The sequence below is a fragment of the Bidens hawaiensis genome, unplaced genomic scaffold, assembly GCF_021521415.1.
Source record: "Bidens hawaiensis isolate Kalapana, Puna unplaced genomic scaffold, B.hawaiensis_p1.1 tig00006395_1, whole genome shotgun sequence".
NCBI classification, from domain to species: domain Eukaryota; kingdom Viridiplantae; phylum Streptophyta; class Magnoliopsida; order Asterales; family Asteraceae; genus Bidens; species Bidens hawaiensis.
Window position 1 is genome coordinate 604,237 of NW_027491433.1, and position 72,089 is coordinate 676,325.

A 72,089-nucleotide genomic window follows, 5' to 3' on the forward strand; every position below is an offset into this window, starting at 1 on the left:
AAACATTCTCTGACATTCCCTTCCTCGTACATGCCGCCTTTCCGCCGCCGCCGGAAAGCCGCAGATTCGCCGGAAAAACGAGCTTTAACTCGTTTTTCACCGTTTTTTGTCCCGTTCGATCCAGATCTGAGCTAGGGTGACCCGTAATCTCATCATAGGTTCGGTTTATACCTGATTCCACCCGGATCACGTGACTTAAACGGTTTAACGGTGTCGGCTCGTCGTTTCGTGACTATATCTAACGGGTTAAGCTCATATAATATCATACTATCATTACCTTAGATCGGGATCAGTTTTCCTTGGTGATGTCGACTAGAGAGGATTAGAGAGAGAGAAAGAGAGAGATAGAGATAGCTTAAGTGTGTGTTTTGATGGTGTATGGAATATGTGTAAAATGAAATTAAATGGGTGATTAAAGGTTTATATATTTATGGATCATGGGCTTAAGCCCATGGTCTTTTTCTCTTTCTTTCATAACCAAAGTCCATACCCATATCTATTTAACCCAACACTAACCCGACTCATAATAAATTCTTGTTTTATTAACCGAAACTAGAAAACGGGATGTTACAAATATAGAATTTCGTTTATCTGTTTTATTTCAAATTATTAATTTATATGTTGTAATGTTCACTTCATTTCACCTCAATGATACCGTTAATTGTGTTGCATTCTTTTGGAGATTTCCATTTGTTAAACATCATGGTATTTTGATACATAAAAAGTTTTGTTTATCTAAGTTATTCTCGAACCCAAAAGGGTTATCAATTTACATGTTCATACTTCGTTGGCTAAATGCTACATTTACTTACCACGTTATTCCCGACCCCATTATTTCAATCACATGTTACGATGTTCATAATTCTAAATACTTCATTCTTTAACTTCATTACCTCGTTTATTTCGTTTTTTAAATCGTTTACTTGGTTTAGAATCGATGATTTTATTTACTTAACTTAGTGTTTCGCGTCGTCCTTGGTCTGAATGGTCTATCAATATGTTTTAGTAATGCTTACCCTTTAAATTCATTATTTTTTTTATTTTCAACGTTCTATATGAGAATTTTATGTAATTATAAAGTCTATGTCTTAAAACCACACATTAGAGCAAGTTATATGGACCATCCGACGATAGAGGTAATTATGGGTCGACACGTAATTATCAAAGTCCTCGCATGGAAAATATAATAAGTCCGGTTGCGTGAAATAACTCGGAACTTGGAATGATTTTTGGAGACGGGGCAAATACAATATGATAAGGACATGGTGGATACGCCGATGGTACATCCTATATATAAGTGTCCTTGTCATATTTCCTATTTGTGGCGTTCTTTCGGGTCATTCAAAGATCTACGTTATTTTATTTTAATTATGCATGTATAAAATTGCTAAAATTTCCAACAACTCCGTTTATTAGTTGTTCTCTTTTAATTTTTTTTATTTTAATTTTGGGATGAAATTTCTAAAAGTTGTAAGTCCTGTAACATTCGTTACTTTTCAAACCCGAAAACCAGACCCATTTTAAATTTTCGGTTTTGTTTCTATTTAAATTTATATATTTTTATAATATTATTATTTAATCTCAATTTTCGTTAATGTATTTTACGTGATCATTTCTATGCAATTATACATTTCACAACTCTTGTAGTATTACATACTTATTTAAAACATTCATAATCAAGATCAAATATTTATGTACATGTCCCATGCAATTTACTAGAATTATTATTTAACTACAATTACTACTTTTATTATTTATAATAATTATTATTAATTTTATTATTATCATCATCTTTTCATATGTTACTTAACTAATAAAAACTAATGAATGTTTTAATTCAATAAAATTTATTAAAATAGTTAAACCTTTTGAATACCCTATTAAACAATTTTTAATTTGTGTTTTAATTATATTAAATACGATTAATTTTCATAATTTCCTTAAGACATAACAACTCTATATTTTCAATATAAAATGAGGACAAATCTTCCATTATTTTCAGACCTCAATCCATTATTTTCTTAAGTTTAAGATCACTAACAAGTAAGTTGTTACCATTTCAAGCATTTTATAGCTTTTGTTTTGATTTTATCTTGAATGTTCATACTTGTTCATAAGTTGTTCTTCATGATCATGCTACTTTTATCATAAAAATATTATATATTGGTTTTAAGAATCATTATGATCATGGATATCCAAGATGAACACTTTGATTTTTCTAAATCTTGGATCAAGCCTAGTTATTTTGCAAGAACAAATATGAATATATCTTTATCTAAATCTTATGATTCGTTGATCATCATAACTTATAAACTTTCTTTTAAATAAGATTATTTATAAAAAATTTTATTTAAGATATTTTACAATAGATATAACATACTTCATATCTTTGAATTGATAATTGAGTAAATTAATAATTGTTTATTTTATTTCAACATAACTACTATTTATAAGTTTCTTTAAGAGAATTAATGCAAAACATTTAAGTTAATTAATTAATTATGTTACTTGGAAACAATTATTTAATCATAAATTGTTATTAATATTATTATTTAATCTTATATTAATAAGTTATAATTATTTGTCTACAAATCATTCTTCAACTAATAAACATCAAATGATTTATATAAACTTTATTCATTTTTATCAAACTCATTAAAAATCCCCAAGTCCCCATTTACCATAAGTTAATTAACTTTATAATTCCGGTAGCTAGTCCTTGATTTTTGTATCTTAGTTATTATTTATAGTTTCGTGAGATTCAATTGCTTCGTTTGTTAACTCGCTTTCGGTTATTATAGATTTATATCAAGTTGTCTCCAATATCAAAGGTGAGTTTCTCACACCCCCTTTTACCATATTTTTAAACTATTTTGGGGGTAGCATATATATCTTATTAAAGATCCGATTTCGATTATTTATTATTTACAAACTACAATTCGCATCATGGATTGTGTGCTTATTTGATACTTGCTCAAATATTACGTGGATGGATTTCTTCGATAAGTATGATCATACGCTCCCTTTGCACTCAGGACCATTGTTTCTAGTGGAAAAGGGACTCCGATCTAAGTACGTTGGTACACAATCTCAACTGAAAAAGACCTTCATTTATTCTTTACACTTATGGACCATTGTTTCTAGTGTAAAGAACCCTTATGTGTTTTTCACAAGTTTTCATGGAATTGTATGGTTTTTATGTAGTATTTAAACTGTGTGAACTCACAAACTATTCAATTAGTTGACTTTATTTTATATATATGCTACAGGTACTTTCATTAGAATGATGAAATGAAGAGGATACTAGAAGTTAGGTTATCTAGATAATAAACAAGAAGATGTTTGTATTGTTCATTTTCCCTTGTGTTTGTTCATTTGAAATGACTTGTGTACTTGATTCTTTGGAATGAATTAATGATAATATTGTCACTTAATAGTGTCACATGTGTTTTGGGAAATCTGTACGTCACACTCAGGCGTTTCCGCTTTAGCCAGGGTGTTACATAGAAGTTCTAAGAAATTCTGGCTGTTAAGAACTTCTAAAACTAACAAAAAAAAAAATTAAACACATGTAAACATGAAATTGTACACTGAAATCAATTCATATAATCTCATAATCATCAAACAATCATCAATCGACTGTTAATTTGATCATTGATTCGACCATATGAACAAAATATGGAACGTCTGCAACTGAGTTTCTACAGAAACTCAAAATTGATTAATTGAAACTTCAAATTAATGATTAATTGGACCAATTTCAAAGTTTAATTGATTAATTTTTCAACAATTTCAATTTCAATTGGGCAATTTTATCAACTGACATGTGAGCAACGATCGATGGTTGTGTCGGAAGAAGATGATGGTCGCGAAGGTGGATGGTGGACGGAATCGTTGAACGGCGATGGCGAAGGTGGACGGAATCGACGACGGAGGCCGGCTCGCGTATTTGTGATTTTAGGTTAGGATGGTTATTGAAGATAGACGTTTCAAAATGTCGCGTTACCTATACACACACACACACACACACACACACATATATATATATATATATATATATATATATACATATATAGGAGAGGGTTATCATAAAAATAAGTAGTTTCCTAGAAAGAATAGGAATAATCATAGATATTGGATCATGTTAATCAGTGGTTGAGATTTAAAATTACTAATTTTACCGCCCACTGCGCATACCCTTATAACCTTTTAAGACTATATTTAAAAGTCATCAAACGTATTTATTATTCTAATAATCAATGTTTTCAGACCCGGCCCCGGGCGTTGACCCGGACGCCTTACCGGGTCAAAGGTCGGACCGACCCGGGAGGGTGGACCGGTGTTTGACCCAGATGATGTCATAAATAATTTAAATATATATATATATATTTATATATATAATTCATATACATATAAAAATTAATAATAACAAAAAATAATAATAATAACAAACTTTAATGTTTATTTATCTTTCATACATTGATTTTTGAATATATATGATATATATTTGATCAATAAAGACATCAATGAAGCTTGTTTGATTGGCTAATTGGTAATTATTAAAGCTTCTACTTAGAAAATGACCCAAGTTCAAATCCCACCATGCACATTTCATTTTAGATTTAATAAAAAATGGGTTTTACCGGTTGACCCGCCGGGTCACCGGGTCCGGGCCGACCACCACCCGCCAAACCCGGCCAGGTTTTTCGAAAACGGATCAAATACCTCAGCCGACCCGGTTCTGAGACCAGGTCCTGATCGGACCGGTCCGGGCCGGGTTTCAAAACAGTGCTAATAATAAAGCATGAGCCTTGAAGTTATATTTAAAATGCGAGAATTATTATTATATTATAGAAATAGAAATATATGGATGATATTTTGAGGAAATGTACACGTGGTGCAGAGTAGGATCCTAAAGTATGGATTCATCCATTCCATCAGCAGCTTGGGTCTCACCGTCATCATCGACGAGGATAATGTAGATTTGGTCCCCCAATCGTACGACTTGCCTCGTGGTGGCCCCCACTTCCTGCCACACGTCGATCATACGTGGACAACAAAACCATATCTCAAAAGGTCGATGGGTACATTTCAACGGCCAACCGCTCTCATCCTTTTTATTTCATTAAAGCGTATATATATTTTTTCTTTGTTCCTTTTATTTACATAAGTTTAGCGTTTTTAAACAACAGGGTTGTTCAAGGAGAGTGAAATAAGACGATCTTCTATGTCCTAAAAACTAATAAAATATATGTATGTAATTTTGGTTTATAAGATTGTTTGATGATAAAGCTTTTGGTCTATTATTACGCAAAGCCATTGATGAAATAAGAGTCACAATATTGGAACAACTTTTCTTATGAAAAAAACACCAATTTTATTATACGCTTTGGGCAATAAAAGAATGAGACAACCCAGTTGAACGAAACTAGAAAGTGTTAAAAGAGATTAACCATGTGAATTCAACATTATTGTATTCATGTAGTTTAACATGGTGAATTATAACTAAGTATAGAAATTGAAGCGAGTGTGATTAAAAATTCTATGTTGACTCAATTAGAGTGTTTAAGAGACGCATGTGTGATAAGGGGAAAGAAGGCTTGCGGATGTAGGCAATGACCATCCGAGAGAGAGGAACCTCAGCTCAGATGGAAGAAAGAAAAGTATGCGGTATTTGGTAAGGGAGAGAAGGTGGGTAAGGTCGCCAGCTCCAAACAGTTCAACGTAAAGATTTCATTAACCTCTTGATTAAAAATTGACGTTCGAAATTTATGATTTCGTCACATGAGGTATTTTACAATTTTTATTTTTATTGTTGTACGTTGGGAACTAAATACTTTAGAACTTGTAAGTAAATGAATTAAAATATTATCACTATCCTTAAATTGTCATTCCTATTTTAGTGAAATAGTAAGATGGCTAACGTGTAAAATAGAAGGTAATGATTTAATTCCTGTAAAACGTATATCTAGCTTCCCCGTTTAAACAAAAGATTTAATTATTACTATTAAAATTCAAGTATCCCTTTATATTATTTGTATTATATCTTATGTTTACACGATTGGCATTATTCAAAAGCCATCGAGCCTAAATTAATTTACAAGAGTCATGATTGTTGTATGACAGCTTGACTAAGGAGATTCCCAAGACATGCGAAGTATTATTGTAAACCTTTTTATTATTTTATTTTACTATATCTAATTATAAATTTGGGTGTCGCAAGTGCCCTATTAGACCACTTGAAGGCACCATATTGGTCCGTGAATATTTTGTATATTTTTTTGTGTTCTTTTGTTTTGTATTTTTTGTTTTCTGTTCTATTATCATAACGAATGTAAAGGGAACCGAGCAAACGGTATGTTTTTTTGTTTTAGTTCCGTTACCATAACCAACTTCACGAAAACAGACCAATTTCACGCAGACTCACCGTTTCATTGTCCGTGATCGATAACGCTCGAGTTTTATCATATCACAAGTTTACCAACTGACCCCCCCCCCCCCATTTGCCATTGATCCACCTCAATTTTTATATTTTTTCGTTTTTAACTCCGGTACCGTAACGCACGTAATCAAAACTGACCAAATTCGTATCGAGTTATTGCCTCATTGCCCGGGATTGACCACACTTGGAAATTTTCAGGGTTTGCCGACCAAATAAACATCGTTTTAAGTATTTTGCTTTTTTATATGTTAATTTAATGTATTAATTTGTTTAGGTTTTTACGCTCAAATTTTACCAAATGTGTGTATACCGTAATGAACGTATCGAATACCGACCAAATTCATGTCAACTCACCGTTGTAATGCCGAGTAAAACCGACGCCCGGATTTCAACGCTGATGATTTGTTAGTTGCCCAGCACGCACCGGGTAAAAAAATTAGTTAGTATATATTTATTAAAACTATTTATAGTGGCTTGTAACTAATTTGGAATTTAAATAATTGAAATCACATATCTAATCCAATAAATAGAAATAAGTGTATGTCCGAATTTAGACAATATTAATATTTTAGCTGGACATGTTTTTCTAAAGATCGTCGCTAGTGCTTTTACTTTTAACTTATTATTTTTTTAGTTTATCATATTCTACTATACTATTAAAACAAATTAGATTGCCTCCACGTAGCCCTTTTCTATTAGACAGTTGCCTTTCTTTCCAAATGTATCTTACACTTCTCTATTTTTCTAACCAATTAAATAAATCAAAAATAAATTCAATTACTAATAATTAAAATAGTTAATGTATGCATTTAACCAAAACCCGGTTTCCAACTTTCAATTGTTTCAACTTCAATACACGTTTTCCTTCATACTCAACCTTTTAACCTAATCAACGAAAACCCCCATTCAATCGGCCATTATTGGATATTAATCGGATAATGATTTCGTTAGATTCTTCATATAAAATCGACACCGAAGTTCGGCTAAATAAGGGTCATCGACGATAAAAGCAATGGTCCATTATTTGATAACAACGATTGATTTGATTAGATCCGGAAAACGATTCAGTAGATCCATGACGATTGTTAATCGTATCTTCACATCGATGGTTGTTTTCCCGTAAATCGAAGTTTTTTCTGGTTAGTATGTTTAATGTTCAATTCTTAATCTCAATTCTTAATGTTAATTGATATTGTTAATTGATATGTTTCCTATGTTTAATATGTTAAATTTCAAATTCTAGTATCTGCTAAATTTTGTTTATTTGTATTTTAGATTACATTTAGATATTAACCTAGGTTAGTATTTTACATTCTTTGGTTAATATGTTTAATGTTTATTTCTTAATCTTAATTCTTAATGTTAATTGATATTGTTAATTGACATGTTTATATGGTTAATGGTTAATGTTTAATTGATTTCAAATTTCAATTACATTATATGCGACTCCAAAGGGGCAGGGGTATGTCTTTAGCAGGTTAGGGTTTGCAATTCAGAAAGGGGTGGCGGCGCAGCTTGTTGCCCGCCTACCTGCTATGTTGATGTAATATCTATGTTTCTATATAGAATGACTTGGTAAAAAAAAAATGTAACTTTGACCCAAAAATAATAATAATAATAATTAACAATTATATGTTAATTTTTTTAACATATATTTTAAATTATTAACCTAGGTTAGTATTTTACATTATTAGGTTATTATGTTGAATGCTTAATTGTTAATGTTAATTGATATGTTTCCTATGTTTAACGTGTAATTGATTCCAAATTTCAATTATGGTATTTGTTAAATTTTAAATGTGTAATTGATTCCAAATTTCAGTTACAGTATTTGATTTTTTTTATTCATATCATTACTAGAACTTAACTTTTTAAGGATTTCAATTTTAATTCAAAGTCAACTTAATGTATTTAATTTGGTAAACATGAATTATTTGAACAATTACTGTTTTATTGGTTCAAGAAGGATTAAATACAATTGAAATTTCTTATGTAATTATTTAATGCTGCCACCTAACAATTATTTTAATTAGGGAAATAGATTGGTCAAATTTTTTAATTAGGGAAAGGTCTAAATACAATTTTTTAAATAATAAACATAAACAAATTATTATTGTGAATCTATTTCATGTATTTATAATACAATTTAAACACATGCCACCTAATTAAAATAGTTGTTAGGTGTCGTGAAATTGTATTTGATTAGGGAAAGGTCTAAATACAATTTCCCTAAATATAGATGTTTCTTATTTCTCGAATCATTAAATTAAATTTCACCTAAATACATGAATTATTTGAACAATAGGGTAGCGTTTGTTATGCAGTAATGACACACGAAATGGAATAATTCATTACGTGGGAATGAAATAAGAGGTGTTTGGTTGCACAATGGAATAGAAACATCCATTACACATGGAATCCCATTCCATCAAAACCATTCATTCCCACCCCCCTTCTTTTTTTTTCATTCCATTCCTTATTCAACCTACTTTCTCAACAACACCATCATCTAACAACAACCATCGCCACCACCACCACCACCACTACCATAGCTACCGCCATCATCTGACCACCACCCCGCCGCCACCAACGTCGTCGCCACCACCACCTAACCGCCACCGTCACCACCACCTTCGCCGCCACCACCGTCGCCGCCACCTTACCACCAAAGCTACCATCGCCACCATCGTCGTCATAACCACGACAACCATTGTCACCATCGCCACCTGACCATAACCGTCACCACCACTATCACTGTCTGGCCACCACCACCGTCATCACCTATCTACCACCGCCATCACTACCAATGCTACCATCGCTTGACTACCACCACCACAACCACCACCCCCGCCACCTGACCGCCACCACCACCACCGTCGCCATCGCCACCACCATTTTCATCTCCAGAGCTACCACCACCGTCGCCATTTCAGTTTTTTTTTAAATATATATTTTGGGATAAGAATATTTTTGTTATTTTTATTTCATTCCTAAATTTTTTCGGGTACCAAATAACATAAAGTAATTATTCATTTCATTCCCATATTTTAACCAAACAAGACAAATGAATGGTAATGATCCATTTCATTCCTTTGTCCATTCCATTCCTCCTCTCATTCCATTCCTCCTTCATTCCATTCCTTTCAACCAAACATACCCTAGTTGTTAGGAAATGTCCTAACAATACTAGCTCACCTAACAACTTTTTAAGGATTTAAATTTGAATTCAAAGTCAACTTAATGTGCTTAATTTTATAAACATGAATTATAATATAATTTAATTGATATGAGTTATGAGTTATTATTATTATTATTATTATTATTATTATTATTATTATTATTATTATTATTTTGTTATAAATAAATCCCTAATTACATTATCTAAATTGACTATATTTATTATTCGGTTATTATACAAAAATCCCTAATTACATTCTTTAAATTTACTATATTTGTTACTACCAAATTAAGTAAATATCAATTATCAATTATATTCTAGAAATCCCTAATTGTATTCACTAAATTTACTATATTTAGACATTTCCTTTTTATCTAACAATTCAAACTTTTTAACCATATCTGTTTATCTATATATACTATAACCCGAATAAAGAAATTCTCACACTTCTCACTTCGTTACTCAAAATTCATATTTGTGTCATTCTCAAGGTTTTTAATTTTCTTTATACAGATAAATTTTTTTTATATTTATAATTTTATTTGTTTTCTTCAAAGTATAAATATTAATTATTGAATCTTTAATCTTTGATTGAATTTTATTTTTTCTCACACAGCAGCATGGAAGCATCAAACATTACCATGTTCAAGGATTTGGATGTTTCCAACAACAACTGTGTACTGAAGGTTCATATACTCAGACTATGGAGTTTGAAGGACAACTATGCATTAATGGTATACTAAGACTATGACTTGAATTCAACACAATTTATGTATATTTTAAAAACTTTTAAAAGAACTTCTATATTTAAAAAAGTTAACAAAAATATGATTTTCTTTATCGTCCTGTATAATATTGTAGTAGCGCAACACTATTTTCACTTCAAGTCCTTTTTTTTCATTTTGATATTTGTTAATATTATAATGTATTTGATTTCATTTGATTTTTGTTAACCCTTTACTCAATCTGAATACTCATTTTTTTTCTTTTAATGCGTCAGTTATGTGATTCAAAAGGGGACATGAAGGCATTTTAAGATCATGTAAGGATTCTTTTAGTTTTTTTTTGCATTGCTACGATTAATGCATTCTACGTCTTAATTAGTTTTACGTTTTCAGCCATCACCTAATTGGTGTAGCAGTTTCGTTTGCTAGAAAGGCATATGGATAGGTAGTGCAAGGTTTACCATTGGAAGCTTCTTGGTTGACGATCATTATGAGATTAAATAGTCTTGAGGTAATAATCATATTGTAAGTTTAATCTCTATTATGCCTTGAAAGATATTGGAAGAATTAATGTTGAAGTTCATTATGAGAAATGTTAATTAGCGTATCTACGTTTCATATATGTAGAAAGTATCATGACAACTTTAATTTGCAAATCTAACATGATTATATTTTATGTAGATGGAGCTTCCATTAAACAAAATTCTTGCACAGTAAAGTACAAGCAAAAGATACACATCAATTTTGTTAGCATAATTCTTATATGGCATGCTACGTGGTATTAAAGGAATGCTGTAGAAATACAAAATAATGTAGAAGAAATTCACCTAAAAAGTAATAGATAAATGTTTTCATTTGTAAATTATTTACATTACTTTCCTATTCTTAAAACCAAAGTTAGGATTGGATGAGTTGCAGGAACTTTACACCAATCATAAATCATGTAACTTTATTTTTTGAATTTGATTTTTAATTTGTTTGAAGCTTTAGAACTAATGTTATTTGTACCATGCCATGATTATGCTACCATATTAATTGAATTATATTTGACATTAAATCAGGTATTAAATAAATAACTAATGCATTAACTTTGCAAACCTTTTAAAACTTACACAATCAATTAACTTTGTATATTTGAAAACAATTTAGTAGTAGTTGTTAAATTAGTTGTTTTGTAATTAAAAATGAATGCAATAATATCTCCAGGTTTACATTTCTAATTTTTTGTACATTTGTGTATAATAAAAATTTATAACTTTTAAAACTTACAAAATCAATTAACTTTGTATTTTTGGAAACAACTAATTATTAGTCAATAAATTAGTTGTTTTGTTTTTTAAAACGAATGCAATAACATCTCCGGGTTTATATTTATGATTTTTTTTTATATTTGCATATAATAATAATTTATAAACTTTTATTTTGGGGAAGCATTTACAACTTTTATGCATTAAAAATCTTTGTATTTTAACTTATATGATAATTCATGTAACCTCAAAACATAATTTTTTTGGATTAATTTTAAAGGTTAATTTAATTATTAAAATGTTAAATTAGATTTACATGACTATATTAAGTATGATATATTCTCTAATTTCATTCTGTAGTTTGAATTATAAATAAATGTATATATATATATATATATATATATATATATATATATATATGGGAGGGTTATCCTAAAAATAAGTAGTTTCTTAGGAAGACTAGGAATAAATCATAGCCATTGGATCATGTTAATCAATGGTTGAGATTTAAAATTACCAATAACCGATATTGTTCCTAGAATTACTCTTTCATCATTAAAACGACATAGTTTCTTAGAATTGTTTTTTCACCATAATTTTAATGCCAAATGTCAAATATTTGTTGCTTCTTACCATTATTAGGAAACTCCTTATTTTTATTTGAACCATATTCTATATATATATATATATATATATATATATATATATATATATATCAAATCAATATGAACCATTTTTACATTAAAAATCGTTCGAATATTAGTAATAGCATTAATTAGATAAATTAGGTATGAACTTTCATATATTTTTTTTGCATCTTTAAAAATCTTTCAAATTTATATGAAATTGATAACCTTAAATGCAATCGAGAATAATATTTTTTCTTTGATTAACTAACCAAAAATATTTATGTTATTACCACCATATATATACTCTCAGTTTCACAATAAATTTCACTACACGTATTTTCATCAATTAAATTAAGCAATTTCACATTTTTTCCATAAGGTTCATTTCTATTTTCATATTTACAAACATATATAATCTAATTTTTCATTCGTTACTACTTACACATTCTAATTATTATTTATAATTATTTTATTTACACGTTTTTTTGTTAAGTTAATTATATAACAGGGTAACCGAAATCAAGCTTATGTCAGGAAGGCTTGTATTCCAAAGTATAATGTTTATCTTGGTTCGATTAAGGAGTTGATTTTTAGGAAAACTTCACTATGAATCTATGATTAAAAAAATTTTCATTTAAATTGAAAGGAATGCACTTTTCCTTTACAATTTATTTTGAAATGACCATTAATAGATGTTAAGGTTAGTCTCTAGCAAGAGTTGACATATACTTGAGAGAACACATGTTTACACATGGTCAACTTTATGTTGCTTTATCAAGAGTGATGAGTAGAGATTGTGTTAAAATGCTTATATAAGACAATGAATGTAAAGTTACAAATAAAACAACAAATATGGTTTATAAGGAAGTATTTAGTAATTTATGAATTTTACATTTTCAACTATTGATTAAGTTTCTAAGCATTGAACTTTGAATGTTATTTTGGTTTAACTATATGTTTGACAATCATGTGTTTTCGTACAAGTATTATTTTCAAATAAATATCATGTTGTCGTCCCAAAAAAAACATATTACAAATTATGTTGTCTTTTCAGATAACGTGTGTTTGTTAGACGATTTCTATGTTTTCACCCGTGTCGTACACGGGTCAATAACCCAGTCTACCTATATAATAAAAGAGTGGAGTTTCCACAAATTTCTCCATTTACTTTTCACCAAAATTCTCCAAATTGCCACATAGCATTTTCTAATTTTTTTCATTATTATTTAAAAAAAATCATATTTTCACCAAAAACATTCATTCTCTTCAACAACATTATTAGATAAAAAAGCATTTTAGGTAAGTTTTGTTTATAAAACAAAAGATTGTTTTGGAAACTTAAAGATGATTATTAATTTATGTTTATTATATCCCATGGTATTAAAATTACTTAACACTAAACATATCATAACGTACATAATTCCCGATTTATGTAACATATCGAGATTTATGGTGTCTTATACCCATATTACCGGTATTTTAACATTAAGTCAATCTAACATTTATTTACTATAACATAGTTACAACAATTAAGGATTTAAAATTCGGTTCTTATTTTTAAAATCGTTTCCATTATATTAGAATATAAATTTATAGCTACATAAATTAAAGATTTAAGCTTTCTTGCATATGTCATTGTCATTATTCTTTGTTGTTTATTGTGTGAAGACATGCTTTTTGGATTGTTGCAAGGGCAATAGAAAATGTAAAAAACTTATATCTTGTCATCTTTATGATAGACGATGAGTTATAACTTGGCTTGTGCATTGTATTTTGGTTGTATCTTACTAATTCTGGTTGCATCTGAGTGGTGATATGTGTTGGGACTTATATTTTAGACCGACGCATCGAATTAATCTTTGGGTGAAAAATGTATTATTCGGTCTCAACCAAGGGTGGATGGCTTGAAGACCAAGTCATGCTAGGCTAGTATAAATAGATTTCTATTCATTTGTCTAGGATGAGTGACTGTATTGTGTATGTGTGAGATTTAGGGTTTATCCCTTTGAGAGAGTCTCTGCCTCCATGATGAGCTCTCCTGGTGGCGGCTGAGATATTTCTTAATTGATTGTATGTATGAATGTATGTATGAGTGTTTCATCTTAATGAGAATCATTCAGCTAATATTTCATACTATCGTTTCTATCTTGTTTGTGTTTTGATTACAATTGTTCATCCTACTTTATTGTTGATTGTTAATCAAATCAGGCTCTCTCCCAATACACCTCATCCGTCCAAATAACATCATTCAAGAGTGAATCTGAGTTCGATTCGATTCTAACCCTAGATCCGAGCTCCACACCATTGATTAGTATTGACTATTATTCACGCTTCCGCACCGGGGCTCGGAACTCACAATTGGTATCAAAGCCTGGGTTACCGAATCGTTCAGACTAACCGCTGAGCAGGTTCATTTCGCTCTTGAATCCACCATGGACGTTAAACGATGAAGTTTGTTGAAATTATTTTTTGGGGATTTTGTAATTATTTGATGATTCGGAGAAAAGTTTATGGATTGATGTTTGGGTTGATGGCCCGTTTGGAGATCCAACATCAATTTCATGTTTATTTGGTCAAAACGGTCCAGATCTGATGTAACAGTGTTATTTGGCTCGTTTTGGGGCAACACTGTTCATCTGATTATTTCTAGATCTGAAAAGGTTGATTATGATATGAAGATAGGTTTCTTTGATTTCGAGATGACTTGGATGGTGATATAATGATTTATTTCAGATGCCGAAACTTGATTTTGGATTTGAAACATTAGTGTTTTGTGTGCTCGTGCTGCAAAAACAGTAGATGTTTGTTAAAAAATATTGCCGATGGTACAAACTGATAAGGAGAATGTACAAGTCAAGAATGAACAGGTACTAAAGGCAATTTCATCATTGTTTGTTGCAGCAGATGCAAAGTGAATATTCGAGCAGGTTCTGCAAGGGCAAATCAGTGACTGATGTCGCAGAAATGAAGTTTTGATGTCTCGATCACACTATGAAAATATAAGATTGGACTCGAGTATGGAAAATGACTAAGTGCTGCCTCGAGCACAGGAGGTGTTTTGCCCAAGCACATCTTTGTTTTGCTCGAGCACAGGTTATTTCGAGCACATCTTATATCGAGCACATCAAATTCGAGCACACTTTGTGAAACCCAGAGCATATCCTTTGTCTTCTCAAGAAAACTATCTTTAAGTCTCGAGCACACTTTGTTATTTATTCGAGCAGACTCTTTCTCGAGCATACTTTGTTTTGCCATGAACAATTATGCTTGTGAAGAGAAAACTCAAGTTTGTGTCGAGCACACTTTTGCTCCCGAGCATGTTTGGTGGAAAATGAAAAGGCACTAAGTAATCCGAGCACACTTTTGTTTCCGAGCACTAAGTAATCCGAGCACACTTGTACTTCCGAGCACACTTTGTGCTAGTTGAAAATTGAAAAATCACAAGTGTTTTGATTTTCGGGTACACTTTGTTCTTGGAAAGTGCTTCCGGGTACACATTGTGCTAGTGCTAAAATTGAAAAATTCACAAGTACTCCCGAGCACACTTTTGCTCCCGAGCATGCTTGGTGTTAAGTGAAAAAGTGAAAAATCACAAGTGTTTTGCTTCCGAGTACACTTTGTTTTCCGAGTACACTTTGCTTCCGAGTACAGTTTGCTTCCGAGTACACTTTGCTTCCGAGCACACTTTGTTTTCCGAGTACACTTTGTGCTAGGAAAGTGCTTCCGAGTACACTTTGTGCTTGGAAATTGAATCAGAGTATGCTTTGTGCTAGGAAACAGAGTTTGTGAAACATTTCAAAGTTTTGAAGAAACTTTTGAGATTTTTGGTGCCGTTGACCGTTTGACCAAGCTGTTCTCTACGGAAGGTATATACCAGGGGTATTTTGGTAATTTTTCTCCAATCATCAACAAGCTTATGGAATTCAAACCTCATCCAATTTCACGACTTCATCAAAAGCTTTACAAGAACAAGTCTTGACCAAGCTTAAGGATTTAATCACTTTTAGTGCCAACCAACTTTTGAATATGTTTATCTGAGATTTTTACAATCTTGTTGAGGATGATCAAGATTGTTTCACCCACACTTGATTTGAAGACACATTTATTAAAGACAATTGCAACGAAATTGGGGGAGTAAAAATCTTTGAATTTCATTGCAAATGGCTAGCTTCAATCAAGTTAAAGACTCAAGTTAAGGAAAAGTTGATCAAGATCAATAATCCAAGGTTTTTCGAAGACGTTTCATCATTTGTAAGTTCTCAGATTTCCTAGTACGGATAAGAAGATGGAGTCATCACGAGTAACAATGTTGAAATGATGATCAGTAGAGTCTAACCTCCTATGAAATAGTCACTTGAACAGTCAAGAACGGGTTATGGTTGACTTGAATGCTATCTTAATTCAGGGAATGGTTTGAAGATAATTTACAGGGGAAGAAACGGTTTTGAGGAATTGAAGATTATTTGATGATCACATTGAGTTTATTTCTTTTTGTGATGACCTTGTTTCTTGAAGATGATCTTTGAAGTTCAAAGCCTCGTTCATATGCCCATACAACTATATCCAAAAGTGATATAAGAGTGATGATTCGAAATGAAAAATGGGAGAAGCTTAACGTGAGGGGGAGAATTTCAATGAAAGACAACGAGTTATGAGGTGATCATGGAAGAAATTCGATGGCATCGGTCTAAGGGGGAGATTGTTGGGACTTATATTTTAGACCGACGCATCGAATTAATCTTTGGGTGAAAAATGTATTATTCGGTCTCAACCAAGGGTGGATGGCTTGAAGACCAAGTCATGCTAGGCTAGTATAAATAGATGTTTTTATTCATTTGTCTAGGATGAGTGACTGTATTGTGTATGTGTGAGATTTAGGGTTTTATCCCTTTGAGAGAGTCTCTGCCTCCAGGATGAGCTCTCCTGGTGGCGGCTGAGATATTTCTTAATTGATTGTATGTATGAGTGTTTCATCTTAATGAGAATCATTCATCTAATATTTCATACTATCGTTTCTATCTTGTTTGTGTTTTGATTACAATTGTTCATCCTACTTTATTGTTGATTGTTAATCAAATCAGGCACTCTCCCAATACACCTCATCCGTCCAAATGACATCATTCAAGAGTGAATCTGAGTTCGATTCGATTCTAACCCTAGATCTGAGCTCCATACCGTTGATTAGTATTGACTATTATTCACGCTTCCGCACCGGGGCTCGGAACTCACAATATGGGTATGGCCTTTATTTTGCTTAATCATATTATTAAGATGTAAAGTGGTAGTATGCTTGCTTCTCTTTTCATAATTGTTTTTTCATTTTTTTAGATTTTTGGATGTTTGAATGCTGAATATAGCTGATAATCATGTCTTTCATTAACAAAGGATATCATTTATGAGTTTTATGGAATTTTGATAACTACATGAATTGTTATATAGTTGTTAAATATTTATTTTTCTAACTATTTCAATTAGCAATTAGCATTTAGACAATTTTTTAGAATGTGTACATTTTGGCAATAAACATAAAATATGACGTTTTTTATATGATCTTTTATTAATTTTGGTTTTTTATTTATGAATTTTTGAACCGGGTCCTTTTTACATGAATGTTGGTGTTTTTCAGATTAATTTTTTTAAAACGTTTGTTAACTACTACAAAATACTAATTTTTAATTTTATAAAATTAATACTAATGTTGAAGTTTATTAAGACACAAGGTTGATCGGTTAAAAGTCAAAATTTAGAATTAGGCAAGTTGTTAACAAAGAACTTTCCAAATTGGATGATAAAAGAGTCTTTGCCTTAATTTAGAATTGTTAAATTAATGGTTAAAATGCATTCAAAATTTCAATTGCAACAAAAAAGAAGAAAAACAATAAGAGTCCTTTCCAAATAGATATTAGTAGGGTTTGGTCCCTTTCCTTTCTATCTCAGATATTTTTAGGGTCTGGTCTCTCCTGTCTTAGATTTTTTTAGGGTCTGGTCCCTTCTATATCAGATATTATTAGGGTCTGGTCCCTTCTTTCCATACAACCATACATACGTTTCTTTACATACACTTTTTATTATAAACTTTCATGCATACTCTTAACCTTTTACATATATCGTTCATACACATTCACATATCATACACTTACCGTTTAAGGTAAGTGTATTAACTATTCACAATGAGTATGCACACAGCCCCGAAAACATAACAATGAAAGAGGGCTAGAAACTCACCTGAGCTCGGTTCCTTTCCGAGTTAATGGTAACTCCTCTCTATAACTGGGCACAGATAACTGTATAACAATTACACGTATCAATTAACTATCAATACCCATATCGTGTTTCTAATTTAATATAACCCTCAACGAACGGGGTTCCGGGGACAGCGCTCCTGGCAACAGGGTCTAGGGGCGGCAGCAGGATCTAAGGTGCAGAGCCCCTGGCTGTAAGTCCCGAATCTGGATCACTACAATTATGATATCAACTAATCAAGTATAGGTGCGGAATCCCTATACCCAATGACTCAAGAATACGGATTAATCACAAACACGAGACTCAAGTAATGCTTCAAAACACACGTATTATTATTATACGTCGGGTGCTTAAGCACTATTACAACTTCATCTCGTAAACACGTAGACGGCCAAAACTGATTGAATGAACAACCAAACCCTATACAATACATGCACTATATATAGGGAACCAAACACCTAAGCCCAAACTGACCAAAAGCCCACTGAGATCTTTAGAGATCTCAGCTTACATATTAAACCCGTAGCCCAAGCCCACATAATATAGACTAAGTACAAACCATACAAAACTAGGCCCAACAATCTCCTCCTTGGTTTGTAGCTTTGTCTTCAATCATGCTCCATGTAGTCAACATCCGCATCCTTTAACGCACTTGCCCAAAACTTGCACCTGATAATGGATGCAACCATGCTTGTGTATTCTTTGGCGGCCGTTTCTGTTACACCCGCTTAGGGCCTAGGCGTGTGACCACAAGTTGGTACCTGTTTTGTAAATATATCAGAGTTTATGGTTTTTTAGTGGAAGACTTTAGGTTGAATATACTATTAATTTACATTGAAAATTTACTTGGGAATTAAACACCCAAGTATAGTTTACAAAATATATGTTGCATAAAAAACGGAGCCATCTTGTAAGCGCTTCTATCTTCATATGGAATCCTTGCTAAGGCTATTTATGCTTAATTACCTGCAATTTGTTGGAAAAATACGTCAGCTATATGCTGGTGAACATTTTGAATGACAATTATAATACAATTGTAGTTTTCTGTACACTCTACAGATGCACGGCTACATCTGGGATTTGTACCACTACCCTACACACACACAAATGTTCTCCCGAGCTATGACGCCCCTACAAGGAGAACTAGTCATGACCGTTAGCCCACGGCCACCTGGCCTTTTGACTGATTATGATGAACAGTTATGTTTGGATCCAGACACATGTGTACTCGGTCTGAGTTGCTTTTATTTTCTATCTTTTATTATAATGTTTTAGAGATCACATGATCCCATGTAGACATTGATTGACTCGTTAAGACAAACACCCGTTTGTCTCATTGAGTATAAATATGTTTTGACTGATAAAAAGGTTGACGTATTCATCTGTGATTGTCTGTTCTGAATGATTGGTGATCTCGTTTGAAACCTTGACTGTGAATGATTGATTGATTGATGATTGACCTATTATAAAATAGGTTTATATAGATATCCGGACCGTCACATGATCCGGCTTCAGACCCTTAGTCTGGTTTTGATAGCTTTAAACCTTGATTGATCATTCGTTTGAATAAAATATTGAGACCTGTAGTCTTTCTGTTTATTTACCAAATCATATGCTGAGTTTCTTCTTCATGAAGAAACATCTATAATCTGTTTCTTCTTCAAGAAGAAACATTCATTGACTGCTAATATTTAATGTAAAATCTTAGGTTTCCTAATCATAAAGAAACAATGTTTTTACTATATTCTTTGTGTATGAAATGCTATGTTTCTTAATCATTAAGAAACTATATTTTAACTATATCCTTATGAATGAAAAATACGTGTTTCTTAATTGTAAAGAAACATTACTATAATCCTTTGTATGTTTAAAGTTTATGTAAACATAATTATGATCAAGGTTTGGGCTATACCCCTGACTATGGTCTAAGCCATATAATATAATAATAAAATAATGACTTAAGCAGAATCCCTACCTTACACGGGTATTCAGAGTTTGATTGCTAAGATTGATTGAGCAGCACTTCTACTCTCTAACGCGTTCTAAAGCTTAAACTGTCGCAACTTTAGAGCTTGGCACGCACTATGATACTTGGCATGCAAAACGAGGCGACATATGGTGGTTGTCGTGTTGCGCACGTACTTCGAGATAGTTTGTCGGGTTATTTTTGGATGGCACGTATTACGAGGTAACGATTTCCGGGTCGGGGCACGAAAACCGAGATAGTGAGAGAGTGTATTTCTTGAGAGAGAAAGTTTGGTGTGTGGAATGAATGAGCCGTGAACCCCCCTCCTTTATAGCCGATTTTGGGTCCCATCGCTGTACGCGATGGGTCCTCTTCCTTGGTCGTCGCGTACCGCGACGCCGCCATTTCTGCATGAGCGCCACGTGGCTGCCACCTGTCCTTCCCTGCTACCACGTGTCACCAGGGTGTGACACGTGTCCCTGAATCATCACGTTCCATCGCGGTACGTGATGGACGTGTCCTTGGACTCGTCTCGTATAGAGATGGGTCCTTGAATTCATTTTTAGTCCTTCGTCTTTTGGTAGCTTGTCACATTTGGGTCTAACTCTCATTGTCCAAAAATACTAAGACGGCTCTCAAAGCGGCTCGCGGCGATGTGAAGTGCAAAGTGCGCCATCAAAGCGCCACATTGCACCCTTCGCCCGAGCCCAAGCCCGTGCGCGTGCGCGTCGGGTGTTTCGCACCCTCCGCTAGGACCACTGGGTGCATGCTAGGCATATAAGAATATAAATATGGAAAATCTCTTCCTTATAAAGAGCTTCCATTTCTTTACCACTTTTCATGTGGGATGAGTTTTAACTTCCTTATTTATACTCAAATGGAATGCTTCCACTTTCTTACATCTTTCCATATGGGATGGAATTTCCTTATTCCCTATTACTAACATGAGATGACTTCCTTTATGGAATATTTTATTTTCTTATAAAATATTTTATTTTCTTTATTTAATTTTTCTCATTACATATTTTATAGAAAAATTTTGATCCTTCAACTTCACTAAGTTGTCAAATTTGGACCAAAATTTTGGGGATGTTACATCCTCCCCTCCTTGGAATGATTCTCGTCCTCGAGATTCGTTGTGAGTGATTTCTTAATTCTCGATTATGATCAGACTCTATCTGATTTGTTTCTTGAGTTTAACTAGAGATGTTTGAATGATTTGAAATTCCCGAGTTGTTGTTAACTCACATCTTTGGGTGATGTATTCAGTTAATAGTTCAGAATGTCACAAGTAACTGTAAATTGCTAATCACAGTGGCCAGTTGTGTTTAACTATTTACCTTACCTTGTGTATTCTAAATATTTACTGATGTTAACTCGATTGTATCTTTAATTCAATTTACTGAATCCTTTTAAATTTATCCATCTCGATGACTTCCAAGATATCCATTCTTGGATCATGTAATCCTTTACTTCATGATCTTAATGGATTCCTTCCATTTATCAATGATACCTTCAACTTTCGAACTTCAGATATTCTTATGTCTTAGTTTTTCATCTTTCTATTAGATGATGATTAAATAACAAAGTTTCTTGTATTTCGAGAACTTTCGAAATACGAGTTTACAAACGGTTACAAGAGTTGACTATTTATTCCTTGTCCTCTTATTTGCATTTATTCTTAGTTATTTGATGCTCCTTGTGTTTCCTCCTTTCTAGTGTTGCTGTTGCTGATCTTTCTATTGCTTATTGTGCTTTTGAACATTTACTTTTAAAATGTCCCTTTTCTCCACATTTTAAGCATACAACTGCTTTTCTTCTACAGTCTTCTTCAAAATGTCTATTTTTGTTACAAACAGTACATGTGACTGATGTATTGTTCTTGTTTTGCTTTCGACATTTTCCATAATGTTGTTTACCACAGTTCTGACAGATTAGCCTGCTGTATGGTTTCTCGTGATTGATCTTCTTCCTTTGTTTGATTATTGCTTTTTCTTTCTTTCTATTTTTCTCTTTAACCTCCGTTTTTCTTTCTATATTGTTGATCAAATACCTGGCCAATTCCATAGCCGAGGAGGTAGTTTGTGGCATGTGAGTTCTTACTATATCTCCTATATTCTTGGGAAATCCTGATATGTATTGAATAACTTTGTCATATCCTGAGTTGTCTAGAAGCGAAGTTGATTGGTAATCTCCATGGAACTTAGTGTTGTACTCCATGAGATTTGCGATATCCATCTTAGTTTGAATAAGATTGGCTTCTGGTATGGGGCAAAACTGTTGTAATACGAGTTCTTTGAATGTTTCCCATTTCATTTGAAACAAGGTTTTTCTACCCCCTTCTTACGATTAGAGTGTTCCACCATTCAAAAGCTTCACCTTTGAATTTCAAAGATGCGTACTGAATCTTCTGAATTTCAGTACATTGACTAATGATGACGACGGACTCAATCTCCTCAAGCCATCGTAAAGTTGGTATAACACCTTGGTTTCCATTAAATTCTTTTGGTTCAAAGGTTTTGAAATCCTCAAAACTACAACCTTGAGTTACTATAGGTTTCCTGAGCTTATTGTTGAATCGACTATCAGTCTTGAGGTTCTGAATGTTTTCATCATGAGGAGAAGGTTTTTGATAAGGATGGTTTCTAACGGCCTTATTTGAGTGTTTAATTTCATGTCTCTTATTTCATCGCATCAGTGAGAGGAGTTAATGTGTCTTGAATTATCTCTTCTATTTTGACTAAATATTGTTCATGGGTTTCACGATCAGGTTCTGTCACGTTCTTGTCGTTTCCTTGATTGGAGATTTCATCATTATTTGCTTGGCTGTTTAAGTTCGACATTCTGTAAATAGGATTGCATCTGTATGAAAGAAACTTATATACCGATGATATACTACATGGTACGTGAATCTTTGTGCTATAAATAATACGTCTAATGAATTTGTCATATTCTTGGGAGAATTTCTTTCTAACTTTGCTTCTTCTTTTTCTTAGACTTCAACTAATGTTTCATTGGGGTTATTTGTTTTGTTTGGGCATAATCCATATGTTTTTCCCTTTTTCCTTTTGATTGAGATACCATAGCATTTTTCCGAATATGCTGATGATGAGGTTCTATAATTACTTTGTCCTCTTTCGTATGTCCTTGAAATAACTAGTACATATCTTGTATACAGACAACCCATGAGAATTTCTAATTCTCTTCCTAGGTTTATTTACGTCCCTTTTTGTTAAAATATTCCTTTAGCGTTGGCTTGAGGTCACTTATCCTTGGGATTCTGTCCACCTGGAATTTTCCTTAAGCTGACATTCTCTTTCTTCCAGACCTTGCTATGAGAGTTACTCTGAGAGTTTTATGCTCTTGTTCTACTATTAAGATTTTTATTGTCTACTTCTTCCAATGAATGATTGATTTCTTGATCTTGTTTTTCTTCTTGATTCTTTTGCTTATCTCCTCTTCCTTTTGTCTTTCCCTCATTTTCCATTTCTTTCATAAGCATTACTTATGCTAATTTGGTGACATTGATTTTGTAATGATTAGAATTATTTTCAATGTCATTCATTCCTTCAAAGGAAATTCTAAGTCGTATTCAAGTGTTTTTCCTTGAATGTGAGCAAAGTAAGGATTTTTTGAAATGCTAAATATATTTCTTAATAATTATCTCCATTACTCTTTTTCCCTTTTGGCGATATTGGTTTTGATTTACTTGATCCTGCTCCTTGTGTATTCTGATTTGCACTCATCAGAATTAATGAAGTCTTAGTATCGAATGAATCTAAATGAGTCTTCATCACTGGACGCATGATTTGGAAGTATAGACGTTCCAATGTATCCTTTTACTCAAGGTCGACTGGTATAACTATTGTGATTGGATATCTGCGTGTGGTTTGAAAGTAGGAATGTGTTCCTATCTTATCCGTAATATTTGAATATTCTATTTAGATATTTTTCAGTCAAATATCTAATTTATTGTAACTGTGATTGGTATTCCTATGAGTACTTATGAATTTCCAGGAAGATACTTCGGTTGACCTTCATATGGAAATTTAAGAACTTATCGATTGTTCTTGACTGATAATGCTTGTAAAATAAGCGTTATTACTGTTCGCTATGTCTGATGGCTCAGATTCGAGTGCAGCGATTGAATGTCTAACTACTCGGTGTATGCCCAAAGTAGTTTCTATACGACGTTTGTACAGATTATGCTTAGGGATATGTATACTTTCAAATCTTCGCTTATCCCTATTTATGTAACAAGTAGTTAAAGCTTAGGTACTAAATAGTGCGTAATTCGTTGGAACCGATGGTTCTTATTTATAAGATTGATATCTATCTCTGATCAAAGCCTAGGTATGATTAAATACCTAATTCGCTAAGATCGATGGCTCTGATACCAACCTGTCACACCCGCTTAGGGCCTAAGCGTGTGACCACAAGTTGGTACCTGTTTCGTAAATATATCAGGGTTTATGGTTTAATTTTAGAGGAAGACTTTAGGTTGAATATAATATTAATTTACATTGAAAATTTACTTGGGAATTAAACACCCAAGTATAGTTTACAAAATATATGTTTCATAATACAAGGATTTGTTTATAAAAAACGGAGCCATCTTGTAAGCGCTTCTATCTTCATATGGACTCCAATCCTTGCTAAGGCTACTTATGCTTAATTACCTGCAATGGGTTGGAAAAATACGTCAGCTATATGCTGGTGAACATATATGACTCGATAAAACATTTTGAATGACAATTATAATACAATTATAGTTTTCTGTACACTCAACAGATGCACGAACACATCTGGGATTTGTACCACTACCCTACACACACACAAATGTTCTCCCGAGCTATGACGCTCCTACAAGGAGAACTAGTCATGACCGTTAGCCCATGGCCACCTGGCCTTTTGACTGATTAGGCTGAACAGTTATGTTTGGATCCAGACACATGTGTACTCGGTCTGAGTTGCTTTTATTTTCTATCTTGTATTATAATGTTTTAGAGATCACATGATCCCATGTAGACATTGATTGACTCGTTAAGACAAACACCCGTTTGTCTCATTAAGTATAAATATGTTTTGACTGATAAAAAGATTGACATATTCACCTGTGATTGTCTGTTCTGAATGATTGGTGATCTCGATTGAAACCTTGACTGTGAATGATTGATTGATGATTGACCTATTATAAAATAGGTTTATATAAATATCCGGATCGTCATCTGATCCGGCTACAGACCCTTAGTCTGGTTTTGATAGCTTTAAACCTTGATTGATCATTCGTTTGAATAAAATATTGAGACCTGTAGTCTTTCTGTTTATTTACCAAATCATATGCTGAGTTTCTTCTTCATGAAGAAACATCTATAATCTGTTTCTTCTTCAAGAAGAAACATTCAGACTGCTAATATTGAATGTAAAATCTTATGTTTCTTAATCATAAAGAAACAATATTTTTACTATATTCCTTGTGTATGAAATGCTATGTTTCTTAATCGTTAAGAAACTATATTTTGACTATATCCTTATGAATGAAAAATATGTGTTTCTTAATTGTAAAGAAACATTACTATAATCCTTTGTATTTTTAAAGCTTATGTAAACATAATTATGATCAAGGTTTAGGCTATACCCCTGACTATGGTCTAAGCCATATAATATAATAATAAAATAATGACTTAGGCAGAATCCCTACCTTACACGGGTATTCAGAGTTTGATTGCTAAGATTGATTGAGCAGCACTTCTACTCTCTAACGCGTTCTAAAGATTAAACTGTCGCAACTTTAGAGCTTGGCACGCACTATGATACTTGGCATGCAAAACGAGGCGACATATGGTGGTTGTCGTGTCGCGCACGTACTTCGAGATAGTTTGTCGGGTTATTTTTGGATGGCACGTATTACGAGGTAACAATTTCCGGGTTGGGGCACGAAAACCGAGATAGTAAGAGAGTGTATTTCTTGAGAGAGAAAGTTTGGTGTGTGGAATGAATGAGCCGTGAACCCCCCCCCCCCTTATAGCCGATTTTGGGTCCCATCGCTGTACGCGATGGGTCCTCTTCCTTGGCCGTCGCGTACCGCGACGCCGCTATTTCTGCATGAGCGCCACGTGGCTGCCACATGTCCTTCCCTGCTGCCATGTTTCACCAGGGTGTGACACGTGTCCCTGAGTCATCACGTTCCATCGCGGTGCCTGATGGACGTGTCCTTGGACTCGTCGCGTATCGCGATGGGTCCTTGAATATTATTTTCATTTTTAGTCCTTCGTCTTTTGGTAGCTTGTCATGTCTGGGTCTAATTCTCATTGTACCAAAATACTAATTCGGCTCTCAAGGCGGCTCGCGGCGATGCGAAGTGCAAAATGCGCCATTAAAGTGCCACACTGCCCCCATCGCCCAACGCCCTTCGCCCTTCGCCCGAGCCCGTGCGCATCGGGTGCTTCGCACCCTCCGCTAGGACCACTGGGTGCATGCTAGGCATATAAGAATATAAATATGGAAAATCTCTTCCTTATAAAGAGCTTCCATTTCTTTACCACTTTTCATGTGGAATGAGTTTTAACTTCCTTATTTATACTCAAGTGGAATGCTTCCACTTTCTTACATCTTCCATGTGTGATGGAATTTCCTTATTCCATATTACTAACATGAGATGACTTCCATTATGGAATATTTTATTTTCTTATAAAATATTTTATTTTCTTTATTTAATTTTTCTCATTACATATTTTATAGAAAAATTTTGATCCTTCAACTTCACTAAGTTGTCAAATTGGACCAAAATTTTGGGGATGTGACAGTTTCAAAGATTGGTTTAGCAATAATCTTAAATGTGCTTAGAGTGTTGATGTCCTTCTCTCCAAACTTGAGCAGATCCCTTGGATCAACAAATCTGTACTACCCTTTGCCCTTTTGTAGTTTGACAACAGCGGTGGCAGTTGCACTGTCATAGATCGAAAATCTCATATTGTCCAAAGTGTTGTCTGGAATTGCATTAGTTACATGAATGTGGGTGGCTTTTGTTGTAGCAGGCCACATGACATTGACCATTGTTTTTCCTGTTTTTGGATCTATCACCCCCTTTGCTTTCTTTAAAAATGACTCTGCAGTTTGCATCGATGGAAAGCCTCGTTCAACTTGTTTCTTTAGAAAGTTCCAAAAATTCCCGCCCCGCTTGTCATTTGTTGGGTTGTGGAATGGAGAATTGATTAAATCACTAACATCCACTTTTGTCCAGGAACCAAAATCCTTCATCTTTTTGTAATACTCTGTGTTCCCAGACTTTCTCTTAACCCACCACATACTTTTATCATCATCAAATCCCCATGACACAATCCCCGAACGATCACCATATTTATCTGAGAAGTTCTTCTACAAGGTCATGATGAACTTGTCTGGATGGTCTGATGATTCAACATTCTGGTTTGAGTTTTTCATCATCGTCAGCTTTCTCTGAACTCGATCTGACTTTTCCTTGTGATTGGTGGTGTAGGCATATATTGTTTCAAGGTCTCAAACTCATCAATGTTGTCGGCTGGGCGAATAGGAGAGCTCTTGCCTTGATCAACTATGGGTGTTTGAGAGGCCACATCTTTTAAATTCATCTCCAAACTTTTGAAATAGCTTTTGTTGGAGGTCAAGATACATGGCCATCAAACGTCTGATCTTGAAATACAGGCTCTGCAGTAGATGCATCTTGTTCAGCTGGTGTTTCTGAAGCATGTGACTCAGGTCTTTTAAAACATAACATAATTTATAACATTCAAAACATCATGACAGATCTTCATATTCCAGCCTCTTCAATCCTGCCATGTGTCCATCTCAAACTAGCTGTCTCAATCTGTTAACCTGCGTGCATACTAAAAGTCAGCTACGCTGAGTGAGTTCTAGTTAATCACATAACTTACATTACATACACATATACATGCCCGAAGGTACGCATTACATATATAACCTGTACTTCATTCATTCATACACATACATAGCTAACCTTACATTATAAAAGGAATTTCACCCTACATACCTCGGATATTATTAGGGTCCGGTACCCTCCATCCTTAGATATTATTAGGGCCCGGTCTCCCTTCATCCTCGGATATTATTAGGGTCCGGTACCCTCTATCCTCGGATATTATTAGGGTCTGGTACCCTCCATCCTCGGATATTATTAGGGTCCGGTCACCCTTCCTTCCATAATTGTAAGTTTCATACGTACATACATCATTCATTCTTCATCTACAACATATATATCATCAAACCATTACTTGGCAGTACATGCAATATCCGAAGATCATTCACGTACCGACAAGAAATCATTCATACATTTCACATTATACATATATGGCATACACTTATTACTTAGGATAAGTGTATTGACTAATCACATCGAGTATGCACACAACCCCGAAAACATAACAAGAAATGGGGCTAGAAACTCACCTGAACTCGGTTACGTTCACCGTTAATAGTTATTCCCTTCTTCAGTTGTGCACGACTAACTGTATAACAATTACACGTATCAATTTAACTATCACTACCCATTTCGTGATCCTAGTTAATTATTTCCATTAACTGTCTTAACACATTTTCCATTAGAATTTTAACTCATTATTAATTTGCTAACTTAAAAGTTCAATGGCTGCTTTGTAATTAAATCATTATTTTTCTATGTCCAGGGACTGTTCTGTCATTTTATTAAACTTCTAGTTCGTTACTTGGTTTTTTAACGAATTAGCCTGACATAACGAACTAGTTTGTAACAAATTGAACCTTCTAACGAACTGGACCCTTAACGAATAAGTCCATAGCGAACTAGTTCATGTAATGAATCAATCCATCTAATTCGTTATCTCTTCTAACGAATGACTATAACGAATCAAGGGTAATTCGTTATCTTTTTCCCTTAACGAATTGTATACGAACTAGAGCTAGTTCGTTATGCTCTCTTAGACGAATCAACTAGCGAACCACCCCTAGTTAGTTAACTCATGGTTAACGAATTAGGGTTAGGTAAGAGAATGTAAAAACATTCTCTGTCATTCCTCTTAACCTCGTACCATTTTCGGCGCCGTCGCCGAAAAAAACGCGGTTTCGCCTGAAAAACCTCGTTTTTCATCATTTTTCGCCCCATTCGATCCAGATATGAGTTAGGGTGATCCCTAAGCTCATCTTAGGTTCGGTTTATATCCGATTCCACCGGATCTCATGACCTAAATGGTTTAACGGTGTCGGTTCTTCGTTTCGTGACCATGTCTAACGGGTTTAAGCTCATACAACATCATACTATTATTACCTTGGGTCGGGATCGGCCTTCTATCTTGGTTCGGCTAGAGAAAGGAGAGAAATTAGAGAGAGAGAGCTTAAGTGTGTGTTTTGGTGGTGTATGGAATATGTGTGAAATGAATTAAATGGGTGATTTCAGGTTTATATAAATATGGATCATGGCTTAAGCCAATGGTCTTTCCTTCTTTCCTTTCTAGTCCAAGTACATAACCCATACCCATTTAACCCAACACTAGCCCGACTCATAATAACTCATGTTTCCATTTTATTAACCGAAACTAGAAAATGGGATGTTACATTCAGTTTAAAAACAATTTTTAGTTTATTACCATACAAATCCAAATTCCTAGACAATGATGCGCCTTTATTCTATTTAATGTGCAATTACATGGGACTTGAAAATATTATTCTAATAGGCATGCAACTTCAATGTTATATTTCCTTACTAGGTTATGTACTCGTGTCTTACATGGTTTAAACAACCTAAATTTTGTAAGTGATAACTTTTAATAAATAAAGTTGAGTAATACACTAAGTAAGTACGAAATTAAATTATAACTACTATTCACAAACTTAAAAATAAATCATAAATCTCTAAATACTTCTTTCGATATAACATTAGATAAACACTAAAAATATGGTAGCAATTAAAGTAAAATAGTATTATGAGAACATAAACGGTGCAATCGAAACAATACGAACCAACCATCAATAAAAGAAAACGTTCGATTAGTTGAAGAATGTACAATAAGGGAGAATCGATAATGTTTTGATCGACAAAATATGGATAGAAAGAAAGATATTACAATTATAGGTGAAAAGAAGGCGGGTCGGGTTCAATTAAAGTTACACATGTTTTTAACAATGAACCCGTCGAATAATGAAAATGTTTAGTTTATAAAATAGTTTTATAAATAAACCTAACGTTTTTTGAAAATATAAAATACGTTTTGTAAAAGAAATTAGAGAAATCATTAAACAAAAAATATATAAAAAAGTTTTAAAAAGTATGAATAATTAATAAGAGAGAGAGACGGGAAGAAAAAACAAGAATGCATAAGAGAATGACATGTGGCATGAGAAAACTTTTATTTGTTACTAGGATAGTACCCGTGTTACACACGGGTTGAAAATAGATAAATAACAAAATCAGTATAGACAATCATAAAGTTTTATAAATCCAATGAACTATATCTAAGACATGTATTACGCATCAATAACTGTAATATTTATTACTCTAAGATAGTACTCATGTTTATTTGCACATCAATTTAAATCATTTATTACAAACCATGTTTTAATTAAATATTACCATCTTGAAAAACATTTATCACTAACTTTATTTTCCAAATTCAAATGTGTCATTTATGTTATAACATTAGTAAGTTTTAAGTGATCCAAATCTCTTAAAAGAAACAGATCATTGGATTCCAATATTGATTTATGATAGAACCCGTGTTACACACGGTGTAACATATTTAAAAACATGATATATATGTAACATCATATAAATTTAATGAAATGCAAATGTTGTAATTATAAAAAAATGATACTTTTACATGAACTATAAGACATCATAACTTATTTGAATCAAATACAAAACATACAAAGATTAACAAAGATAAACGAAAAGTTAAAATATTTTATAACTTTTATCATTAGTACAATAATAAGAAAATAAAGGAAATTAGTTTCCAAAACAATAAAACAATTCTACAATGTCGATTCAACAAAACTTTTATCTCAATGTTGATTCAAAAGATGAACTTTATCTAAGACATTTATTACGCATTAATAACTCTAATATTTATTACTCTAAGATGGTACCTGTGTTTTTTTCCACATCAATTTAAATCATTTATTACAAATCATATTTGAATTAAATATTACCATCTTAAAAAACATGTATCACTAACTTCATTTTCCAAATTCAAATGTGTCATTTCTTTTTAACATTAGCAAGCTTTAAGTGATCCAAATCTCTTAAAAGAAACAGATCATTTGATTCCAATATTGATTTAGGATAGTACCCATGTTACACACAGTGCAACATATTTAAAAACATGATATATATGCAACATCATATAAATTTAATGAAATGCAAATGTTTTACTTATAAATAAATGATACTTTTACATGAATTATAAGACATCATAACTTATTTAAATCAAATACAAAAACATACAAAGACTAACAAAGATAAATGAAAGGTTAAAATATTTTTATAACTTATATCATTCGTACAACAATAAGCAATCAAAGGAAATGTAAGGCCCCGTTACCGGTGCCCTACATTTGGTGTTGGATTTACTCATAAACACAGTTCTAAATATCAGAGTTAATTAAAACTTTACGCGGAATATAAAACTTCAACCATAAAACATTACATAACTTTCAAATCTTGTCTTATCAAACATTCATAGTCATTTAAAAACAAAACATAGTCTTTAAAACATCATAACATTTCCTTGAGATGCCAGTGTCTTCAATTCGATGTCATGTGTCCTCATCAAGCGAACCGCCTCATTCTACTCACCTGCGTGCATACTAAAAGTCAGCTACGCTGAGTGAGTTCTAGTTAAACACACATAATACAATACGTACACTTACCTGCAATTATGCATCCGAATATACATAATAATTACCTTACTAATTTACTTTCATTACATAAGTTCATACATACGTTCGTACTTTGTTACTTTCATACATTATAAATTACTGTCCTTTTCTATCTCGGATATTATTAGGGTCTGATCCCTTCTCTTTCTATCTCAGATATTATTAGGGTCTGGTCCCTCTTTCCTTTGTCTATATCAGATATTATTAGGGTCTGATCCCTTTCTTGTCTATCTTAGATATTATTAGGGTCTGGTCCCTTTTTACTTCTCTATCTCAGATATTATTAGGGTCTGGTCCCTTTTTCTCTATATCAGATATTATTAGGGTCTGGTCCCTCTTTCTTCATCTTCGTACATACTCTCTTTACATACCCATAATATATATCTATCATGCACATTCATCTATCATACACATACCTCCCTTGTTAGCATGTGCAATATCCGAAGATCGTTCACACACCGACAAGTTTTTATTCACATTTAAGATATACATACATAACTTATAAACCATATAGAGCATACACTTACTAGCTAAGGTAAGTGTATTAACTACCACATCGAGTATGCACACAACCCCGAAAACATAACAAGGAAATAAGGCAAGAAACTCACCTGGATTCTGCTTCTCTCTCCGTTAATAGTTAATCCTTTCTTTAGTTGAGCTCTGCTAACTGTATATGATTTATACGTATCAAAACTCGTCTTATCGTATCCGATTACTTTTACTTAGTGTTAAGCGAACTTAGTGTTAAGAGAACTTAGTGTTAAGCGAACTTAGTATTAAGCGAACTTAGTGTTAAGCGAAATTAGTATTAAGCGAACTTAACATTAAACGAACTTAACATTAAGCGAACTTATCATTTAAGCGAACTTAATTTAAAAAGACTTAAATATTAAGCGAACTTTAGCTTTAGGCGAACTTAACTTGGCGAAGTTGTCGTGAAATTCTTGGATATGATATTAACCAAACCCGTGATCATTCCCATGGTCTTTTTCGGGTAAAACTTGGCCCGGAAAAGCATAAAGTTTGGACCTTTAAGCTTAAAAACGTTCAATACCAGATCTAAGGTTTATTTTAAATGAGCCGTTCTTAACCATGAGGACGTTAAGTCCGTTTTAATCTTCAAGTATGCAACTTTACGATTTGTCTAGACCCGATCTATCATCTTACCAATTTTCATGTAAATCCGTTCATGAAAAGTAAACCTTTTTAACAAAAACGTACCTTTGAGGTTTTTGTTTGAAATCACTCGAGATGCTCAAAACCATATCAAACGAACTCCGATTTGAGTGATTAAAGTGGACACGTAACCGTCTCGATCCCATCTACAAACCCATCATATCACCTTTGACGGAAACCGCCGCTACAGTCGCCGGAACAGCTGAACAATTTCGGGAAACTTCACTTTTGAGCTGCTATGGTTTTGCTAATAAAAATCGGACTTCCCGACCTCTGATTGAAGATCTAATCGGTGGAAATCTTCATTCGTGTACCATGAACACTCAGTTAAAATTTGAGACCGATCCGACGGCTAAATCTCCAGGAATCTTTGTGTCTTTGTGGGTGTTTTTTTTCAAAAACGGGAATTGGGTTAAGTGTGTGTTTTGATGGTGTAGGCTATGGTGTGGAGATGTATGAAAATGGAAAGGATTAGGGTTTTAAGGGGTATTTATACTCCCTTAAGCCCATGGACCTTAGGCCCATCTTTCCTTTTTGGTCCATAATTAATTCCATCCAATGAGCCTAATTATCTTTCCATCTTTATTATTTTATTTCTCTACTAACTTAAGTAAACTTTTACATCTTAAATAAATAATGTATTAATTATTTATTCTTAGAAATTTCGGGATGTTACAAGTCTTCCCTCCTTAAAGAGGTTTCGTCCTCGAAACCTAACTATTACTTAAACAGATTAGGGTAGAACTTGCGCTTCTCATCCTCAGCTTCCCAAGTAGCATCTGATCTTTTTCGATGCTTCCATATCACTTTTACCAGGGGTATAACCTTGTGATGAAGCTGCTTCTCCTTGCGATCAACAATCTCTATCGGCTGTTCAACGTAGTTCAGCTGTTCATCGACCTAGATTTCCATTAATGGCACGTGAGACGTGTCATCAGCTAGACACTTCCTCAAATGGGAAACATGGAAGGTCGAATGAATTCCCTCTAACTCATCGGGTAAATCCAGCTTATAAGCTACTTCACCCACACGATTTAAAATCTTAAGCGGTCCAATGTACCTTAGACTCAACTTTCCTCTTTTCCTAAAACGGATAATCCCTTTCCAAGGCGAGACCTTAAGCATCCCTTTGTCACCAACGTTAAACTCAATCGGTTGTCGCCGCTTATCAGCATACGACTTCTGTCTATCTTGAGCAGCTTTCATTCTTTTCTTAATCTGATCTAATTTTGATGAAGTTTCTTGAAAAACCTCTAGGCTTCTCATCTCTTTCTGACCAATCTCTCCCCAACACACCGGGGTTCTACATCGTGTACCGTAAAGAATCTCAAACGGTGGCATACCATTACTTGAATGGTAGCTGTTGTTGTAGGAGTACTCCGCTAGGTGCAGATGATCATCCCAACTTCCTTCGAAGTCTAAAACACAAGCACGTAGCATATCCTCAAGGGTTTGGATCGTCCTTTCGGATTGTCCATGTTTTTGAGGATGATACGCCGTACTGATGTTTAACTTCTTCCAAAACGTCGAAGTAAACCGAGTATCCCTATCTGAGACGATCGATAACAGTACTCCATGCTTAGTCACAACCTCTTTTATGAACAAGCTTGCTAACGTTTCTGACGAGATAGCCTCTCGTATGGGCAGAAAGTGAGCACTCTTGGTCATACGGTCCACAAATACCCAGATGGTATCATGTTGCTTAGCTGTATGGGGTAGCTTAGTTATGAAATCCATGGTGATGTGTTCCCATTTCCATTTTGGTATATACAAAGGTTGCATCTTCCCATAAGGCTTCTGATATTCATCCTTGACTTGTAAACAAGTTAAGCATTTACTAACATAATCTAATACATCATTCTTCATTCCCGGCCACCAATAATCTCTTTTCAAATCTTGGTACATCTTAGTGGTTTCTGGATGGATTGAATACCTTGACTTGTGAGCTTCATCTAGGATTCGACCTCTGAGATCTCCATGGTGTGGAATCCACATACGGTCAAACCTAGTCTTAACACCATGAGTGTTTTCTATCAATTCGTCTTGCTGACCGAAATTCCTTTCTTTCTTCACTAGCCCTTCATATACTAGTACCACTGACTGTACCTTGATGATTTCTTCAAACAGACTTGAATCATAATCAACTGGTATGACTTCACTATTGCAATGACTTCCTCGTTCTTACGACTTAGCGCGTCGGCGACCACATTAGCTTTACCAGGATAGTATTTAATGTCGCAGTTGTAATCCTTTATTAATTCTAACCACCTCCTCTACCTCATGTTCAATTCTTTCTGCTCGAAGAAGTACTTTAAACTCTTATGATCCGTATAAATAGTACACTTAGTACCATACAGGTAATGCCTCCATATCTTTAAGGCATGCACTACTGCTGCTAGCTCTAAATCATGCGTCGGATAAGTACTATCATGGACTTTCAACTGTCTAGACGCGTAAGCTATCACCTTTCCCCATTGCATCAACACGCAACCTAACCCACGATGCGAAGCATCAGTACAAACAACCAAATCCTCGTCACCATTGGGTAAGGCAAGGACTGGAGCTTTCGTGAGTCTCTTCTTTAACTCCTAAAAAGCCTATTCTTGAAACTTACCCCAACTTAATACTATCGACTTTCGGGTCATACCGATTAACGGTGAGGCTATCTTGGAGAAACCTTCGATGAATCTCATATAGTAGTCAGCTAACCCCAAGAAGCTTCGTATAAGTCGGATTCTGTGGAGTCTTCCAATTAGTTATCGCTTCAATCTTAGCTGGGTCCACGGTAATCCCTTCAAGATTAATCATGTGACCTAGAAATTGCACTTCTCGCAACCAAAACGCGCATTTTGAAAACTTAGCGTACAACTTCTCTTTCTTCAAAGTCTCCAATACCTCTTTCAGATGCTCAGCATGATTAGACTCGCTCTTTGAATAAGTCAATATATCGTCGATGAAGACGATAATTGACTTATCCAACATCGGCCGACATACCCTATTCATCATGTCCATAAATGTTGCGTGAGCATTTGTTAGACCGAATGACATTTCGAGAAACTCGTAGTGTCCATACCGCGTCTGAAACGCTGTCTTAGGGATGTCTGCCTCCTTCACTTTCAATTGATGGTAGCCTGATCTAAGATCTATTCGTAAGAACCAACTTGAACCTTGCAGTTGGTCAAACAGATCATCAATCCTTGGAAAAGGATATCTATTCTTACCGTAAGCTTGTTCAACTCGCGATAGTCTATGCACATTCTCATACTTCCATCCTTTTTCTTCACGAACAACACCGGTGCACCCTACGGGGAAACACTCGGCCTTATAAAACCTTTGTCGAGGAGTTCTTGCATTTGGGACATCAGTTCTTTCATCTCGGATGGTGCTAGAAGGTAAGGTGCTTTTGAGACGGGCTGGGCTCCTTGTATTAAATATATCTGGAATTCTATCTCTCGCTCCTGTGGCAACCCCTTGAAGGACTTATAGTTGCACCCACCTCGGCCCCTCTTTCTGTCATCAGCCTTCATAGACCTCACTACGCTCGAAGCCTCTCTCTCTCCTTCATCATCTTTCCTACCATCTCCTTCCGCCCTTTCCGCAGTTCTTTCACGGTCTCCAGCAGGCCTCTCCGGGTTCATGTTCTTCACAGCTGTGGCTACTGCTTGGACAATAGCTGCTTGGATTAAGGGATCGACTTGAACCCCTTCGTTGTTTTCAGGGTTTCTTCCAGCTGCGCTCCCTTCAGCTCCGGTGCTGGAAGCTGTTTCACCGAAGGTCGTTGGGCACGACAAGGCCTGCCACGACGTCCAGTGCGGCCTCCTGCTCCAACAACTACCCTAGATCCAGCGATCGTATTCTGGAAGGAAAACACAAACGTCATCACTCAAGAAACTATTTAGTACAAGGATAGTAAGGCTAACAGGTAATAACAGTGGTCAGCTGTGATTAGCTGATCACGTTACTTTCCGTGTCCTATACACTTCCTCTTATGAGTCTATTTGCGCTGGTTCTACTCTAAACATTTAATCAATCGAACAATCAATTAATCCTATCCCAAACATTCACATATCCTTTCTTTAGCAATTAAACTAACATATATATTTAACCATTCACTTTACCTTTCCTGAGCTTGCTTGAGTGACACATGGTAATCTTGAACTGGCATCTTCTTTCTTTACTTACTTAAATCCCATTCTCTATTCAAGTCTAAGCATGTAGGATGCTTAAATCTCTCAAACTTTGCTCTGATACCAACTTGTAAGGCCCCGTTACCGGTAGCCCTACTTTGTTGTTGGATTTACTCATAAACACAGTTCTTTATATCAGAGTTAATTAAAACATTCGCGGAACATTAAAACTTCAACGATAATACGTTACATAACCTTCAAAAGTTGTCTTATAAAACATTCATAGTCATTTAAAACAAAACATAGTCTTTAAAACATCACAACATTTCTTCGAGATGCCAGTATCTTCGATTCCATGCTATGTGTCTTCAATCATGCGAGCTGCCTCAACCTATTTGCCTGCGTGCATACTAAAAGTCAGCTATTTAATCACGTAACTTACTTTACATACACATACACGTGCCCATAGGTACGCATTACATACTTAACCTGTCAATCAATCTTTCATACACATACATAACTAACCTTACGTTATAAAGAGCATTTGCCCTAAATACCTCGGATATTATTAGGGTCCAGTCACCCTTCATCCTCGGATCTTATTAGGGTCCGGTACCCTCCATCCTCGGCTATTATTAGGGTCTGGTACCCTTTCTTCCATACCTTTATAACATGCTTTTCAATATACATAATCGTAAGTTTCATACATACATCATTCATTCTTCATCTTACAACATACATATAACATTAACCATTTACTGGCAGTACATGCAATTCCGAAGATCGTTCACGTACCGACAAGAAATCATTCGTACATTTCACGTAATACATATATGGCCTACACTTATCACTTAGGATAAGTGTATTAACTAATCACATCGAGTATGCACACAGCCCCGAAAACATAACAAGGAATGGGGCTAGAAACTCACCTGAATGCGGTTACGTTCACCGTTTATGGTAATTCCTTTCTTGAGCTGTGCACGACTAACTGTATAAAAATTACACGTATCAATTAACTATCACTACTTATATCGTCTTCTAGTCTTAATAATTACCCACAACGAACGGAGGTCCGGGGGTAGCGCCCCTAGCAGCGGGGTCTAGGGGCGGCAGCCCCTAGCAGGGTCCAAGGGGCAGAGCCCCTGGCTGGGGTCGAGCTGCCAGGTCAGCTTGGAAAAATTTTATGTCCATTAACTGTCGTAACACATTTTCCATTAGGATTTTAATTTATTATTTAATTCGCTAACTCAAAGTTCAAGGGCTTATTTGTCATTAATTCATTCTTTTCTAAGTCCAGGGACCATTTCTGCCATCCCTGTAACTTAGTTCGTTACCCAGTTATCGGATTCGTTATTTAGTTCTTTAACGAATGGAGTCCTATAACGAATGGAATTCTGATTCGTTATATCATAACGAATCACCACTTATGGACCATCTTAACTAATTGAACTTTAAAGCGAAGTGGTCTTTCATAGCGAACTAGCAATCACAACGAATGGCTTAACTAGTTCGTTATTCTTCCTTAGCGAACTGGCCTAACGAATCGAGGGTTCTTCCGTAACAAACCACATAACGAATTGAAGCTCATTTGTTAGTCTCCCGTAACGAATTAGGGTTAGGGTTTGCCAGAGAATGTCAGGAACATTCCCTAACATCCTTAAATACATGCGCCGCCTTTCCGGCGCCGTCTTTCCAGCACCGTCGTGCCGGAAAACCGGGCGGTGGCCGGAAAAACGCGGTTTACCCCATTTTACGCCGTTTTTCATCGTTTTTCGTCCTGTTCGATCCAGATCTGAGCTAGGGCGATCCCTAAGCTCATCTTAGGTTTGGTTTATACCCGATTCCATCCAGATTTCGTAACTTAACGGTTTAACGGTGTCGGGCTCGATGTTTCGTGATTTTATCTAACGGCTTAAGCTCATACAATATTCAACTATCATTACCTCGGGTCGGTGCTCGGATTCTTTCTTGGTTTCGGCTAGAGAAGGAGAGAACTAGAGAGAAAGCTTAAGTGTGTGTTTTGGGTGGTGTATGGAATATGTGTGAATGAGGATTAAATGGAGATTAAGGGTTTATATATTTATGGATCATGGGCTTAAGCCCTTGGTCTTTCCTTCTTTCTTTCCTAAACCAAGTCCATAACCCATATTCATTTACCCAGCACTAGCCCAACTCGTATTCTATTTATCTAAACCGATAACGAACCACTATAAAATAACGAAATTTATTTTATTATAATAACCAAAAGTAGGATGTTACAAGTCTCCCCTCTTTAAAGAGGTTTCGTCCCCGAAACCTAACTATTACATAAACAAATTCGGGTAAAACTTGCGCATCTCATCCTCCGCTTCCCAAGTAGCATCTGAACCTTTGCGATGCTTCCATATCACTTTCACTAAAGGTATAACCTTGTGACGAAGTTGTTTCTCCTTACGGTTAACTATCTTGATCGGTTGCTCAATGTAGTTCAACTGTTCATCAACCTCAATGTCCATTAATGGCACATGAGACGTGTTATCAGCTAGAAATTTCCTTAGGTGAGGAACATGGAATGTTGAATGAATTCCTTCTAACTCATCTGGCAAATCCAGTTTATAAGCCATTTCACCTACACGATCTATAATCTTAAACGGTCCAATGTACCTTGGACTCAACTTTCCCCTCTTCCTGAAACGAATGATTCCTTTACAAGGCGAGACCTTGAGCATCACATTGTCACCAACGTTAAACTCAATCGGTCGTCACCGCTTATCAGCATACGACTTCTGTCTGTCTTGAGCAGCTTTCATTCTTGCCTCAATCTAATCGAACTTCGAAGAGGTTTCTTGCACAACTTCTAGGCTTCCCATCTCTTTCTGACCAATCTCTCCCCAACACATCGGGGTCCAATATCGTCTATCGTAGAGCATCTCAAACGGTGGCATACCAATACTTGAATGGTAGCTGTCGCTATAGGAGAACTCTGCTAGATGCAGATGATCATCCCAACTTCCTCCAAAGTCTAAAACACAAGCACGTAGCATATCCTCAAGGGTTTGGATCGTCGTTTCAGACTGTCCATCGGTTTGAGGATGATACGCCGTACTGATGTTCAATCTCGTTCCCATAGCTTCATGGAACTTCTTCCAAAACCTCGAAGTGAATCGAGTATCTCTATTAGACACGATCGATAACGGCACTCCATGTTTGGCCACAACCCCTTTTATAAACAAATTCGCTAACGTTTCAGACGAGATGGCCTCTCGAATGGGCAGAAAGTGAGCACTTTTGGTCAAACGGTCCACCATCACCCAGATGGTATCATGATGCTTAGCTGTACGAGGTAGCTTAGTTATGAAATCCATAGTGATGTGTTCCCATTTCCATTATGGTATCTCTAGAGGCTGCATCTTTCCATAAGGTTTCTGGTGCTCTGCCTTGACTTGCAAGCAAGTTAGGCACTTACTGACATAATCTACTACATCATTCTTCATGCCTGGCCACCAGTAATCTCTTTTCAAATCTTGATTCATCTTCGTAGTTCCTGGATGAATCGAATATCTTGACTTATGAGCTTCATCTAAGATTCGACCTCTGAGATCCCCATGGCGTGGTATCCACATACGGTCAAACCTAGTCTTAACACCATGAGTGTTTTCCATCAACTCGTCTTTCTGACCGAAAATCCTTTCTTTCTTCACTAGCCCTTCATCTACAAATACTTCAGACTGTACTTTGATGATTTCATCAAACAAACTTGAATTCATAATCAACTGGTATGACTTCACTGTTGCAATGACTTCCTCGTTCTTACGACTTAGCGCGTCGGCGACCACATTAGCTTTACCAGGATAGTATTTAATGTCACAGTCGTAATCCTTTATCAATTCTAACCACCTCCTTTGTCTCATGTTTAGCTCTTTCTGCTCGAAGAAGTACTTTAAACTTCTATCAGCTGTATAAATAGTACACTTGGTACCATACAGGTAATGCCTCCATATCTTTAAGGCATGCACTACTGCTACTAGCTCTAAATCGTGTGTCGGATAAGTACTCTCATGGACTTTCAACATTCTAGACGCGTAAGCTATCACCTTTCCTCGTTGCATCAAAACGCAACCTAACCCACGATGCGAAGCATCAGTACCAACAACCAAATCCTCGTCACCATCGGGTAAGGCAAGGATTGGAGCTTGCGTGAGTCTCTTCATCAACTCCTGAAAAGCCTCTTCTTGAAACTGCTATCTTGGAGAAACCTTCGATGAATATCCTATAGTAGCCAGCTAACCGTAGGAAGCTTTGTATATTAGTCGGATTCTGTGGAGTCTTCCAATTTGTTATCGCTTCGATCTTAGCTGGATCAACGGTAATCCCTTCAGGAGTTATTACGTGACCTAGAAATTGCACTTCTCGCAACCAGAACACGCATTTCGAAAACTTAGCATATAACTTCTCTTCCTTCAGAGTCTCCAATACCTCTCGCAGATGCTCAGCATGATCCGACTCTCTCTTTGAATAAATCAATATATCGTCGATGAAGACAATAACTGACTTATCCAACATTGGCCGACACACCCTATTCATCATGTCCATAAATGCTGCGGGAGCATTCGTTAGACCGAATGATATAACGAGAAACTCATAGTGTCCATAACGTGTCCTAAACTCTGTTTAGGGATGTCTGCCTCTCTGATCTGAGATCTATTCGTGAGAACCAACTTGAACCTTGATGTTGGTCAAACAGGTCATCAATCCTTGGCAAAGGATATCTATTCTTTACCGTAAGCTTATTCAACTCGCGATAGTCTATGCACATTCTCATACTTCCATCCTTCTTTTTCACGAACAACACTGGTGCGCCCCACGGGGAAACACTTAGTCTAATAAAACCCTTGTCGAGGAGTTCTTGCAATTGGGACATCAATTCTTTCATATCCGATGGCACTAGACGGTAAGGCGCTTTCACGAAGGGTTGGGCTCCTGTTACATCTCTTAAGGTCAATCATAAAGGGATGCAAGGAACTCGAATCCCTCTAGTTCTATCTTACAATTCTTAACCATTCTCATACTTTAACGAAAGTCTCGCTAGTGGTCTCTTCCATAAAGTTTATGGTACCCAACTACATTCTTCTTATCGTCTTCTTTCATATTCGCTACACTAGGTAGCCTCATCCTTTTATGCATGTTCAGTTAGGATATCTTGACAATAACCCGTCCCTCTCGATCATTTCTGCTTCCTCATCGTTCACTTCGTTATTCCGGATCCGAGCAAGTTCCCTTATGGAGTTAACTGTTGCAGGCATACTACATGTCGTGACTCATTCGAGTTAGCTTATCTTCGTTTCTTTCATGTTTCTTCCACTTGGATTCTCTAGTTTGGGCTACCTTTGATGCTTCATCGAACATTGTTGGCATTGTATTTAGAAACAATTGAGCAACTCCCTCAGTGTACATGACTACAAGCTCCAAGCGTGATACTTCTTCATTACTTCCTAAAGTTGAAGTTCTACTTCTTTCACATATCGCTTTGTCACACCTTCTTCAACAGGTTCCTGGTTGGCACATGTCTTACCACGGCGTGCAGTACGATCTCCTCACGCTCGTCCCTTTGAAAGTCATCTATCTTATCTCTAAGGAAACACAAACGTTGTCACTCTAGGAATTATTTAGCACATGATTCTTAAGGTAAGTAGTTAATGACAGTGGCCAAGTGTAATTAACTATTTGCATTACTCCTCAGGTTCTACATACTTCCCTTTATGACTTCACTTGTGCTATTTTCTACTTTTAAACAGTTAATCAATCAAACAATCAATTAATCCTATCCCTAAATACACATATTCTTCCTTTAACAATTAAGCTATCATCCTTACACATTATTTAACCATATACTTTACCTTTACTAAGCTTGCTTGAGTGACACATGGCTATCTTGAACTGGCATCTTCTTTCTTTTCTTTCTTGAATCCCATTCTCTGTCCGAGTTTAAGCATGTAGGATGCTTAAATCTCTTGAACTTTGCTCTGATACCAACTTGTAAGGCCCCGTTACCGGTGCCCTACATTTGGTGTTGGATTTACTCATAAACACAGTTCTAAATATCAGAGTTAATTAAAACTTTACGCGGAATATAAAACTTCAACCATAAAACATTACATAACTTTCAAATCTTGTCTTACATAATAATTACCTTACTAATTTACTTTCATTACATAAGTTCATACATACGTTCGTACTTTGTTACTTTCATACTATATAAATTACTGTCCTTTTCTATCTCGGATATTATTAGGGTCCGATCCCTTCTCTCTATCTTAGATATTATTAGTGTTTGGTCCTTCTTTCCTTTGTCTATCTCAGATATTATTAGGGTATGATCCTTTTCTTGTCTATCTCAGATAGTATTAGGGTCTGGTCCCTTATTACTTCTCTATCTTAGATATTATTAGGGTCTGGTCCCTTCTTATCTATCTCAGATATTATTAGGGTCTGGTCCCTCTTTCTTCATCTTCGTACATACTGTCTTTACATACCCATAACATACATACTCTCTTTAATCATTCATACATATTCATATATTGTAAATATATCTATCATACACATTCATCTATCATAAAAATACCTCCCTTGTTAGCACGTGCAATATCCGAAGATCGTTCACATACCGACAAGTTTTTATCCACATTTAAGATATACATACATAACATATAAACCATATAGGGCATACACTTACCAGTTAAGGTAAGTGTATTAACTACCACATCGAGTATGCACACAGCCCCGAAAACATAACAAGGAAATGGGACTAGAAACTCACCTGGATTCTGTTTCTCTCTCCGTTAATTGTTAATCCTTTCTTTAGTTGAGCTATGCTAACTGTATATAATTTATACGTATCAAAACTCGTCCTATCGTATCAGATTACTTTTACTTAGTGTTATGTGAACTTAGTGTTAAGAGAACTTAGTGTTAAGCGAACTTGTTGGTGGATAATGTCAGTAGTTCAGTATCTAGTGTTTTGTATGTGTCTGTAATCGTGTTAGATTGTTTGTTTTGGTTTTGAATATTGTTTTACACAAGTTCGCCTGGGATGTAGGCGAACTTGGAGACAGGCGAAGTTATGACAAATTCGCCTAGTATGTTAGGCGAAGTTGTCGAGGCTTATATATACCTCAACTTCGGCTTTGGTTTAATAAGGATAAAAAGACGAACGTGTATTGGTGATTATAGATATCATGTGTTGAAGTGTTGCAATACAATCGTGTTTAATAGTATTGTAACGTGTGTTTGTTTATCGGTTCAACGTATTATCTATCTTACGCTCGTATCGTATTACGTGGGGATTCCGCACCCTCGTGTTACGAGATACCCCTGTGTAGATCCGGCTGGGAACCTACATTTGGTATCAGAGCTTTTTCTCGTGATTGTGTGGTTCAGGATTATCACACGGGTGTTAATATCGCTCCGTTCGACAATTCGCGGAATGAGTTTACGTTGAAATACCTAGTTTTTGTGTCTTGCCCATCTCCCACCATCAAATATACCCCAAAACACCTTCGCATACCTCGCAATACATCCAATTAAAACCTGCAAAACCTTGTGTTCATCAGGCGAAGTTGTCGTCATATTACGTAGGGTTTAAGCGAACTTATAAGGTTTAAGCAAAGTTATAGTGAAGGCGAAGTTAAGAACGAGCGAAGTTGAGTACAGCGAAGTTAGGAAGCAGCGAAGTTAAGGTTCAAGCGAAGTTAAGCACAAGCGAAGATAAGCACAAACTTCGCTTTCTGATCACTGTTCATTAAAAAAAAAACTTTCTTTGTATTTCGAGTCGTGTTTATTTCAACTATGATCTCAATAAACATTACAGAACTGGTAAAAATGGAGGTTGAAGCCAGTTCAGCAACTAAAGCTCCAAAAATGCTCAAGGGTACCGATTTCGTTGCATGGAAAGATCGGTTTGAACAGTATGTGAAGTATCAAGACGCTAAAATATGGGTTTGCATTCAAGATGGATACATTCCACCAACATCCTTGTTTGAAGGTCGTGAACAAATTAAGAAGTACAGTAAGATGGAAGATGAGGAAAAGAAAATGTATGAGGCAGAGAGTAAAACTCATGCAGCAATAACAATGGCTCTTCCACAAGAGATTCTTCATACCTTCAAGAAGTACAAAACTGCTAGAGATTTATGGGAAGCACTAGAAAATCGATATGAAGGTAATGTGGGGATACGTGCATCCAAGACCAAGCTGCTAAAAACTCAATTCTCTATATTCAAGTATTTGAAAAATGAATCACTGGACGATATCATCACAAGATATTATCACTTGATGACCGAACTTAGTAATTACTCCATTGAATACAAGGAAGAAGAGATAGTAGAGAAACTTCTTGATGCACTTCCACCGAAATGGGAAATGTACACTGTTCTGATAAGAGAAGATAAAGACTTTGTCAAGATTGATTTGAAAACAGCGTTCAATAAGTTACGAAATTTTGAACTTAATATGGTTCGGAAGGAGACACCAACTGATCAGGTTCAGGATCCGGGAATGTATGGTGCAAAAGTCACTCCAAGCTCAAGTTCAAAATCAGAATCCTCTGCCTACTACTCAAAGGGAGAATCAAACTCAAACTCAACTCGAGATGGTCATGTGATTCTCAATATGGATGGCGACGTATGTTTCGTAGCTGGAGGTAGAAATCCTTCAAAACCTCAAGGCACAACTGGAAATTTCTCGTCAAATGTTCCGAGATACAACTACTCACAGATGCCCATGAGTGTTAAATCAGCTGAACAACAGTTTTCTCTCTATGCATCCTTCATTGCATCTTATGAGAACTACATCAAAGGTAAAATAGTCGACCCTGCAACGTTAGATGAAGACTATGATCAGATCGATGCTGATGATTTGGAAGAGATGGACCTGCAGTGGCAGATGGCTATGATAGTAAGAAGGGTAAAGAGATTCATGAAGAAAACGGGTAGAAAGTTCATTGGAGAAAGACCAGGGTTTGATAAATCAAAGGTTCGATGTTACAACTGTCAACAAAATGGTCACTTTGCTAAGGAATGTACAAATGAGAGAGTCGAACGAAGTCAGAACAGACCTGCACAACATAATGGGGGTGGTAGTGAGAATAGGGCTATGGTATCTAGACCGTATGGTGGATACAACTGGAATATACAAGTTGAGGAAGTGTTCGAACAGGCTAATTTGGTAAACATCAAAACTGGAGGAAGTGAAAAGGAGACGGGAGAAAATCAAGCATATATGGCAGAAGTGAACGATCAGCTCTCTGAGGTAAGTTCTGAACTTCATTGTATACAATGTGAAAATCTGTCTGAACAATTGAAAACCATAACTGATCAGTTTGTTAGTTTGGACACACAATTTAAAACCTTAAAAGAAGATCATCATTATACTTAAACTAGAGAAAACAGTTACTCGGTAAAAATAAAAGCTAGTGAAAAGGATATCAGAAGTCTTAAAGCCAGTCTAGCTGAAAAAATACAAGTAATTGATCTTAGTTATGAAGTGTTAGAAGAAAAAACCAAACTAATTGCTGAAAAAGATAAACAGGTAGCTGATTACCAGATAAAAGTGGTGGAACTAAACAGAAAAATTGAACAATTTAGAAATTCATCAGCAATGCTAGATCCATCATAAGTGTTCAACGTTCCCCGGTTAACAAAGGGGGAATTGGATTTTCTGAAGTTCCACCACCGTATAACAATAACTATACTTATAATCCTAGTAATCAGCAATCTGCGAATGTTGAGATTAGTCAGACAGATCCAATCAAAATTTCTACTAAAGAATCTGAAGTTAATAAGAGCGACACGGGCAAGTCAAGTTCTAACGTTGCGATCTCTGTCCCTAGCTCTGTCTCATCAAATTCGGACAAGTCATTCGAATTGGGTGAGGTAAAAGAAGAGGTAGTGTTAGTAAAACGTGGGGAGGAGTATAAGTCCGATGAAAAGAATTCTTCCCTAAATCCGTTTGTCCCACCATATGTTAGACAAACGGGTAGTAATGCAACCTCGACATCTGCAACAACTGTTAAGACGAAAGTTGAAAACAGAAGTTGTTTCAGATGCAATCAAGTAGGACACCTTATTGCTGATTGTCCTCTAAACCAGAGAAAATTTAGAGGTTTGAGGCCTCCGAAAACTGAGAATAAAATGAATATTAATTAAGATACTGGTAAGAATACGAACATACCAAATTTCAGACATTGGACTAATCCAAGATTTCAAAGAAATCGGTCTCATTTTTTCCCAGTTAACTACCAAACCAACAATTATAATTCAGTTAATTCACTAAGGTTTGGATGGCCTCATGGCCAATCCTCTAGAAGGTTTCCTTTCAGAACTTACAGAAATCATCCTCAAACTGACTTTGGGCAAACAAAGTACTGGATGTTGGTCAACAGATTTAATCGACCCAAGACCAGTAGGTCTTGGGTCCCCAGATTTTAATCTATTTCTTTAATTGTGCAGGAACAGTCAAACAGGGCTGTAAACAATATGTGGGTTGTTGACAGTGGTTGTTCCCGGCACATGACTGGTAACAAGAAATTGTTACGTGACTGGAAATCTGTTCAAGGAGGAAGGGTTAGTTTCGCTGGAGAGAGTGGAGGTAGAATCAGTGGTATTGGAACTGTGACTAATGGAAGAATGAAGTTAGAGAAGGTGAATTTTGTTGAAGAGTTGAAGCATAACTTGTTGAGTGTGTCTCAAATTTGTGACAAAGAATACACGGTGCATTTTACTAAAAATGAGGCAATCGTTCTTTATCCTGGTTTCAAGATACCAGAGGACTGGGTGGTGATGAGAGCTCCAAGAGAAAAGAACACGTATGTAATGGATATGAGGTCAACTGAGATGACAACAGAAGAGTCATGTCTTCTGTCAAAGGCAACTGAGTCTGAGTCAGAGTTATGGCATCGAAGAATGGGACATATACATCTTCGCAAAATGAATTACATTGTCAAGAATGGACTGGTGCTTGGTGTTCCCTTGAGAATTTTAACTTTGAAGATCAATGCTTGTCGTGCAAGAAAGGAAAGCAACATAAAAAACCTCATCACTCCAAGAAGGTTAACTCAATTGTCAGTACCCTAGACCTACTTCACATGGATCTCTTTGGTCCTGTGAATGTAAAGAGTCTAGGTGGAACGTCATACTGCTTGGTTGTAACCGATGATTACTCTCGATACTCTTGGGTATACTTTCTGAAGGCAAAAGTTGAGATAGTTCAGGTGGTAATTAACTTGATTACCAAGGTTGAAAATATTGTTGGGAGAAAGGTTAAGTACATCAGGAGTGATAATGGTACAGAGTTCAAGAACTATCAGATGGAGATGTTCTGCTTACAGAAAGGGATAGAACATCAGTACAGCGCCCCGTATACTCCGCAACAAAATGGGGTAGCTGAGAGGAAGAATAGAACGCTAATCGAAGGAGCCAGAACCATGTTGGCAGATGCTAAACTTCCCGTGGTGTTCTGGGCTGAAGCTGTTGCCACAGCCTGTTATATCCTTAATGGTGTTTCAACTGTTAAAAGATTAAATAAAACTTGTTATGAACTCATGCATGGTAGAAAGCCAAACTTGAATGGTCTCGAACCTTTCGGGTCCCCATGTAAGATATTAAAGACAAACTCAAAATTTGGTGAGAAAGCCGACGAAGGTATTTTAGTCGGATATGTTGTTGGGACTCCCAACAGAAGAGTCTTTAATTTATCGAACAGCAAGGTTGAGGTGGTATGTAACACTGACATTACGAGTTACAAATCACTAAGGCCTAGCATGGGACCCGCTGAAGCTTTCGACTATGATAAACTATTCAAATCTTTTAATATGCCTTACTTGGATTTTGCAGAAGTTGATGAGAAAATTGCTTCACAGATTCTGTATGACGAGGAGGAGAATATTGTGCAACGTCCGCGATACGACGAAAGTCAACCTTCCTCGTCAAGTGCCGTTGATACTCCTGCTGCCTCTACTGAAGAAGAATTCTACAATCCATTTCACTCTCAACATCAATCACACACTGATGAACTCTCTTGGAATTTAGAAAACAATCTGGAAGTCGGTCCTGTTCAGACTACTGGAATTCACAAAAATCACCCTTTGGAGAACGTGATAGGTAATATATCTGACGGTGTTCAAACAAGAAGAAGTTTGGATGAACACACATGTGTTTACGCAAGCATTAAAGACAAGGGTATCATAAATGAATGCTTGTACACCTGCTTCATCAGCCAAATTGAACCGAAGAATTATCAAATGGCTCTAAAGGATAGCTCGTGGGTCGAAGCCATGCAAGAAGAATTAGCACATTTGAGAAGATGGAAGTATGGAAATTAGTTGAAAAACCACAGAATGTAATTGCTATCGGTACAAAGTGGCTTTTTAAATGTAAGAGAGATGAGAAAGGGATAATCATACAGAACAAGGCAAGGCTGGTAGTAAAAGGGTTTAATCAGCAAGAAGGAATCGACTACAATGAAGTGTTTGCTCCTGTGGCAAGATTGGAGGCAATTCGACTATTTTTGGCATTTGCTGCACATAAAGAGATGAAAGTGTTCCAGTTAGATGTGAAAAGTGTCTTTCTTAATGGTAAAGTCGATGAGGTGGTGTATGTTGAACAACCTCCAGGATTCCCTGACCCTGATTTTCCTGAGCATGTGTACAAACTGAGTAAAGCTTTATATGGGCTACATCAGGCACCTCGTGCCTGGTACGCAACCATGTCCGATTACTTGCTTGAGAATGGGTTCGAAAGAGGAAAGATCGATAGCACACTGTTTGTCAAGAGAAAAGGGGGAGATTTTCTACTCTTTCAAGTCTATGTGGACGACATCATTTTTGTTGCATCAAAATTCGCCATGTGTAAGGAATTTGAAGCAGTCATGAAAAAGAGGTTTGAAATGAGCGCCATGGGCGAATTAACTTTCTTTTTGGGATTGCAGGTAGATTCGAAGAAAGATGGGATGTTTATTCATCAAACAAAATATGTCTATGGTGTGCTCAAACGCTTCAAGATGGACGATAGCACCCCATTTGATACTCCAGTTTGCGTCAACCACAAACTGGGTGCTGATTCTGACAGTGATGAAGACGTTGATCCCACCCAGTATCGAGCAATCATAGGTTCTTTAATGTATCTAACTGCATCTAGACCTGATATTATGTTTGCAGTTTGTCTTTGTGCTCGTTTTCAGGCAAGCCCGAAGGAATCTCACATGAAGGGAGTGAAGAGAATATTGCGGTATCTCAAAGGCAAGCCTAAGTTAGGATTGTGGTACACGAAAGGGGGAGAACTGGATTTGGTAGCTTACACAGATTCTGACTATGGAGGTTGCAATCAGAACAGGAAGTCAACAACCGGTGGATGTCAGTTTCTGGGAGGAAGATTGGTGTCGTGGTAGTGCAAGAAGCAGACCTCAGTAGCCATTTCCACCTGCAAAGCAGAGTACATGGCAGCATCAAACTGCTGCTCCTAGGTTCTTTGGATACAACAGCAATTGCGCGATTACGGTCTGAATTTCACTCAAACTCTTACTTGCATTGATAACACTGCTGCAATCTCAGTAACTAACAATCCCGTCAAACACAGCAAAACTAAACACATTGACATTCGTCATCATTTTATACGGGATTGTGCTGAGAAGAAATTAATTGTGCTTGAAAAGGTTGATTCTTTGGATAATTTCGCCGAACTTTTACTAAAGCATTTGACCGATCCCGTTTTCAAAATCTTGTTGAGCTTAATGGGATGATCAATCCCGAGTAACCTTGTTTTCCTTTTAGTTTAAAAAAAAAAAAACATCACTATCGCTTAAAATTATGTCGTTGCTTAAGTTTGAAGGACATATCTTCGGATATGTTTGGTCCTCACTTCTACTAGTAGATTATGAGGATAGCCATTAACCAGATGACTGAAAGTGACCGGGGCGGTTTATAATGCGATTTTATTCTTTCGCTGAAAAAAAAGTCGTTCATACTTAGTTAGAAGGACACATACTCGTATGTGGTCGGTCCAGCTGATCCAATGGATCTTCAGGATAGCCGTTTACCTGAAGACTTTGACTTGATCGGGGCAATAGAATTTAAATTTTTTTGGGAGATGATATAATTTTTCAAGTCAATAACTTCGTAAGAAGTTTCAATACAATGTTTAAAAGAAAATTAATCCAACCATGTAAAGTGATAGAAATACTAATTCTGTGTGCTTAACTGGTGAAGTTATTAGGCCTAAAAGACTCTAGAACAACCATTGTATGTTATGGTAGCTTACTATGGTGCGTAAAAGTAGAAGTGATACAAACTAAATCTCCTCGATTTAATATGGAGAATCATTCTGAGTTGTGCATGTCTCCATATACATCTTTCCGAATGATAGGCAGAAAAGTGATTACCCAGTCATATACGAGCCCGTGAGTATTCTGATTCTCTAGAAGATGGTGTGTCAAGTACCTGCAGTGATCCAGATTCGGGACTTGCAGTTGTCTATTATTTGAAGCTGTATTAATTCTTTATTAAAAAAAAAGAAAAAAAACATATATTTTGTTGAGCCTTCTGAAGCTTATGATGTTTTAAATATCAATCAAGAGGCAAGAAAGAGAACGGGAAGAAGACTCTAAAGATCGATATGTACTTACTGTTTAATCAGACACTACGGGTCGAGGTCAACTCGGGGTGACTTGGGGAAAGCCAAATACGCTTTGAGAATAGATAGGAGGCATCACAATCTCTCAAGTGATGTCCATCTAAAGTTTGAGCTTAATTGAACCTAATCCGTATCACAGAAGCGATGAAAACCATACTAAGTTTTATACCTGCTTACAACCTGTTTCTTTATGTCATAATACCGCTGAACATGAATCTATGTGACAGCCACTTAATTAATATGATTCCTGTTCGATCTTTTCTAAAACATGCAGGTTCTCGTCAAGACTGAAATTTGATGCCGTTTATTTAATTACTAAAATTTTCATTGCATATTTTGTTTTATGGTTTGATACTTGGTTACTTGGTTCTTAAAAGCCAGTTGCTTTTTGATCAAATTTATAAGGTCTTGTTTGTAAATTAAAAATAGGCGAACTTACTAGTAAGGTAAAGGGGCGAAGTTAATGATAAGCTGTTAAGGAGCGAAGTTGTCACAGGGCGAAGTTAACCATAACTTCGCCCATGTATTTTTTAAACTATATAAGGAGTTACAGTGGTCAACTTGGTCAAATTTTCCAAACTATAAACCCTCGGCGAACTTATACCCCCTCGGCGAACTTAATACTTGAATCGAACCTCATTTTTATCTGTTTCTTGACCGTGATCAAGGTGTGTAGGATCGGTTTAACCTATAATTCATATTAATGGTGTTAATCAGAAGCCTTTGTGGTCCGATTTGTGACATAGTTTGTGCAAACCTTTAAACACTCGATAAACTATCTGTTTCTACGGTGTTTGTAACCCATTTAATCTTCTGGATCTCGATAGAACTAACTCTTCATGTTCTCATTCTCAAAAACTACCTAACAAAACCTTGAAATGATCATCTGGTTTGCGCTGTTTCAGTTACAGGCGAAGTTAGGGTTTAGGCGAAGTTGTTCTCAACTTCGCCTTAGGTATAACTTCGCCTGCTCAAGTTTGCTTTAATTACTTAGTCTATTTTGCTCTCAGGCGAAGTTAGGGTTAGGCGAAGTTATATTCAACTTCGCCTTAGGTTTAACTTCGCCTGCTCAAGCTTATATTATTTAAAAGTTCTGGTTTGTTCTCAGGCGAAGTTAATGTTTAGGGCGAAGTTGTACTCAACTTCGCCATATGGCTAACTTCGCCTGCACATTAGATGTTATCATAACTTCGCTCATGGTAACAGGCGAAGTTATGATCTGCTACGTCAATGCTCTAACTTAGACCGTTTGTTGTGCAGACATGGCTGCTGTGGCAGGGGCTGGTGGTGCTGGTGGTGACGAAGGTGGTGACAACAACCGACAGTTCTTTCCGGGTCGCAACATGTATATCACTTTGGATCCGGATGCTAGTGGTATCGACGACTATCGCGAGATCATATCCTTCCTCGTTCGCTCACGTATTTTTCACGCCATCACTACTACTCTCCCCATTTCTCTACCAAATATTGAAGATTTTTGGCGAACGGTAGAATATGACTGTAGAGTTGATCCTCCGGTTATGCGCGCTACAGTGAACAATCAGGTGATACAGTTCTCGGCAGATCAAATAAGGGTCGCTTTGCAGTTCGGGGCTGAAACTACAGATGATCCAACAGATTTTCCGGCTCCATTCAGAGATGGTGCGTTTCTACGTATGGGTTATTCGGGTCCGTTGGGTGACACTCTAAGGAGAAAGGGATTTTTATTAGATCAGTGGCGTTTTCTGATGCACGTGATGATAGTGTGCATGTCTGGTCGTAAGGCTGGTACTGACGGTATGGGGGCAACGATGCAATCTGCAATGACAGCCCTGACTTACAACAAGCCATACAGCTTTAGTCAGATGGTGTTTTATGAAATTGATCGTCAGAGACGCGCGGTCGCCAGGTAAAGATTTTTAATGTACCCGAGATTTTTACAGATGATTTTGATTCATGTAGCCCCTACGCTGCCTCAACGACGTCCTATTCGTTATGTTGAGAGTGTAAGTAAGAGAATCTTTGCGCAATGTAGGTCTTCAAGTGCTCGTAGCAAACTAGAGCTTCGTCCGCGGCACACAGCATTGTTTTGGTATTTGGTGAACCTTTCTTATATGGCCCCTCCAGGAGATGAATTTTGTGACCCGGCACCCCAACAGGCTAATGTTCCTCAACCACCTCCTGTGGTTCAACTACAACCTGAGGTACAGCAAGCACTGCCTGCTGATCCTGTTGCAGCTCCGGAAGAACATGTTGATCTTGAAGCAGCCTTTGGTGGGCAAGGGTTCTTTGACATAGAACAAATTGATCCAGCTACTGAGGCTCGAGCCCCAGTAGCTGAGGCATCTGGTGTGAATGTTTCTATGGTTTCTACGTCTGTGGCGGATTCTGAGAGAACCGACTTTGACTCTTCCACTGATGATATCGCTGAAGCACAACAGATTCTGGTCAGACAAGAAAGAATACATGGCAAGAGAAAGAAAGACTAGGATGACAGTGAATTGGACTATGAGGAGGAGTTAGACAAGTTGGTACGAAGATCGAAGAAGGTCAGAGCTGGTGAAAGTTCGGGAGCTGGTGAAAGCTCAAGGGTGGTTCGTTTCTCTCCACCCTCGTTATCTGGTATGACTATGGTTCCTGCTTCTATGCCTGTGACAGTGCCGATGACCTCAAGTGTTCCCGTGGTGACAACATCATCATCATTTGGTATTCCTCCAACCACGTTTCAGTTTACTGCTCCGGAGATAGTCTGCTTGCCACCTCCTACTGTCACTCCATCGGAGGTTGTTGCAAGATTTGTTGAGTCAACGTTGGTTGCTACTGTGGGGTTGCTGGTTTCAATACCACCCGCAGTTACTTTTCAGACTACCTCTAATACTCCAGCTAGTTTGGGAATACCTCCACCTTATGCTCAAGACGTTTCTCACATGCGTTTTGATTTTGATGCTACCTTGTCTGATTCTGAAAGGATAGCTGCTCTTGAATGGGTAGTTGCTGAACAGTCAAGAATCAATCTAATCCAGACTCAAGCTATCCAGTGACTTGTAGCAGAAAATCAGATCCAATCGTCCCTCCTTGTTGAACACGGTAAACTATTTGATGCTCTAAAACAGTTCTTAGCATCTCAGGGGGAGACGAGCTGCAATGGCAACGAGTTGAGAACCAAGAAGAGTCAAGATAGAGACGATGATCCCAATGCATCGAGAGGTGCAGGTGGTGAGTTGCCAAGAACTGAACAAACTCTTGGGACTTCCACATCTCAGGGGGAGTCAACTGGTACGGCAGGTGGATCAGGTGGTGAAAATGTCGTTGTTGTTGATGATGAGGAAATGTTGGGTGATGATGACGTGGGTGATGATGATGTGTTAACTATTGAGGAGATTGAAAAGATAGGAGAACAGATTGTGATTGATAGTGAGATAAAAGAAGGTGAGATTGTGGATGATAGTGTAGAACATGATATTTCAGACGTTGACAAGGTGAATGTGAGTCAAGATATGGATGTGTCAGATGAGTCTGAGTGGGAAGAACAGCCGAGATGGAAAGAGGGCTACGCTCAGTGCTTTGTTAAGACAAAGAAGACAGCGGTTCCAACAATGTTCAAAAAGAGTTACAATATCAAAGGGTATGCTGAGTCGAAGAAGGGTATTATTTGCTGGCTGTATGATGAGCAGTTAAAGTTATTTGTGATCAAACACTTTGATGGGATTCAGTATTTTAAGAGGACGTTGAGATCTCTCAATACCTTGCCTGAGTGTGAGGTGAAGGATTTGGCTAGTTTGAGGTTGATTAATAGGAGTGATGACAATATGGTCAGAATAATTGGGAAGATTGTGTGGAAAGAAAGTGTGAAAGAGAAGAAGTTTGAGTTGTTAAAGCCTCAGAAAGGGAAGTTAGTTGAAGATAAGGAAAGGGGAATGCGAGCTGATGGCAAACCTTGGATGGTGATGAAATATAAGCCGATTCGGTGTTTGAAAGAAGTGCCGATGAAGATAATGCCCAAGGATGTTTTAAAGAGTCTCAAGTGGTGGTACGTTGATAGTCAAACAGCTGAAGCTGTTATGGAAGATGAAGACGAACAGGAGATTCTGAGAGTGTATGATCCCATTCACTTGGTAAATTTGTCTCAAGTTGATTTGCAGGTACTAAACGATAAGAAGATTTTTTATATTCCTGCGTGGAATGATGAAGCCAAAAAGTACCAGAGGGTGGTCTCTGTCTGTGTGAGACAGGGCGTTCATGCTTGAAGACGGGTGACACGAGATTTTTGGGATTTCTAGACACGAGAATGAAGATAGAGATATGAAGCTACTGCCAAGGGGGAGTCTGTTGGTGCATAATGTCAATAGTTCAGTATCTAGTGTTTTGTATGTGTCTGTAATCGTGTTAGATTGTTTGTTTTGGTTTTGAATATTGTTTTACACAAGTTCGCCTGGGATGTGGGCGAACTTGGAGACAGGCGAAGTTATGACAACTTCGCCTAGTATGTTAGGCGAAGTTGTCGAGGCTTACATATACCTCAACTTCGGCTTTGGTTTAATAAGGATAAAAAGACGAACGTGTATTGGTGATTATTGATATCACGTGTTGAAGTGTTGCAATACAATCGTGTTTATTAGTATTGTAACATGTGTTTGTTTATCGGTTCAACGTATTATCTATCTTACGCTCGTATCGTATTACGTGGGGATTCCGCACCTCGTGTTACGAGATACTCCTGTGTAGATCTGGCTGGGAGCCTATAGAACTTAGTATTAAGCGAACTTAGTGTTAAGCGAACTTAGTATTAAGCGAACTTAACATTAAACGAACTTAACATTAAGCGAACTTAACATTTAAGCGAACTTAATTTAAACAGACTTAAATATTAAGCCAACTTTAGCTTTAGGCGAACTTAACTTGGCGAAGTTGCCCAGCAGCTACCACTGTTCGATCTTAAACCCCAAAATCATCTCCGTTTCATCGTGAAATTCTTGGATAGGATATTAACCAAAACCGTGATCATTCCCATGGTCTTTTTCGGGTAAAACTTGGCCCGGAAAAGCATAAAGTTTGGACCTTTAAGCTTAAAGACGTCCAATACTAGATCTAAGGTTTATTTTAAACGAGCCGTTCTTAACCATGAGGACGTTAATTCCATTTTAATCTTCAAGTTTGCAACTTTATGATTTGTCTAGACCCGATCTATCATCTTACCAATTTTCATGTAAATCCGTTCATGAAAAGTAAACATTTTTAACAAAAACGTACCTTTGTGGTTTTTGTTTGAAATCACTCGAGATGTTCAAAACCATATCAAACGAACTCCGATTTGAGTGATTCAAGTGGACACGGAACCGTCTCGATCCGATCTACAAACCCATCAGCTCACCTCTGACGGAAACCGCCGCTACAGTCGCCGGAATAGCTGAATATTTTCTGGAATCTTCACTTTTGAGCTGCTATGGTTTTTCTGATAAAAATCGGATTTCCCGACCTCTGATTGAAGATCTAATCGGTGGAAATCTTCATTCGTATACCATTAACACTCAGTTAAAATTTGAGACCGATCCGACGGCTAGATCTCCAGGAATCTTTGTGTCTTTGTGGGTGGTTTTTTCAAAAACGGAAATTGGGTTAAGTGTGTGTTTTGATGGTGTAGGCTATGGTGTGGAGATGTATGAAAATGGAAAGGATTAGGGTTTTAAGGGGAACATATACTCCCTTAAACCCATGGACCTTAGGCCCATCTTTCCTTTTTGGTCCATAATTAATTCCATCTAATTAGCCTACTTATCATTCCATCTTTATTATTTTATTTTTCTACTAACTTAAGTAAACTTTTACATCTTAAATAAATAATGTATTAATTATTTATTCATACAAATTTCGGGATGTTACAGGAAATTACTCTCCAAATCAATAAAACAATTCTACAAAGTCGATTCAACAAAACTTTTATCTCAATGTTGATTTAAAAGATGAACTTTATTTAAGACATTTATTACACATCAATAATTATAATATTTATTATAGTACCCGCGTTTATTTGCACATCAATTTAAAACATTTATTGTAAACCATGTTTGAATTAAATATTATCATGTTGAAAAAATTATAGTTAGTAACTTACCATCTTGAAAAAAAAATTAACAAACCATGTTTGAATTAAAAGGTCTAACTTTTAATTTTAAAATGTCATATTTTGACTTTAAAATGTCAACATAATGTATATGCATTTTTTAAAATCCAAAATGTGTCCAATGTTTATTCTATTGCTTGAAGCAAACTTAATACAATTAATACAAATTAATTATTTGATTTCGGTCAAAATATTATTAAATTCCAAATTATTATTATTGATAAATACACAATTATATGTATAAACATGCATAAATTATGCTTCACTTAAAGAACATTAAAAAATTTACGGTTACTATTTTTAACATTATAAGTAACTCTTAATAACATAATAATGTTACAATTGTCAAAATAAATGTATGTTAATTTTTATATGGAAATAATTTATGAGTGCAAATCTTAAATTTAAAAGTACTTAAATCATGTTGATATATTTCAAGAAAGTTAAATTTAACTATGTAAATGTTATTTAAAATTTAAAACGATTTAATATAAATGGTCAAAAATGATTTAATGAGAATGGTCAAATACTTAAATCGGTCGGAAATTTATTTAATTTATAACTTCTTCATTCGGTTTTTTTAACAAATAAAGAAAGTCAAACCATATAAATTGTAATAATGAGATAATTATGTTATTATTTTGGTCAAACCATATTAAGGAATGAGTTTATAAAAATGAAAAAAAATAAAAAACTATATAAAATATGTTAAACAAAAATAAAGAATTGAAGTTCTGAGTTGTTTTAACGTTGATTAAAAATTTGAATTTGTAATAGTATGAACGGTATTTTGTAATTTTATAACAAAAATAAAAATAATAGTCTGAATGGTAACTTTCTAAGGTTGTACTTTTTAAAATATTTAGAACATATAGTAAAATTGTAATAACATACTTGTAAAGTATAATTTTAATAATTTAACATAATCTGAGTTATAATTTTTGGTAATTATTAAGGTACGGTTATAGTCAATATAATAATAGAAAACATATATAGAAACAGTTATGTTTGATAAACAATAATTATGGACATTAAATAGGAATTCAAATTTAAATCATATACCAAAAAAAGTAGAGAAATACTAAAGAGAAAATCGAGACCTTCATTTAATTACTTATGTAAATTAGTAAATTTATTATTATCTACCGATTATGGACCATTAATTTTAGAGAACTTATTATTATGTAAATTATGGATAATTAATTTCAAATTAATTTTTTATGTTATACCAAAACTATATACAATTACGGTAAACAAAAATAAAGAAATGAAGTTATGAGTTGTTTTAACATTTATAACGAATTTTGAATTTGTAATAGTATGAATGGTAACTTGTAATCTTTTAACAAAAATAAAATTAATAACATACTTGTAAAGTATAATTTTAATATGTTACTTTAAACATAATCTGAATGTTGGTATATATTCCATGTAAATGTTGATCAAACCATTATTATTAACATTAATTAGAAATTCAAATTTATGGGAACTTATTATTATGTAAATTATGTATAATTAAAGTATATGAATTATGGGATAATTAAAGTATTAAAGTATATAAATTACAATATTGATGTTAATTCGGTTATTTAAACAATTAAGGAAAGTTAGATATATAAAAATGAAGGAACGAATAAACATTAATTAGAAATTCAAATGTTAGTCAAACATTTATAAGAAACCTAGTAAATAGGAAACATGTTAATATTTCGTGTAAATGTTAGTCAAAGAATTAGTATGGACATTAATTAGAAATTCAAATTCAAATTTAAATCATATACCAAAAATGTAGAGAGATACCATAAATAAATTTGATATTACATATTTATGTAAATTAGTGAACTTGTTATTATGTATTATTATTTATAGATTATGGACATTTAATGTTAGATAAATTATTATTATGTAAATTATGGATAATTAATTTAAAATTAAGTTTTTATGATACATAAAAACTATATACAATTACGGTAAACTCATATTAACAGCTTTGAGTTGGGTGAAATGATTGTAAATTAATTTGTATTTCGTTAAGATTTAAATTTTTATATAAAAGGGAATACAATAATTATATTATAAATGGTAGTAACAAAGTTTTAATGTATGTGTAAACGTTATTTTATAATTATCATTGATATGGTCAAATAGTAAATGAGAAAAAAAATGAAGTTAATTTGTAAAATCGGTTTTCTTTAAAAATTAAAGAAAGAAATTGTGTGTGAAATGTGAATGAAATAAATTGTATTAAACAACAAAATTAGGAAATAGTTAATTGAGAAAGTCAATGCATATAAAATGGGAATTCTGTTAAGATCATAATTAGGAAATTCAAACTAAATAATTCGAATTAATGGAATAGTTAATTGTGTCATTTATTAAGGCGCCGGAAAACAAAATATACATCAAGGTATAGATTAATATTTAGCTTTAACTAACATTTATGAAATTGAAATATTGAAATACATGAATATTCAAAAAAGAAAATCTATACATGATAATATAATAAAAATACCTCTTAAAAAGTCTTTGATTAATCGTGAAATCATATTATATGAATCGCAAAATAACCTGAAATAATAAAATCGAAAATTAATATTGATATTATAATTTTTTGAATTATAGTTAATAACCGGAAAATTTAAAAGATGTAACCGGAAAAACAATATTGTGACAATGACCATGGTATATCGGATTTTTTTGTATAATTTCCAGAGAAATGAACATCTATTAGTCTTGGCATTGACCTGAAATTAGAAAGTAGAATATTAATGTTGATATTATGGAATATTTGATTTTTAATTTGTAACCGGAAAAATTGAATGTCTTACCAGAAAATAAGAAATATGGGTTTTAACCATGGAATCTCCGATTTTGATACCGTCGAACATAATTTTGATCTAGAACATAGATTAACAGCATGTCAAACAAAAGAACACGAAAAATTAAAAAATACCAATAAATATAAAACAATCATTGTTTTAAGTATAACACATAACCGGAAAAAATTACCGTCAATACTTACCGGAAAAACGTAAACACGTCCAAAAATTGTAGACATCGCCGTTCTTTATTAAAAACCTAAACTGATTTTAATAAAATTAGTTAACAATTAAAAGAAACAAAAAAAGATTACAGGAAACAATAACCGGAAGAAATATAATATTGCCGGAAATACATATATCAACAATCGAAATTTAATACATAAGAAACTTACCATAAAATAATTAATAAAGATATAGTTTTGGATTGGCCGAAATATGGGAGAGCATGAAAGAAGATCCGGCTATTAGAGAAAGAAAGAAAAACATGATTAGGGTAAAAAATTAAAAAATGTTATTGTTTAAATATAGGTTAGAGGATGAGTACGAACCTAAATCTTGAAGTTTGGTGCCACAAAAGTTTTTTTAAATATTTTATTTGTGTTTTTTATTTAAATATGTTAATACAAGTAAGAGTTTTGGTGTCATACTACCCCATCGGGCCACTTGGCGGAAATTTTTTTTTTGTTATGAATTTATTTAGGTTCGTAATGAATGCGACAGAAACCGATCAAATTCGCGTAGAGTCACCGCGTTTTGTTTTAGCTCTAGTACCGTAACGATCGTAACCAAAACTGACCAAATGCCTATTTTTTAATTCCGCAACCGTAACAAACGTGGCAGAAACTGAACAAATTTGCGTAGACTCACTGCCTCAACGCTTGGGATTGACAACGGTCGGATTTTACCAACGCTTGAGTTTTACCAACGCTCGAATTTTACTAACTGACTCCACCTCGTTGGTCCACCTAACCTTTTAGAGTTTATTTTTGTTTATATTTGGTTTTAGTTCCGGTATAATAACGCACGTAATCGAAATCGATCAAATTCGCGTCGACTTACCGCCACAATGCTTACGACCGACAACGCTTGGATTTACTATCATCCAGGTTTCACCAACATGTCCCGACGCAACACGTTGGGTAAAACTTTAGTTATTTAGAAAAGAAGAGTAGAGTATTGGGAAGTGAGCAAAAATATTTACAAATCGGATGGTTTTGTAGGGCTCATTCGTCTTTGCGTGAAAATGACCCCTCAACCGTGCACATGATCTTCTCCACGCCTCACCAACCATAATCAAATATGTTGACCTTCCTTATCCTTTCCTAAAACAGTACTAATTCCAAATTACACATAATTAACTTTTTTGTTTTGAGTTTTTCTAAGACGGTTTTGGTGTAAAACCATAACTATAACTGAGATGCAAGATAATGGATGAATATATATATGAAACTGTTATGACGGTTTCGGTTAATTGATTTTAAAAATTATAATGAACCAATTACTGTCATTTGGGCTTAAACTTTAAATTACTCTAAAACAATATGATTAGTTATTATTTGGGTATGAATTTAAAACCATGGAAAAAAATTGTTATACTCGCACGCACAAGTTGTTTTTTTTAAGACAAGCGACAATCAAGTGAAACCGACACTAAAGTGAGATATATCCTTAGCATTTATATAGTTATATGAATATTTATTTTCAAAAAGAATCTGCAAAATCTTATCACCAATGAGTCAGCTATAAGTTTAACAAAACGACCGGTTGGGTCAAAACGACATACACTAAGTAAACGAAAAGAGTAGTCATGTGAAAGAGACTAGCATAAACCGAATTATGAGTAAAAAATGATAACTATCTGACCTTATGTGTTTAGGACGCGAGAAGGCAACGGAACCTGGGTTTAAACTGAAACTGTTAGTGAACCGAACACTGATCTCACGAGGTTAGTTTCATGACCGTTTTTTTATTTATAGTTTTTTTAATTAGGGAAAAAAAACATACACAAGTGATATTAAATACGGAAATTAGAAATGAAACATCAAATCTTTATGTAACGTGAGTTGGACTTTATAGTGCTATAAGCCCCTTACTTGAATAATATAACCATTAATAATGCGGCTGCATTGGGGTTCCAATTCCTCTACTTCAGGTTAGTTGCACTAACCTCCTATATTGCATCAAATCAGGGTGCACATATTTCATATGTGAAATTTTAACAGGGTAAATGGATGAAAGTTGTGGTTTGGTTATACGCTCATGGGTCGTATGTTAATTCATTGATTTAGCTAGTATATATAGGATCATCGTATTTATTTTAATTATTTATCGTATTACTTGTGAACTGATTGAGCACTTTATGAATAACGTGATTTCATATCGAGTCTTAAAACCTATGAACTCATGATGACCGTTGTTTGAGTCATGCAAAATCCTAATTAACCTAAATAGCTAGGTAAGTCATGTATTGTGTCCACGAGAAGCATGTGGTTAATAGTATACGATCTATTTGATTGTCTAAATTGATTACTATTTTAACTAAATGACTTTTAACTGAAATTATCACCAAGCAAATAATTTTAATGTAGTTTTGTAAATGATTATCAGAAAAAGTAATCTTCTCTAGGTTTCTGGTTTGAAAAGACACTATTAATCAAATTAATCTAGTGGGAACCATTAATTGAGTTCAAGGCTATTATATGACGGGCTAAACAACCCTTGATTTTCTCCGAACGTAGAGTTTGTATTATGAATATGAACACTTGTTTATGTAGTTTTTAAAATTACTGGGATAAGACTTCCCTTAAGTTACGACAAAAATAGATAAAACTAAAATATATGATTAATCTAGTGGTAACTGAACGACAAAACTTAAGTTGTTCTATGTGGAAAATTACTAGTTCAATAATATGACCACAACAAAATTGAATCGTTTAATCCATAAAAAACAAAATTAGATAAACGTAACTTAGGGGGTTACAAATCTAATCCTAATAATCTTAAAAAGCAGCCAAAGGCTACACTCATGTGGGTGACACTCTCTTGTTTTTATCTTCACATGGACAGTCCAATTGCATGTCAGGCCCAAACTTAGCCCATAATGATCTTTTTGTTCTTCTTTTCTCAAACTCACCATAACTTAGCTCTAGAATTATATTTGAGCTCACATATAACTATGTTCATATGCTAAAAGGCTAGAACTCCACCTAAATCATTCTGTGAAACTGTGAAACAAAAATCCGTTAAGCAAATATATATTTAGCAAATGGAAATTTAACATTAAGTACTTTTAAATTATGTTAACGTATCCAATATTAAATATAATTTTGCCATCATTAATTTAACTTAACTGACTAGATTATATCTTAATACTTCTTAAACTGTAAAACCTCGTTCCCGGTGCCTCACTTTAACGTTGGATTTACTAATATACACAGTTCTAAATATCATAGTTAATTAAAGCATTCGCGGAAATGTTAACTTTAATCATTCGTTACAAAACATTAATCTTTTCTTTAAAACCATAACATAAGACATTATATTTTAAGCATCATTTCTTCCATCTTCAAATGCCATCTGTTCAATCCATGCCACGTGCCCTCCTCATGCTAGCTCACTAAACATATTCATCTGCGTGCATACTAAAAGTCATCTACGCTGAGTGAGTTCTAGTTAATCACGCGACATACAATACATACACATGTCATCCATATGTACATATCTGAATATACATATCCATACTTAACCAGTTACCTTTCTATCATACATACATACATACATACATACATACATACATACATACTATCACTTACCTCAGTACACCGAGAGTATGTTCATAGTCCACTGTCTATACCTATATTCAAGGTCGTGAACACGTAAAAGGTCCGCAGTCCTTACCTATGTTCACCATTTATGGTACGTGCAAGGTCCGAAGTCCTTCCCTATACCGTCCTACATTTACAACAAGTACGAGGTCCGCAGTCCTTCCATATGTTGCAACCTAATTCATAGCACGCACGAGGTCCACAGTCCTCCCCTATGCTACCACCATGCAATTACAACACGTATAAGGTCCACAGTCCTTAACTACGTTCTCATCTATCATCTATAACACGTATAAGGCCCGCAGTCCTTAACTACGCCATCACATGCCAAGTCTATGTCCAACGAAAGTTAGAGGGATTTGCCATCCTAACTTACAACGTCAGACGTAGGACTCACATACCATTCTTGTACCTGCATACTCTTACTTCGTATATACAATAAATACATCATAGCATAAGAACACTCTAGGCATTCTTCACATCATCCATTTAACAATCATACTCCTTGTCGGTACGTGCAATATCCGAAGATCGTTCACGCCCCAACAAGCATTCATTCATAACGATCATACATCACCCATTTATAATATTTATATCCTTATTTATAACCTAACAGTACGCGCAATATCCGAAGATCGTTCACGTACTGACAAGCAATCACTCATATCTATCACATATATCATATATAGCATACACTTACCACTTAAGGTAAGTGTATTAACTAATCACATCGAGTATGCACACAGCCACGAAAAACATAACAAGGAAGTGGGGCTAGAAACTCACCTGAACTCTGCTTCTTCCTCCGATAGTATTTCCTTAAGTTAGCTCGGCTAACTGTATAATATTTACATGTATCAAGTAACTATTACTACTCATATCGTATTTCTATCTTTATATAACCCGCGACGAATGGGGGTCCGGGGGCAGCGCCCCTAGCAGCGGGGTTCTATGGGCGGCAGCCCTTAGCGGGGTCCAAGGGGCAGAGCCCCTGGCCGGGGTTAAGCTGTAAACCCGATCTATTCTCGTTCTAAGTTTGAAGGCTATCCGTTCATAAAAACGTAAACTTTAAAGATAAAAGACATACCTTTACTTGTTTTAAAGTTACGTTCTATCTTGGTTATGAACTCAAGGTCTTGTATCTATCTTGCACTACGAGGATCTATCCGTTTGGCTTGGATCTAGCTTCTCCCTCTCGGCCGTATATAGTGGTGTAGGATGTGTGTGTGTGTTTTGGGTGTGTAGAGATTATGGAAGATGGAATGAGGGGTTAGGGTTTTATGATGGTTTAAGGGGTATTTATATCCCTTAAAGCCCATGGTCCTAAGGCCCATCCCACCATCTCAATCCATTTAGTTACCCAAGTCCTTAATTCTTTCTATATTTAATATTAATTAATATTAACGCTCGTTTCAAATCATAGACTTCTTCTATTTATTATTATAAAATTTGGGATGTTACGAGTCTTCCCTCCTTAAAGAGGTTTCGTCCCCGAAACCTAACTTATTCCTTGTAAAAGGAAAACTTCCTATATTCTCACACTTTACTGAATCGCCTTGCTTCCTGGGTTGTCCTTCTTACTCCTGACTTGCAGCCATCGAGTGATGTTCATGTGTTTTAGCTATTAAGGTAGTTTGTCCATGAGGCCCTCAATGTAACAAGTCTCGTCTCGTCCTTCCAAAGGCGTCACTTCGCACGATTTAACACTACTATCTAAAACGACATTTTATCATAACCCAGCAATCATTCATAACCAAACTCGATATATTACACGTCACAGATAAGCATAAGTTTTAATCCTTAACACAAAACAAGTTCTTAGGCAATCATAATTAAAACGAAATAAAACTATTGCATAAGCAATTATTCCTTCATCGAGCGCTCATCTCTGCAGTTTTCCTAAGTCCTTACCCTTTCGCACCTCCCGCCTCTGGTTCCTTGCAATCCCTAGCCATGTGGTAAACTTTTCCGCATTTGAAGCATTTCGGGCGATCAGGGCATTCTCTTTCCACACCGATAGCACTTGTCTGTCCCAGTCTTGCATTCTCCCTGGTGCACTTGCCCACACTTCTTAAACGCATCCTTGTTCCCAACCCTAGTCTTTCTCTCATCAGTTATCGTCACCATATCGCCAGATCGCTTAGCAGGAGTAGCTCATTTCTTTTCCTTTTTTTCCTCCACCATCAAATCATTTTCCGCAAGATCGTCATAAACAGTTTCTGCGAGTACCACCGCAGAATCAAAGGTAGCATGTCTACTGGCTTTGATCAAGACGCGAACATTTTGTGGCAGCCCCCTGATGTAACACTTAATCCGCTTTGCTTCAGTGTTCACCATGTCAGGTACAAGCCTAGACATGCGATTAAATTCAGTGGTATACTCACGGTGTGGCATATTTCCCGCCTTCAAGTTTAGAAACTTCATCTCAACCCTTTCAACTTTGGCATTAGCACAGAACCTCTTCATCACCAACTCCTTCAGATCATCCCATCTCAATGCCTTAACCTCCTCCCGAGTATTTCTCTGCTCCACAGTTTCCCACCAATACATCGCCTCTTCTTCAAATGATTGGGTGGCATAACCGACAACTTGATCGGGACGACACTCGCTAATGTGGATAATTTTATCCATAGCGGTTTTCCATTGAAGGGTAGCGATTGCGTCTCCCAAACCAGTCAGCTTCGGCGGGTCACAATCCTTAAAGGACTTATAGTTGCAGCCACCTCGGCCCCTCTTCCTCTCATCAACTTTAATAGAACATACCACACTCGAAGCCTCCCTCTCTCCTTCATCATCTTTCCTACCACCTCCTCCCGCTCCTTTAGCTGTTCTTTCACGGCCTCCAGCAGACCCCTCTGGGTTCAAGTTCTTTACAGCAGCTGCTACAGCTTGAACAATAGCTGCTTGAATTGAAGGATCCAGTTGAACCCCTTCGTTGTTGCTCGGGTTTCTTCTTGCTGCGCTTCCTTCATCTCCGGTGTTGGAAGCTGCTTCAACTGAAGGTTGTCGGACACGATGAGGCCTGCCCCAACGTCAGTGCGGCCTCTTGCCCCAACAACTGCCCTAGATCCAGCCATCGTATTCTAAAAAGGAAAACACAAACGTCATCACTAGATGAGTTATTTAGCACATGGTTCGTAAGGTAAGTAGTTAATGACATTGATCAGGTGTAATTAACTATTTGCATTACTCCTTAGGTTTTACATACTTCCCTTTATGATTTCTGTTGAGTCAAACAATTGACCTAAGGGGAAGATTGTTGAGTCAAAGATTTGACCAAAATGAAGTACATGGAAGATTGGAATCTTCTCAACCTCCTCAGAATTCGCTAAGTATGGATCCGGGTATACCTTAGACTTCCGAGCAAGCTTTTACTTAGCCGGGTATGATATTTGTCTATCGGGCAAGGTTTACTTCAAGTAGTCTTCTTTAGTGGATATCCGAGCAAGGTTTGCAAATTAGTGCATTGCCGGGCAAGGTTCACTAGTTTATGTAAATCTGAGCAAGGTTCACTTTATCAAGCAAGTCTGTTCTTCATAGTCAAGTAAGGTTCTCTTCCGAGTAAACTTTTGGCTAACCAAGTCCATGAGGCCAAGTGATTGGAAGACCGGGCAAGGTATTCTTTAATAATTATGGTCCGAGCTAGCTTGATGTATAAATGGAATATCTCTAAGTAACATCGGGCAAGATTCAACTCCAGCAAGGAACAGTACTGTCGAGTACACTTTTCTAATAAGTTATTGTATAGCAAGGAGTTGAATGGACCATCGAAGAACAAGGTTGCTCGTAAGGGTTTGTCGGGAAAAGTCTGGCAAAGTCAAGAAGACTGAAGTCTACCCGGTGAGTATTTTACTTGGTAAAATACTCTTCAAGTAAAGTCTACCCAGAAACTGATCTCGGGCACACTTCTATGTTACCAAGTCTAAGGCAGGCAGAGCACATAGTCTACTCGGAGAAGTTTACTTATCCATAGCCTACCCGGAAGACTTGTTTTACACTTAGAATATTTTCTGATTATGTAATTTGAATATGTATGTATGTTTGGGGTTTCTAGAAGGAATGACAGCTATCCTAGGTTGGCAGGCCTATAAATAGAATGTTTTAGGGCACGCCGCCTACGGATGAAGAGACGCCTAAGAACAGACACACACACAACACACGGAAAAAGGAATTTATTAAGAGAGAATATTGTGTGTGAAGGCTGTCTTAGTACGGATAAACCTTCAAGAAACCCTAAATCGATTATCCACTATGTATGATTGATATTATATAAATGGAAATCTTTTGAGTGAATCTTGTTTGTGTTATCTATCATTGAATACTTATTAAGCAATCGTATGTTTGTTATTGATTCTGCCTTTAACAAACGGATATCTTTCTAAATATAGCAACCCGTCATTAACTCCCTTGTCAACACATCAATCTATGTGAGTTATGACATGATTAAGTAAGATCCAGCTGAAATCGAGGGACCTGACAAGTGGTATCAGAGCTGATTACTGCTATTTTAGAAAGATTGTTGCTGATTGAAGATTTGAAGAAGAATGATGTAAGCAGACCACTGTTCCATTGATTTGTGACGTCAGCAGCTTTGTTCTTCATTTTTCTTCCAGATCTACAATCATTTGGTGTTTTCTCTTCCTTGTTTTATTTAAAGTTTTAATCTTTATATTTATATCTTGTTCTTATCGAATCAGACACCTCAGATCTGAACAATCGAGTCTCAGATCTGAATATTTTTGAAACTCTGTTTTTATTAAGAAATTACTTTTATTTTCACAAAAATGTCTAGTTTTGAGGAACAAGAGGAGTCTACTAACAAGATTCCTAGATTGTATAGACAGGAAAATTTCACAAAATGGAAGGTTTTGTTTGAAGCTGCCGTTTGCTACAATGATGTTGATATGTGGAACTCCGTCAAGAATGGTCCACAAGGAGAAGTTGCAGAAGGTGCAAATGCAGCTGCAACTGCTGGTGTAAGAGAAAGAATGAGAAAGGTTGATGACAAGCTTTAGCTATGTTGAAGCTAGGTCTGTCTTGGGAAATACTCACCAAGGTTGCACATCATCCCAATGCCAAGGCAATGTATGATGCAATACTTGAAATGTTTGAGGGAAATGTTGAACTCAAGAAAATCAAGAAGCAGAGATTGAAGCAGCAGTTAGAAAGATTCAAGTATAATGAAGGAGAAAGGTTGAAATCAATTCTAGAGAGGTTTCTTGGAATTGTGAATGAGCTCAGAACCACAGACTATGTCATGACTGATTTTGATCTTAACACCAAGCTGCTGAACTCTATACCAAAGGAATGGTATACTGCCTGCAAGTTCATTCTTACAAAGCACAACTTCAATGAGCTAAAAGTTGATGATGTAGTGTGTTTTCTTCAAGCTGTAGAAATAGAGATGATAGAAAATGAAATGATTAAGGAGGAAAGACCCTTCTTCAATGTTTCAAATGCATTGATTGCACCTATGGGTAATTTGACTACCAAGAATCAACAGCAGATTCCTATCATTGAAGAACCTGTTGAAATCAATTCTGATACTCCAAAATCATTTGTTGGTTTTAGCACAAGTAATCAAGGAAATCAACAAAGATTCAATGTGCAGCTGATTGATGGCACTGATTCTGCCTCTATGGCAAGTGGGAATGTTCCTCACACTGGTGGTGGACATGGTCAAAGCAGTGATACACAGGCTTTGCTTTCAATGTTCACTGAGTCATATAATGCATTTGTTGCAAAGAATTTAATCCACACAAGTGTAGTGCAAGATGATCTTGAGCAGATAGATGCTGATGATTTGGAAGACATGGATTTGAAGTGGCAAGCTGCCATGTTAGCATTGAGAAGTAAGAGGTTGTATAATAGAACTGGTAGATCTCTGGTTTCTTGTCCTAATGAAAGGATTGGATTTGACAAGTCAAAGGCAATCTGCTACAATTTCCAACAGCCAGGACATTTTGCAAGAGAATGCAACCTGCCAAGGAACTACCAGATAAATCAATTCCAGAATCAACAACCAAGAGGTCAGCAGCAATACCAGCAAAATCAGCAAAGAAATAACAACCAAAACTTCAACAACAACTTCAATCCCAACAACAACTTCAATCCCAACAACAACTGCAATCCCAACTTCAACAACTTTCAGCCTCAAATGAATAACAAAGCATGCAACAGTGTTGGAACCCGGATTACCAATCAATAACAATAACAAATCTCAGATCTGTGAATATCCGATTAGTACTAGATCTAGCTCATAATTAACATCGATTCAGTGTTGTATATATGTGTATATATTATCAATATGTTAACAGTATAATATTAGGTGAAGCTTGAGAGAGAGTTTCGACATCAGTTCGTTAATTAGCTCAAAACCTCTCAAAAACTTATATCAAAAGTGAACAATAGTTCACTATATATAGAGGGTGATCTGGTTCACTAACATCCCCTAACGAACCAGCCTCCCCTTCGTTACATACATTAAATTAGCGAAACACCCCCTGATTCGTTAACATCCCCTAACGAATCAGGAGGGAAAACATTACTTGGCTAGTTTGCTAACATCCCCTAGCGAACTGGCCTTTAACTTAGAGAACTAGATAATAATAAACATTAATTATTACATTAACTAATACACAATAACGTTAACGATAAATACAAAGACTCTAGACGCAAAACCGTGCACTAACAGACACCCCCTCGTCTTGAGCTCTTTGTCTTTAACTTATTTGAAGCGCTTGGACTGCCAGTCTCTGCAACTATGAATTCCATGTTCATGACACACACGAACGACTAGTTGAAATTGCATAGCCAGGTCATAATCTTCTTGGCGTTCGATCAAAATCTGCTTCCTGTGTAGCACATCATTGTCTGTCTCTGATAAATTAACCAACCACATCGGGTCTATTATCTTGATGAGTTCGGTCTGCAGTCCTTGACCACGAACAATAACAGCCTCGCCAGTATGATTGTCATAGTACCAACGGTTGAAAGACAGATAAATATCTTGAGGCATTGTCTTCACAGGAACCTTT